At 43.3% G+C, this 60948-nt stretch overlaps 1 long non-coding RNA gene, 1 other non-coding gene and 1 pseudogene across 3 annotated transcripts; 1 reads left to right on the top strand and 2 right to left on the bottom strand.

The window, feature by feature from the left end:
- Window positions 1-9211: 9211 nt before the first annotated feature.
- On the top strand, window positions 9212-9293 carry Trnal-aag2 (transfer RNA leucine (anticodon AAG) 2). Its single transcript has one exon. It is a non-coding gene; the product is annotated as a tRNA-Leu (tRNA).
- Window positions 9294-37886: 28593 nt separating this feature from the next.
- Window positions 37887-38137, bottom strand: LOC147994986 (cytochrome c oxidase subunit 6C-2 pseudogene; annotated as a pseudogene).
- A 6301-nt stretch (window positions 38138-44438) lies between these two features.
- On the bottom strand, window positions 44439-59019 carry LOC147994985 (uncharacterized). Of its 2 annotated transcripts, none has more exons than XR_015686081.1 (4): window positions 58763-59019; window positions 48182-48264; window positions 44975-45164; window positions 44439-44783 (listed from the first exon to the last, which is right to left on the bottom strand). It is a non-coding gene; the product is annotated as an uncharacterized LOC147994985 (long non-coding RNA). The 2 variants fall into 2 exon arrangements; XR_015686080.1 differs by having other exon boundaries at window positions 48182-48269; window positions 58763-59018.
- Window positions 59020-60948: the final 1929 nt, after the last annotated feature.

Here is a 60948-nt window from a genome sequence, read left to right as displayed (position 1 = left end):
TGGACACTTGTCTCTTGCTGGCCTGGAACTCACCAAGTAGTCCAGTCTGCCTGGTCATCAAGCCTCAGGAACCTACCTGTGTGTCTCTCTCCCAAACACTGGGATTGTGCACACTTCTCCACATCTGGGGTTGAACTCCAGTCCTCCTTGCAAGGCAAGCACTTTACCAAGTGAGCTGTCCCTGTCAGAGTACTTCATTGTCACAATTATCTCTGTGCTCTGTGGGATTATTAGTGTATGTCAGTGCTGGCTAGTTTTTTACGTCAACTTGATACAAGCTGGGATCTTCTGGGAAGAAAGAATCTTAATGGAGAAAATGTCCCCATAGGACTGACCTGTAGACACGTCTGTGGGGAATTTTCTTGACTGATATGGAAGGTCTAGTACACTGTAGGTGGTGCCACCTCTGGGCAGGTACAAGCAAGCTGTGTAAGCCATTCAGGCCAATATGCAGCTTCCTTCCATGGCTTCTGAATCAATTCCTGTCACCAGGCCTCTACCCTGCTTGAGTTCCTGCCCTGACTTCCTTCATACCCTCAGGGATGGACTGTGATGCAGAAGTGGAAACAAGACTAAACCCTTTCCTCCCCGAGTAGGTTTTGGTCATGGTGTTTTTCCACAGCAATAGGGACACTAAGGCAACGTCTAAACCTTAGATTCATTGAATAGTTCTGAGAATTTTGAAGGCACGAGAGCATCCACAAGCTACAACCTTGGTGACTCCTTGCCCTCAACATGACTCACAGTTCTGTACTCCCTCAGGAAGTATGTCGCTGAGGCAGAAAATCAGTCCCTTTGGAAGTCCGTGGCCTAAGTATTAATTGAGCTTCTTTAATGGGAGCTCTCAATGCAGGCTCCAGACTCTTCCTGCAATGAAATTACCTGAAGGCTTAACATTTTTCAGAGTTCACCTTCTCCTTTAAGGGAGAGGGAGAACGTTGTTTTGGCAATGCAGCTGTCTATTAGTGTACACATTGAGATAATAAACCCAGAGAGAGACCTTTAAGATAATAGGATGCAGAGAGCAGCTCCTAGAGAAGTAATTTTTCAATTTCCCTGATTAGTGAGAAATGGCTCTCCAGTTTATTATAATTTGAAAATATGCATTCCTTGTTCAGAATTAATATAAAAATGACTGAAATGCATCTTGCTTGTCTCTAAACTTATGACCTGTTTGTATAACACACTTGGAGTCACAACTCATTAGTAAGACCCACGAGTAAGTGAAGCTGGTGATGCACGCCGTATGGTTTTCTCTAAATGATAATTATAGGTCATTCGGAACTACAAATTATATACACTAAAAACATTAACTTAATTTAGGAGTACTGACTGGATAAGCCCCTCCAAAAAAACAAGCAGGTGTAATAAGAACGACATTGTCTGGCCATTGACAGTACGCTAGACATGATAAATCGTCCTAACCACATTATCTCTAAATTTGACTTCATTTTGCAGATTCTCCTTGCAAATGCTCAGCCTGTTGTGCATTTTCTGTGATTTATCCTGAGCAGATAAAACATTAACGGGGGGGAAATCTAAATAAATGTCTCCCCAGATCCCCAGCACGGCTGTTGGAAATGTCCTACCTGGAGTCTCAAGCTGCAAACCAGGCTCCACAAGGCCCCTCTGCATTCTGAGATCAATCAGCATTAAATCAGAAGCATGCATCACGATTGAACTTGAAATTAACTGCACCCTCAGTCTGGAAAGTACTTACTTATAACCTTCCAGTTAGTTTCAGTAATGAAATATGGCAATGAATTAACCTTGATAGCCTGGAGAAAGATGTTTAATAAAGAAGAGAGGGCTGGGAGTCCGGAGCCGAGCTCCTCTCATCCTGATTTCATTGAGTGCTCCTCTCCTGCAGAACCACCACCAAAAGAGTTCCTTCCCTCAAAGCCATAGCTGCTCCCACTTAGAGGCAAATAGCTTGGAAAATCTTTAATTAGTATTAAAATTTGCAAGGTGTCAGGAGTCAAAAATCCCCAGAGGCCGGCTGCTCTCCAAAGTTGGCACTTGAAACAGAAAAGGAGTCAGCATAGATGAGGGTCCGAGGTTTTCCAGTTAGGCTACTCCTGTAGAACCCAGGTTCAAAGCTTCCTGTGCTTGAGACCTTAAGAACATTCCAGTCAGTGTGAGTCTCTTCTCTTCAACTATAATGGTGGCTGTCATAGTAACACAACATGTCGAATTGCAAAAAAATGCTCAGCAGAATAAAGGCAATTGCTACAGAGCCCAAGAGTCCTTGCTGTACTCACAGGACCCATATGTGTAGAAGGAGAAAACGAGTTTCCATAAATTGCCATATAACCACCACGTGTGTGCTGTGACACAAATGTGCACACTTACACACAAAAAGAGTGTGATTTAAAAATAATAGTATGTTACAACTGTGAAACATCTGTAGGCCTTTCTGCTTATCACAGCAAGGCAGGGCTGCTGACATTAATGGGATGGAAGCCAGGGATACATAGGACATTCCCACGGCAAAGATATAAATGTCACACAAGGAGAAGAAACTGTAGAATAAATGGTAGGAAGGAAGATGGGCTTGGACTCATTAAAGGGAGACCTGAGAGGCCCTTCTGGAGGGAGGAACACGTGTGAGGAAAGGAAGCATGAGTGGTCCCAGGCAGGACCAGAGAACCATCTCGAATGCTCAACCCAACAAATGAGGTGAAGTAAGACGGCACAACTCGTTGGGTGTAGTTTGTTGTCTATAGTCAGTACTTGAACTCTTCCTCAAGCCTCCAAGGTGAAATTGCTTGCTCTGGTAGTAGTTTACTTGGGAGGCCAGAGCTGTGTCTGACTCAGTCTGGAGTCTAGCCTATGTGGAATTGTGATGTTAATTATGTGCACCTTTGGCCCAGTTGTTATTTTGTTAATATCCTTTGCTTTTCTAAGAGATTTGGTCTCCTTACAAGCACTCTGCAGCTGCTCACACCCCCCCACACACACGAAGGCAGTTTGTGACCACCAGTCCTTTATCAGGAGACCCCCTGCTTCTAGAAGGCCTCTTCTTCCTTGCACCCTATAAAATTTTTCTTTTCCTTCAGTTCTGATGCACACCTGGGTATCACAGCAGAAATGGTGATGATCCACTGATGTGTTAAGGTGTCAATGGCTGGCAGCATATTTCTTAAGGTTAATAGCATTGTGCTTTGAAACATATGTCCCTCGGGTCTGTACCACTGCTAACTTCATGGGTGTGCTAGTTTCTGTCACTGTATCCAGGTCCTGAAATGATCATCTTACAAAGATAAAGGCTTGCTTTTGCCTTATAGTCTTTGAGGTTTCTGTTGATGGCTATTGACCCATTGCTTTGGGTCTGCAATCGTAGCAGGTCAAACCCAAGCACATGACAGAGCCATGTATCTCATGGCTGGGAAGATGTGAAGGGCCTGGAACTCCACCAGTCCCCTCAAGGGCACAATTGTCATGGCCAAGGGTCCTGTTACTAGGCTACTTCTTAAAGGTTTCTGCCACCTCCCAGTAGTACCAAACTGGGAGTAAGCCTTTAATGCATGGGTCTAGAGGAAGTCGAGATCCAAACTGTGGTACTAAGGTACTAAGGCAAAGAGAAAGAAGGAACAAAGGGATAGAGTGTGTTGCCCAGGGTTACAGAGCTGAGGGAAGTAGAAATGGAGACAGGGAGATGACTCGGTCCATGATGCACTTACTAGACAAGCATGGACAGCCAAGTGTGTCTAGAAGAACCCACATTTTTAAAAGTCAGGCATGGCAATGCATGCCTATAAAAGTTGAAGTGGTCATGGTGTCTCTTCACAGCACTAGAAACACTAACTAAAACACCTTACCTATATAGCATACATTTGGATCTCAATTATCTGAGAAACTAGGAACATCTCAGATTCTAGAGATTTGTCTCAAGTGTTAATCCTACCCCATGAAGGAGGGTGGCAAGCATATTCCTTCCCATTGCAAACACCTCTGGAACATTAAAGTTTTACTCCATGTTTGAATTGAGTCATGTGTTAAGAGAAACACATTGCATTCCTTTGACATAAAACAAATGCCATGCAGTGTGTTTATATTTAAACACTGGGTAAGAACAGGGAGAGCGCGTTCCAGTCTGAGAAAATACTGATGCCGCCATGTCAGAAAGGCAGGTTATGGTTTAGTTCATACCTGTGGATTAAAGAATGAAAAATGAACCCATGTCCATGTCTGACGTCTGTGTAAATGGTGCATATGTATGGAGCCTGTCTGCCTTCCTTAATGTACTTGGGATAAAGTAAATACTGGAGGGCTTGATGTCTTGCCTAAGCCTAACAAAGCCAGTGCAGCTGGAGCCCAGATGGTCTGGGGTGGTGGAAGGTCCTAGGAGCAGGAGAGAAGGGGTGAAAGCCAGAGGATGCCCTGGAGTTAAAGAGTGGGAGACACCCTTTAACTGTTCCTGTTCTGAGATTATCTTTATGCATAACGGAGAGGTAGATGGTCTACAACTTGGAAGGACCCCTCCACTCATCCCTTCCCTGGCAATCCTGCCACCCAACCTCCCTCTCCATCCTGTACAGTGTCTCTTATTTTAGATTTTACTTATTAGCTAGCAGTGTATGAGTATGTGTGTGGTGTGTGTATGTGTATTGTGGGAGGCACAGACATGCTACAGCTTATATGTGAGGGTCAGAGGGCAGCCTTGTGGAGTCAGCTCTCACCTCCCACCTTCATGAAGATTATAGGGATTGAACTCAAGTTGTCAGGATTAAGCAGCAATCGCCTCTGTATTTGCTGTATTCTGGCTGTGTCTCTCAGGAGCGATCTACATCCGGCTCCTGTCGGCCTACACTTCTTTGCTTCATCCATCTTGTCTAATTGGATGGCTGTATATGTATGGGCCACATGTGGGGCAGGCTCTGAATGGGTGTTCCTTCTGTGTCTGTTTTAATCTTTGCCTCTCTATTCCCTGCCAAGGATATTCTTGTTCCCCTTTTAAAGAAGGAGTGAAGCATTCACATTTTGATCATCCGTCTTGAGTTTCATTTGTTCTAGGCATCTAGGGTAATTCAAGCATTTGGGCTAATAGCCACTTATCAATGAGTGCATACCATGTGTGTTTTTCTGTGATTGGGTTACCTCACTCAGGATGATATTTTCCAGTTCCAACCATTTGCCTACAAATTTCATAAAGTCATTGTTTTTGATAGCTGAGTAATATTCCATTGTGTAGACGTACCACATTTTCTATATCCATTCCTCTGTTGAAGGGCATCTGGGTTCTTTCCAGCTTCTGGCTATTATAAATAAGGCTGCTATGAACATAGTGGAGCACAAAAATAATTAATGTAAAGTAAATATTAGCTATTAAAGAGAACAAAAATGGAATAAACTGGGTCCTACTAAGACTAGATGGCATATATTTTAAGATTACTTCCATACAAGCTGTGAGGAAATGTGAGGTGGTGGCTACATAAATGTAACATGAGTACTCAAGTACAGGAAGAGGACAGAAAGGGAAGCTTAATTGTTAAAAAAAAAAAAAGCAGCAAAAGTATGTATTAGCTGAACCATCTTGATGTCTCTGACCCAATCACTTTTATTAGCCTCTATTAATAGTACAACATAATGGCTTCTTTGTCCCAGTGTCTGTTGGTAGAATGACCAACGGAATCATTCATGCATGACCCATATTTTAGCTCTACCCATCTCTTCCCAGCCCACCTGCACCTGGGCCAAAAGATGCATTTGCATCTTTGTCATAGCAACTGACTGGAAACAATCCAACCTCCAGGCAACCGGTGAAATAAGACATTGAATTTTGTATTAACTCTGAGATTTCTCATTAGTAGAATAGGACCAATACTGTCTGCTCCATGAAGATAAAAGAAGACTTGGAAGGCAGCAATCTCTGCCTTACACCTCTCCCTATAGTCGATCTTATTATCACCATTGCTATTTCAGAGATGCTGCACCATGGTTAAAAGGCACACTCTAGGGCTGGAGAGATGGCTCAGCGGTTAAGAGCACTGACTGCTCTTCCAGAGGTCCTGAGTTCAATTCCCAGCAACCACATGGTGGCTCATAACCATCTGTAATGGATCCCATGCCCTCTTCTGGTGTGTCTGAAGACAGAGCAACAGTGTACTTATATAGATAAAATAAATTTTTAAAAAAAAGGTGAGATTTATGGTTGTTAGTAACTGAGGCTATCAGGAAAACACAAGTTCAAAGCAGGAAGTACAGTGTGAATTTATCTTTGGATTTGCATAGCAATGCTAGTTGCTTCTGAAGAACACGCTCACCCTCCTTGTCTGGGCAAGCCCGTCAGATATCTGAGTGGAGTTGTGAAGCCCAGAAATAATGTCTGTGTTTTTCAAAGTATTCAAAAACATTACACAATACCTAGGGATACATTTGTGTGCATAAAAAGTGCATACCATCAGCAGAACCACAGACTAAGCACCAAAGTGAATAGACCTTGCTTTGGGGAGTATGTTTCATTAATATCTTCCAATATAGACAAGGTCTGGGTTGAGGTTGAAGAAAATGCTTCAGGGGCTGGGGGATGGCATGGTCAGTGATGCGCTTGTTGTACACGCATGAGGATATGAGTTCGATTCCTCGGGTGCAGCAGCACGAGTCTGTAGTGTTAGTACTGAGGAAGCAGAGACCGGAGGATCCTTGAGGTTTACTGGCCAGTCAAATGGAGTCAACAAGCTCCGGGATTATTGTGATACCCTGTTTCCAGAAACAGTATGGATGGTTAGAGAAGGCCTTCACACATGCGCTTCGCACACTAACCCTCATGTGTGCATGCATACACACAGAGAGCAGGAATACTTCCTTTGCAATGAAAACTTCAGGAAGGAGAGCCTCCGGTGTAATCTTCCAGAATTGATGCCTCATCTGTGGAAGATGGACTCAAGGCTCTCTGAAGAGGGGTGACTAGCACAAGTTACATGGCAGAGGCTTTGGGGAAGCAGATGTGAGACTCTGATGAGCACTTGGGGAAAACCAACATTTCAGGTCAGGTCAGAGGAAGGGTCTCAGCAAGGAGTGAAAAAGATGTCGTGAGGTTTCAAAGTCAAAATACAAGCTGCGAGTTTCTCGGGCTTTCCCCATCCCATTGTCTCTCTGGGGCTTTCCGAGCTGGCTTGCTCACCATCCAGGACCCTCAGTTGTATTAACGCTGACGAGTATGGGGAGCCCCGAAAGACAGCCTGAAGAATCCGAGTCTCTGTTTTAGAAAAGACTAAGGCCTTCAAGAGAAAACATAACAGGTCTAGAACATAAATATTACCAGTCAGGAAGGAGCCATGCCTCGGGGAGTTTACATGAAGTGCAGGGCCCTGAGAAGCAATGGGGTGAGGTTGTACTGAATAGGCAGGGGCACATCCAGACAGGAGAGCTCACATGGTTGCTGTGAGTTAGAGACAGCAGCTGCCTTCAGGCTTCCAGTGAAATGGGAATAGTTTTTATGATTTCTTGTATGTAAGACTTAGCATTGTGATGATTGGGATGGTAGCCCAGGTTTGTACATCCTTGTTGATGGAAACAGAGATTCGGGTCACTCTGGAATGCTACGTTAGCGTTAGGGACAGAGCCTGGTGGAACCCTCTCCCCACACTGGACCCTTGGCCTGCCTCCTTCCTTGCTCTCTTCCTTTTGTGTCTCAAACAAAAATGAAACAAAGGGGTGGTACCATGAACCCCACTCCTGAAATTACTCCCCTCTTACTAGTGAAGGGTTCTACAACAGCTCCAGCCACCCACCAAGAACATACATGCTGTGTCTTGTCTCTCACCTCAAGGCTCCTCGCGGCCTTGCAGCAGAACTAAAAACTAGAGATGAACAAAAAAACAGCCTGTGTGTCAAATCTCTATTGCTCAGAAAATTAAACATGCATATACATGTGCATATGCACAGGCATGCATACACACACACACACACACACACACACACACACAGGAGGAGGAAGATAATAAAGGCCTGACTGAAAGAAAGTATAAGGGTTTTTCCTTTGCTTGAAGCTTCCACAGTGGCGCTTTGGTTGACTTGCCCTGCATTTGGTTGACAGCCCCTCAACCTGTCGAGTGGGCTTTATGAGCTGAACTTTTCAAACAGATGAGCACAGGGGTTGACAGTCATTTGACAAAATTACCCGGGTGTCACCTTCATGGAAGAAAGAAAATGATTTCCTAGAATCCCACACACACTGACGAGGAATAAACAGACTTGTTGAAACTGGCAGAGCATGTGACCTGCAACAATAAAAGCCTTTGGTTTGCTCTCTGTAGTACAAAACTATGAGAAATATTTAATCTTTAAAAATACACAATGGTATCATAATTTAGCTGCAGGTTCAAAGACTGTACAATGTAACAGTGTATTTAAGATGCAATGGTATTGTATATTTTCCAAATGCAAACAGCAGAATATGAGGAATGACTAGGGAGCACCAGACCATATCTTATCCTTATAAAAGTGTCTCCTGCAAATGTTAACCACATCTCCCAGCATTTCCAATGGCAGAATACGTAGACAACAAGGCCATAGAAATGTGTGGGCCTACCTGGTGTGCGGTCTGTGTCAATTCAATCTGAAGGTTATGTAAACTTTCAATACCTAGTCGTCTGCTTTTGAGCAAGGAAATAAATCTAAATGTTTATAATTTTCCTGATCTGTTATATACCCAGGGTTTAAAAAATTCTATTTTGGACACTATATTTTTCTCTCTTTTTTAAAATAACCAAACTATATTATTTATAATGTGTCTTTTTTGTCTGGTTTAATCCATGTTTGATGTCCAATTGTGTATATATAAAACTGTTAGTTTTATATTGTAAAATTGATATGTGTTCACTTTAAAACAATTTTTGATTTAGCTATAAGCAACACAGCCTTAAACATGCGGAAATTTATTCTTTCTTGTCAAGTTAGGAGCCAAGCTATAGGACAGTGGACTTTCCATGATGGCGGATAGTCATGTTGTCCGGTTCAGGAGCCACCACCCACAGGAAGCTGTTAAACACTTGAGATGTGGCTAAAAGCAAGGTCAAGGAGTTGAATTTTTTACTTGGCATAATTTTAATTAAAATACCTGTGTTTGACCAGTGCTGCAAACATGGTAGTTAGCATGAAAATCAGTAGGTTGCCATGAACAAGGTGTGTGCCTCTTCATCCTTGGGCAACTTTGTGGGGAAGCAGAACAGCTGAAAAACAAACAAACAAAAAGACAGACAGTGGAGGTAGCATGGCCGAGCGGTCTAAGGCGCTGGATTAAGGCTCCAATCTCTTCGGAGGCATGGGTTCAAATCCCACCGCTGCCAGTAGCTTAGTTTTACGGGGTTGGGAATTTAGCTCAGTGGTAGAGCGCTTGCCTAGGAAGCGCAAGGCCCTGGGTTCAGTCCCCAGCTCCGAAAAAAAGAACAACAAAAAAAAAAAAGACAGACAAACCCCCTGACAGACTGTGAATAGAGACCACTTCCGGATTGGGCAGTTTTAACTGTGCCTGGATTCCTGAATCAGCCCTTTCCTAACTACATGACCCAAGTGAGTTACAAGAGGCCTCAGGCTCCAATTCCCTGTCATTTAAAGGGCATCTCTCACCTCCCAGCCCGGCTGTGTGACTTGAGGTCATCAACATATCCCCATATCACTACAGCACTCACACAGACCTGTGGACATGGCATCTACCCTGTGTTTCCAGAATATTAGTGTAGGTCCCGGGGCAGGCTCACACAGCAATAGAGGTGCCCATCAGTCTGGAATAATTTACTGCTATCACAGGAAAGGAAGCACATCTTTCCTTGTCTTTCATCTGCAGTGACATATGGTCCAGGTACATCTGGTACTCCTTGCTGAAAGATTAAGGTATCCATGGTACCTGGTGGCCAGAGACCTGGACAGTAAACAGGACCCTACTAATAGTCCCCTAGACCAGCATTCCAGGTACCACAAAATGTTTCCAGACCCTAGTTTTACTCTTCCATTTCTCAGTGGTTTTTTTCTACTTAGCATACAAAGGGTTTCACTTTGACATTTTTGTACATTTTTTTGTCCTCCTCCCCAACTCTCCTCTAACTCCATCCTGCTGCCCCCACCCTACCCACAGTGGCTCTACTTCTGTCTTCATTAAGACAGAATAGTCCACTCATACCAGGAATGTCAGCATTCCTTTTCAAAATTGCAAATTGGGCCCAACTAGACATGGATTCAGAACCTGTGAGAAGAGACAGCCCACAGACTTTTGGTTTAACAAGCTCACTGTACAAGGAAGTGTTTAAGAGACCATTGGCCAGGAAAGACTCTCTTTGAGTAATTATAACTGAACTAAGTCATTCAGGGCTTTCTAGAGCCTCTTGCTGAAGTGACACCACTGAGCGGCATGAGGTACAAAGAGGAGTTCTCTGTGCATGGCCAGTGACAGACTGCCAGCAGCATAGGAGTTCCAGGAAAGTGGAGGACAGGAGCACATGAGTAACTCTGTGGGCATGGCCAGGGCTGGTACTAAAAAGGGCTCGACAGCTGAACACATTTCACCAAGTTGCCAAGATGACACAAGATACTCAAGGCTCTAATGCAGGTAGAAACCCCCTCCCCCACGCAGATGCTGTTTTAATTCAGTTCCGGTTCCATAGGTGTGCCTGTTTACCTGGCCAGCATGGGGGCAGGGGACTGGCTTTGAGCAGCCAAAGCCTGCAGGTGGAAAAAGCACCCGTCCCATTCATTGCTCTGTGCATCAGGAGCACAGAGGCTGCCATCTCCTGAGTTCTCTTTATGAGTTTTCTTTAATGGAAAACCACTACTTGCTCAGGAAGACAATTACCCATTGTTAAAGAACACTGCACAGCCCTGCTTGTGTCAAAAGTCACTACAGTGAGAACCAACCATCAACTGCGGGAAGCATTCAGTAAACTCATTATAACAGTTCAGTGATGAGCATTTTTTGACTTCCTTTTCTGGGTCTTTCTTCCTCCTCTCACCATCTCCACTACAAGCCTGTGTTTTCTACTGTTTGCTCAAATTTTTTTTTGTTCTTTTTTTCGGAGCTGGGGACCGAACTCAGTGTTTGCTCAAATTTTAAAAGGGGGGGGGACATATTTTCTCTGGAGCTCTGAGAGCTGTTATTATGCCCCTGGGGGCAGCTGTTAGAGAGGAGCTGTCTCATCGCTCCTTTATTGTACACCCTGGAACTGACGGAAGCGGACTACCTCACTGTTGTCTTGTCAACCATAGGAAAGTCTCCCTGAGGTGCTAGGGACAGAGCTCAGTTAGTGGAGTGTTTGCCTGGTGCTCACAAAATCCTGTGTTCAATCCCAGTACCCCAAAAGCCCAATATGCTAGGGTATACCTGTCTCCATGGCACTCGGTGCCAAAGGCAGAAGGATCAGAGGTTTATAATCATCCTTATCTGTGTTGTAAGTCTGAGGCCAGCCTGGGTTACCTTAGACCCTCTCTCAAAATAAACAAAGTAACAGTTGCCCACTGTGATCCTCTGCCTGGCTAACCTTTTCCTTTGTCTTGTGACTCGGAAGCTGGGGAAAACATAATGTTGGTTATAAACACGAAGTTTCCAAGTATGGGGAACTAGATTACAATTCAAACTGTGAGCCAAGTTCACCCTTGCAAGTTTGTCACTTGGACTGCAAGAACCAAGGCAACCAGGGCTACACGTGAAGACCCTTGTCTCAAACAGACATAAATAAAATACAACGAAATCCTAACTATAAGTTTAGATGGATTATTTCACTTCTCTGGGGGGCCATTGCCTTCACATGTAGAGCCTCTCTTGGAGTATTTCTGAGAGGATCATATAAAGCAGTGTGCAAAATGGGCACAGACGTCCACACTCCAGCCACACTCTCCACCACAGCTTATTTCTATACCCGGCTAACCCAATGCCCTGCTCATGAATCTCTGCCCACCGCCTTCCCTAGTGCTTCTCCAGGTACGTGACCCTTGTTGGGGCTCCAAGCCAGTCCCTGTTTCTGTATCTCCTCTAAAGGACTCACTCAGTCTTGTTGTTACAGAGCAGCAGAAACACCCACACCCTTTAATTGCTCTCTCCTTGTGTTTCATTATGAACCTGGAAGACAAGACTGCCCTGGGAGGAAAAGGACAGTCCACTTGCCAGGGGAAACACAGGCATATGACTCACACACAAGCAGGACTGAGATTGTCCTCTTCAGGGCTTGGCTTCCTTAATTGTAGATTACATCTAATTTATCTTATTTATTTTAATTGAAATAACTGCTGTTCTGTGTCCTGCAGCACAGTGTCACACTGTCACAACTATAGACTTCCTGTGTCTGGCAAGCCTTGTTATTCACCCCACAGTGGACGGAGGACTTCTGAGGTATGTCTTGGGAAGCATCAGTAGTTCACCCATTAATCCTAAAATCAGTTTTCCCTCGACAACTACTGTCCCTGTGTGAAGACCCCATGCAGCACTCTGTTGAGGACAAAGCTTTGTTTGCTGTGTAGGTGACAGATCTTGAGGAAGAAGGAAATAACTAAGCTTCAGCTAATCATTTTTCTTCCTGTTTTATGGAAAGCCAGCAGTCAGCTTAAGGTGTAGGTGCCATCTCTCATGCCTTTTGAGACAAAGCCTCTCCCTGGGACCTGAGACTAGTCTGAGGCATTTGTCCATGCCTCCCCTGCACTATGATTACAGGAACACATAGCCACACCAATGTTTTATGTGGGTTCAGGGGATCGAACTCAGGTCTCCATGCTTGTACCTCACTCGGTGAGCCCTCTCCCTCGTCTTCCTCTTCATGCTGATTCAGATCCTGCAAATTGTATTTTGTAAGGTCATATTTTTCAATCTTGCAAATTAATATTTCCCAATTGCCTCCTGTGTATAGGGAGCAAATATACCAAGGGTACAATGACCCCAGGGCACCGGAAGAACTTCTGTGAGGCCATTTCCATGAGGCAAGACCCAGGGACAGCATCTGGCTCTAAGGGTGGCCCTTCATCAAAACCACAGACGCACAGCAATTATGCTCTTTCTCCTTCTGTCACTTCTGCACTGGGGGCAGTTGTGGGTGAAAGTCCCTGTGGTGGTTTGAATATGCTTAGCCTAGGGAGTGGTTTTATTAGGAGGTATGGCCTTGTTGGAGTTAGATGTGGCCTTGTGGGAGGAAATGTGTCATTGAGAGGGTGGGTTTTGAGACACTCCTACCTTGACTGAGGACAGTCTGCTTGCTCCTGGCTTCCTTTGGATAAAGATGTAGACCTCTCAGTTCCTCCAGCACCATGTCTGCCTGGATGCTGCTGTGCTTCCTGCCACAAGGATAACTGACTGAAACTCTGAACCTGTAAACAAGTCCCAATGAAATGTCTTTTATAAGAGTTGCCTTGGTCATGGTGTCTCTTCTCAGTAGTAAAACCCAAACTAAGACAGTTGCCTTCTGATAATGCAGCAGAGGTTAAGAGCATGCCTGAGCCCTGCCACTCTGTCTTAAACAGAGTAAGGATGGTACCTTCCTTCAAGAGGGTGGCAGCCCACTGGTGGGAGGAAGGCCTTCTAGGTTGGAAAGTAAGCAAGCTCTATCTGGATGGCAGAGGAGATGCTGCTGGGAGATGACAAGGAAGGCCAGGCCGACTGACAAAAGAATATTTGAAAACAAGCAGGCAAGCATCCAAAGAACAAAGGGGGCAGGAAAATGCTCAGGTGGACCAGTGTGTGGGCCTCGGGAGTAGGCACGGACATTCGATGGGGGAACCAGTGTAGCAACACAGGTGAGTAGCACAGCACAAGAGGTGGGCAAGAACAAGAGCTTTGTCCCACAACCACCATGGTAAGGGTTTTAAAGAGTAGGGCCTCCACCCACACTCTCCATTGCTTTGAATGAGGTTTATTCCCACTACAACTCATGAGGTGGCTTAATTCTCTAAAATAACAGTACTGAGGTGGGGAAGTCCTGAAGGGAGATAGTTGGATCATGGGGCAGCACTCTTAGAAGGTATTGACAGCAGTCTCGTAGCACTGGACTGGATCTTTTGGGACTGCACTGGTACTTACGAAACTGGGTTGAGGTGAAAGAGTAAACCAGGCCCCAGCTCAGCTCACCTTCATTTTTTTCTCACATAAGCTCCGTCCTTGAATCACCCTCTATGTTGTGATGCAGACAGAAGGGCCCCACTAGAGGGGCAGGCAGATGGAGCCACCTAATCTGGACTTTCTGCTTCCAAAGGGTGGGTGGGGGTGTGGAGGGAACCATAAGCTACACAAACATCTTTTTGTTATAAAAGCATCTAGGCATTTTACTAGAGAAATAAGAAACAAAGTAAGACAAACACGTTGTTTTAAAATGAAATAAGAGCTTCCTTGGAAAACCAACATTTAAGATGACCAATGAAGATCTTTTCACATTGATGTAGGGGAAGGGATTTGGAGCCTGCCAAGGGCGGCTCCTTGTGGGAAAGCACCTCCCTGTAGCCTCTGCTCTTTCTTTTTTTTTTTTTTTTTTTTTTTTTTTTTTGGTTCTTTTTTCCGGAGCTGGGGACCGAACGCCTCTGCTCTTTCAAGCAGTTAACTCACTACTCCAGAGAAAGGAGCAGGGTGCTATGGAGGCTGAGAATGGTTCCAGTTGGGAGTGGGTCAAAAGCTTAACATCTGGAGCCAGAGCCTGGCTACTGTGGAAGTTGTGCATTTGAGATGCTGGGGCAAGGATTATTCCATGGCTTTCTAGGAGCATCATTCAGGCTAGGCCAGGGTTAGACAGGATGAGGGTTGGGGTTAGGCAAGATAGATGGCACCAAGGCTCCAAGATATTGGTTATGGATTCAGGTTAGCCAAGAAAGAAGAAACTAACTCAGGTTAGGATTGTAGAAACGAAATGAGATGAGCCCTCGAAGCCTATAGGAGGTCAAGGGGAAGATGAGGCCACGAGGGTGTGAAGAAGAGTGTGTCTGCATACTGGGCAAAGACATTCTGGACAACAAGATCCAGGAGACAGCCCATGAGTCAGTGGTGCTAGTGAAGTTCTAAGGTACAAGAGAGACCTAGAAGGTGAGCAGCAAGACTGAAGTCATGCAGGGGCCTATGGGAAGGATGAAGGGGTGTGTATAGACCCATGTGTGTGTGAGAGAGCTCACCTCTGTTTGGTGGTAACCACAGTGGGAAGAGGGAGCTAGGGCAGAGCCAGGTGGTGTTAAAGGGGAAAATCCTTCCCTTTAATTTAATCAGTATTTCGGACACCTAAATGATACAAAAACATAATGATGCCATTGTACCAACAAGCTTAAGCTTCCTACCAGCAATACTGCTGCTCTCTCTATGAGTTCCCATAGTTTATTCTCTTCCTACCTCTACCTGCACAGCCACTCTCCCAATTCGAGGCTTGGCACTGCTAAGCACAGTTCTATTTTTATGACTTGTGCTTGAGCGCTTGAGTGTTGTTTGCCATGTTTCAAATCTTCATATGAATAACACGCTATTTACTTTACCAAAATATTCTTTTATTGCTGAACTTGACTGTAAAATGGGCTTTATGCTAGATGAGTTTGCACAACTATAGGCTAACACACATATTTTGAGCCCATTTAAGGTAGGCCAGGCTAAGCTATGACATTTGCCAACTTAAGTACATTTTTACTTAGATTTCTTAAACTTAAGATGAGTTTACTGGGAAATAATTGCATTGTGAGCCAAGAAGCACACATGCATGTGTGTGTCTGTGTGTGCATTCTTGTCTATGTATATGTGGAGGGATTCATATGTTCACATGTCTATGTTTGTATATATATATATACTTGCATTGTGTGTGAGCAGGTATGTGTTTATGTGCTTACATGTGTTTGTGTATATGTATGTGAGTGCATGTGTGTGCTTAGTGTACTTCTGTGTGCACAATGTGGTGCACCTGTATGTACATGTGTATATTACATGGGCATACATGTGTTAGTGTTTACACATATTGTCCCATAATTTTTCAATATATAAATATCACTGTGCCATTTTGCCAGAATTTGATCACTTCTGATTTCTTTCAACTCAAACATTCCTTCGGTGAACATCCCTACATCCCAGTAAGAGTTGTTCTGGACTAACACACCCCTGAAACCCTCGGGTCATACCACATAGGCCTCTTTACCATGGCTAGACGCTGCTGAGCCATGCCTTCATGAAGTCATAAACATTCATGTTCACTCCAAGAGTCTGTCTCCATTATGTCATAGCCTGTCTCATCACCACCAACAGCACCTGGTAACTGTGTGTGAAGTGATGTTTGTTATATTGCCAAATACTTTCATGATTATAACTCTGGTTAATCATTATTTTGTATTTCAGTGGTATTTACATCTACTTGTGACCCTCATACCTATGAACTGTGCATCTGGGATTTCAGCCAACCATGGGTAGAATGTCAGCTTAAGAGTGGTGGAGCTCATGGAAGGAGCTATCTGGGAAAGGATAAAGAGAAGAATTCAATTTAAAACATTGTTTTTGAGAGAAAGGGGAAATATTGGGGGAAATTGTGTCTGGGGCAGGGGACATAGCTGTACTAGTAGAGTGCTTGCCTTATGAGCATCCAGACATGAGTTTGATCCCCAGAATCCTTGTAGATAAGAAGCAGAGCTGTGGTGGCCCACACTTACAAGTCCAGTGATAGGGGAGCAGAGAACGGCAAGTCCCTGAGGTTCCTTGGCAAGCTCTGGGTCAGTGAGTTCAAGGTAGAACAATGTGCTACCCAGAACTGTCCTTTGGCTTCCACACACATGGGCGCGCACGCACACACACACACACACATACACATACACAACTGTATCTGTACTTAATGTGTATAGATTTTTCTTATTATTATTCTCTAAAAAATAAAATTTAATGAATACTTGGATATAGATTATCTGAAGGTAATTTAAAGACAGTGAGACATAAGTCAGTGGTGCATAGGTTATTACAAACACTGTCATTTTATGAAAGATACTTAATCATCCATGGATTTGCCATCTACAGAGGTGATAAAATAGTCCCTGTGATACTGTGATACTGAGGGATGACGTGTGTGTGTGTGTGTGTGTGTGTGTGTGTGTGAGAGAGAGAGAGAGAGAGAGAGAGAGAGAGAGAGAGAGAGAGAGAGAATTTTCAGAAATGTAATTATAAGCCTACTGTATTCCTATACTACCACAGGTTTTGAAACTTAGTATAATGAATCCTCAGGAGAGAACAGTGAAGAGTGAACTAGACATTATAGATTGGCATTGAATTTGTGCCAGAGCATTAAAGAAGTGAAGGATTTATCATTTTTAAACCTGTAACCTAGGAGAGAAACCATTCAGTTTGCTGTATCTCAGTGGCCTCATCCGGGAAATGTAGGAAATGATGTTAATAATTCCAAAGATAGAGCCCACCACTTTCCTTTTATTTGGTTATTTTTAGCTCACTTCAATGGAAATTTCTACGAAGGAGCTACAAGCATCCATGTGTACAGCAAATGTTGGGGTCCTTTGGTCTGACAATCTGAGAAGCCAGAAAAATAAATGAACCATCCTTGGAAGGAACAGTGGAAATATTCAGTTTCACAGCAAGTTCTAGAGAGCTGTCGCCTGTGACACAGTCCAGAGCAGTTCTGATTTATCTCAAGAGTCAGTATGACCAAATCAGAGACTCCTGGACCCTGTTGGGGCATCAATGACAACTGTATGACAACTGTAGGTACTTTTTCTTTTCCTCCGTGAAATTCTTCAATTAGTTAACTCAACGTGTGTGCGTGTGTGTGTGTGTGTGTGTGTGTGTGTGTGTATCTGTGTAAGTATATATGTGTGCCTGAGGGTACCTCTGTGTGCACACGTGTATATACATTTTTTTCATTCTTTTGGCTCTGTGAACCCTTTTTATTTGTGAGAAATGTATTGTTTTAGGTCTGAATTATTCTCTCCTGAATATACCCTCATGATGTTATTTATTGAGTATGCTCCCTAAATTTCTTTCCTAACAATCTTTGGCCATTTTAATCAGATTAGTAGAAAATATCAATCAAAAGATTTGTACTTTGCCCTGAAAGTTGGTTACTAGATATTAATTAATTAATTAATTAATTAATTAACTCTCAGTGCCAGTTCTGGTTCTTAGAGTCAGGGTGTCTGAGTTTCTACTCTGTGGTGGAGACACTAAACATCAGGGGAAAGTTGTTTGTCTCCCAGGATCCATCAAGAAGCCTGTCATGAGGACAGGAACTTGAGTACCCACAAAAATATTCGCCTTTCAGGACTCCAGGATTCAACTGGAGGCAAAAGGCTAAGTTTTAACAATCCTGGCAACACCCTCCCCACACCTACCCCCATTCTGCCTCTCTCTGGCTACCAGCAAGACTTCACCAAATGGTCCTTGCCATGGGGGAGGGAAAATATTCCTTCAACAATAGCCACCAATGTTAAAATGCTGAGCCGCAATTACAGCTCAAGGAGATGCCCAGCTGGAAATATTTGAAAGAATTTTGATACCCAGTGGAAAACTCTGGAAAGGTTCTGAGGTTAAAGGTCACGTGTGTAGCCTTAAAAACTATGCGTGACAGAGTTGTTTTTCTATCAACACATGGCAGGTGAGTCTCGGACATTACATCTGCCTCCTCGGGGAGCTGACAAAATGTCAGAACTCCATGCCCAGCTTAGCCTAGCTATCACTCACTTTCAGACCTTGTACAAACAGTTTCAAGTCTCCCAGCCCTTCCTTTCTATTCAGGCTGTTTTTGAAGTTAAACGAAGTCATTGACCATCACAAAGAAAATATTCAAAGCATTGTATGGGGAAAGGGGTGTGCAAAATGCGACCGTTTACTTTGCTATGTTTGGATTATAAACAAATATTCACACCTGTGGTAGGCCTCTGACTGACGAAGAACCTAGCAAACTATTTGAGACAAACACAGTCTCATACTTTTCATAACTGCGAGGTTTTTCGCCGTCTAGTGCCAAGATGGAAAATTAAAGCTCCAAAAAGAGAAGGTAAAGCAGTCGGTGGGTCCTAAACCTCAGGCAGCAACTTGCTAAACGGGTTGAACTCTGCCACTGATTCGTTAAAGCATTTCATGTCTAGATTCTCCAATCTCGCTGGAAAGAAGGTAGGGTAATCGTTAAAGTAGCATTTAGAGAATCAATAGACTCAACAGAGAGACAAGAGAGGGAGGTGGTGAATACACGTCCCTCAGTATTCAGGTCAAGCGTGACAAGTTGAACAAAAAGTTGAGGTCAGAAAAACCAACATGATCATTTGTAAACAGTGTGGCCTAAAGAAGCCACATGATGGCTTCTTGTTTTTAACTGTGGTCAACCTAGTGGCATAGTAACTCCATAGTACCCAAATATTGATTGGGTTGCCAACACCCACTTCAGAGGTGGCTGGCTGACTACATAGAGACAGCGCCTGTCAACAAACAAAGGAGTCCTTCGCTGCTTCACTCCTTCAGCTAAGTGCATCTTCTCAAGAGAGCTTCAAAGGCAATTACCTGGCTATTTTTAGAGCCATTCGGGATACCGTTTCCTTGACATTTCTCTCGAAGATCTGTGCAGAGTTATTTACTGAACTTTAATTTCCTGGAATTTAGGATCGGCTTAGGGACCAAGTTATTTGCTCACTGTTGCCAACTGGTAGCGAGACACAGTGGCAGGCAGGGACCAACAAGGCTCCACCCTCATGTGATGACTGAGTGTGTTGGGTGGTCCCTGTGTTCTCCTAACTCCTGTGCCCATAGATTCCCCTGGGAGGTCCAGAAGCAAATGTATTATTTGGTGGATGTAGAGAAAAATAGTTTTCTTAGATGAAGCTTGATGGGAGTGGCCAAGTTGCCTCCTGATTAATACTGGAACAATTAAAGCAGAAGATAAGAGGTTCCAAGGAACTCAAGCACTTAAGTACAATTGCACAATGAGGTTCATTTTCCTATTCCAGCTCCTTTGATAGCAGAGTTATGAGTTCCCAGGTCAGCAGAGCGGTTGTTGCCCCGGCACCACGCTCAATGTTCTATAAAGCACAACAATGTTATTTCTCTTTAGAAAGCCATCTGGGGTGTGGGAGTGTCATTTACTTTAATTATTCTCTAGAAATCGAGGAAGGTCGCAGGCATCGTTGTGTCCCTTCTCGCATTTGTTGTTATTCCAATTCCAAGTCCCCATCTTAAAGTTGTCAACATGGGATGTTCTCATGGCCAGGTCACGAACTCATCACATCCTTGCATAACCTCACTTCAAAGCCCAACACATTCCTATTGAGCTTTCAAACTAAAATTAGGCCTGTGGGTGTTCCCTTCTTCCTGTAGACATGAGGAAGACCCACAGACATAGAGCCACTTTGTGGCCTGTCCCAAGAAATGTGTGCTTGAAATTGTATCAGTCAGCATGTGTCAGCTCTGGAGTGCCTGCTAGACAAGGGATGAGGCCAGAATGGAAGCAAACGTTCTAAGAAAGGGTTGTCTTCTGTCAGTACTGCTAAAGCTTACCCTTAAGAAGAGTTGTGGAGTCGAGTTCAATCATTTGCCCACTGGTTGGGGGTTGACTCTGGGTTTTGTACACGCTGGGCAAATTTCCTACTGCCATACGATACGTTACCCCATCCTAGCTTTTAAAGTTCTGAAGGGAGTTATTATCAATTGTTTCCTTTTGGAGGCTAGCAGAGACTGAAGTAGATTCAGTACCACTCCTCAGCCTTGGTATTGTGGGCCAGGAAAATAGTTCTTCCTCAGTAATATTCTCTTTAAGATATAGACTGTCTTTGACTTCTATGTATTTACTAGGAATACACACACACACACACACACACACACACACACACACGCACACACGTTATAACCATCAAAAATGTCTCTAAACAGGGTCAAATGTTCCCCCTACAACATGACCCCAAATTAAGAAGCTCTCATGCTGCTTAATTTTGTATCAACCTGGCACAAATAAGAATCATCCAGACAGTAGGAACCTTAATCAAGAACATGTCTCTACCAGATTACCTGTAGACAAGTTCATAGGGTGTTTTCTTGATTGATAATTAATATGGGAGGGCCCAGCCCACTGTGGGAGATGCCATCCTTGGCCAGGTGGTCCTCCGTGGTATAGAAAAGCAGGTGAGGAGCAAACCATCGGGAACAATCCAGAAGACAGCATTCTGTCGTCTCTGCTTTGGATCTTGCCTTGAGTTCTTGCCCTTATTTCCCTCAATGATCAACTGTGATCAGGACATGTAATCCAAATAAACCCTTTCTGCCCCAAGTTCCTGGTGGCTATGGTATTTTATCACAGCAGTAGAAAGCAAGCTGACACAGCATTGGTCTAAACATTCTTTTTCAGAGGGACCATGGACAGATTGCATCAGAGTCACCTGGATGCATGTTACAGACACTGTTCCATTGCCTCCATCTACCCCTGCCAATGCAAGCAGAAGTTGGAACCAGAAGACTGACTTTCACTGAGCTCCCCAACAATTCCTGTGAGCACAGAGCTGTTAATCCAGCTCTAAGTGTCTGGGATTTGCCTGTTGGGTAAAGTTACAGGGTGCAGCTAACACTGTGAAGGAGGCTCTTGAGGGCTTGGGGTACATGGGCTCCCACAGATTTGATTCAGAACTGAGTTCCCTGTATTGACTTTTGTTTCTTGTCACATTATACCAGGGAAGGTGCTCTATGTCAGCTACATAAGGACCATTTAAGAAACTTAAGAATTGTAGATAGCAAAGTTCTTCCTAGAGAGTATAATTGTTGGACCAAATATGGTCTAGTTATCAAGATGGCAAACCACTAGCTTGAACTAGAATCTAGACCTTGGATGTACTATTCATAGTACTTACTGAAATGTGTGTTCCTGAGCCCCACTGCTATGCAGGAATGCTAAGATGGGATCCACATGCCTTCATTAGTGTGTATAGAAGAGTGCATGTTCAGGAACGTGTGCATGGATATAGAGGACACAGGACAATGTCCACTATCATTCCCCAAGCTCGTCCATCTTGTTATTTAATATAAGCTCTCTCACTGGTCCAAAACTCTCTAAGTAGGGTAGGCCAGCTGGGTAGCAATCTTCTGGATCCTCTTAAGTTTGCCTCCCCAACACTAGGATTTCAGATATGAGTTATCCTACATGACTTTTTTTAAAAGCATGATGTCTGGGGTTCAAACTTAGGCACCAATGCTTGCACAACAAGAACTTTGCTGATTAAGCTATCGTACTAGCCTTGTATCTTCACTTTTACCAAACTCATAACCACATACATATGCATTCACATGTATATACACACCCCTAAAATCCATCATGGAGGGTCTCAGACCCTCAGAATGAAATGATTCCCCAAATCAAGGGAGAGGGGTGAGAATGGGTGCTGTGGTCTAACAAGAACACTCTCCCTACTTACACACCTATTCTTCACACAGAGACATGGATAGAAGCTATTCCTTGTGGCTCAGTGGAAAGCAGCCTTATCAGAACTTTGCTCATCACCTTGGGCATAATGACCTGAGACATGGAGTCCAGGTGTGCCTGGACTTGAAGTGGACACTGCCCACTCCTGCTGAATTTCTTCACCCATATTTCTGCATTTAGGGAGACACAATGTTACTTCCAATTCTGTTCAAACATGGATGATACTTTTTAAAACAAGTTTAAACTTCCTAACTCTAAAGAAATTGTTCATTTTCCCAAAACCCTGGTCACAAGCATCTAGAAAATAGAAAGATACCCTAAAAGGAGGCAGAGCTGGCCAGCAAGATTATGGGACTTCTATTCTAATAAGTTTCTTTCTGTAGTTTGTTTTTTAGAGCAGTAGGCTGATAAGTTAAAGAAAGCAGGTCTCAAAGCAACCCCTAGGGAGCCCATCTTCTCAGAAACCATTTGCTGCACTTCAGATTTTAAATATCACCCAAACACCCAGATACAGGAGACTTATATCCAGCTATTAGGAGGTAGTGAAAACATAAACATGTAATACTTAGAGCAGGGCCTTCTGTCCCGTGGAGTGAAGGAGAAACTCTGGCCTCTTTGTCTCTTTCATATCCCAGTCATGAGGTGGACAGTTTCCTCTCACATATCTGTTATGATATGCCTTCCCGTCCCCACTAGGGACATAAAACAATAGACCTGCCTGATTTTGGATAGAAGTCCCCAGAACCTTGAGCCAGCATAAGCTGCTTCTCATTATAAGTGGGTTTTCTTGAGTATTTGCTACAATAACAGAGAACTGGCCCAGTGTTTCACTGCTAAGATGCATTGACAATATGTCAATACGGGGACAGCCATGGAAGGGATCGAGCCCATCGCAAGCCACCTGTCCTGGCCTTGGATTACTCTGGATATTCCCTTCTCCACCTGGCCCAGCTCCTCACAGGGACAAGCTTACTTTTCCATTGCAAATACACTGTACTTGGGCCAGTCACACCTGCAACAATAAACTCTGAGCTTACATTTTCCAAGCCACCTGTCTCCCTCTTTCCCTCCTACTTTGTGCCACCCACACCCATTGTTACCTCGTGAGAGACAGGTTGGTAAGTGGCCCTGGCCTTCTTACTCTTCAGAAGTGATGTCCTGTGGACGAAGGACAGTACTGGAACCATGGTGCTATGTACACATAGTTCATCACATGATCCTCTAAGATGTACTAAGGAGTGGAAAGATGCATAGGTTCAAAAGCAATTTCAATATTAAAAAATAAACATTCAAATATATTCACTGTAGCATCATTTATGTTAGCGAAAAATGTCTACATGACCAATAAGTCTAGACTCCTTGGAAAAATTATGCTGCATTCATACCTGTAATACCACAAAGGTGTTAAAACCTATGTAAGCTATACATTCCTGTAATCTTCTGTGTCCCATACATACCCAGGCCTCCCAAATTACTGATACCCCCAACCAGAGTGACCTGAGTCTATGGTGACACATCATCACTCAAAGTCCTCAGTGTCACTAAGATCCACCTCTGGCGATGGTCTCCTGGAGTCACAGATGGTTTCCAAAAATCAATGACAATAGATAAAAGTTTTAGATTTTCACAAATAGATTAATGAAACGTTCTGAATTATTAATAGAAACCAGAGTGTTAAGAGTACCCTGCCTACCCTCCCCAGTCCCTTGGGGATCCATAGATGAAGAAGCTGAATCTTCAAAGGAAGAGCATGACTTTGACTCCTTATAGCAAGGTCTGGCCTATGTGTTTCTTGGGAAGCTTCTTTACTTCCCACCTCTCCCTTAACCTTATCCCTATGGGTCAAAAGAGGCTTTATGAAGAAATATGGTTGCAGAAACTGGGGAGACAGAGCAGAAAGAAGGCAGGGGGCAATGTCCCCAGGTAATTCTCCCAAGCAAGTACACATAGTGAGAGGCAAGCCTCTCAATCTGCCAGGCTGCCTGGATTCTCCACACAGCCCTCCTGCCTGCCCCCTCCCCTCCCCAGTTGGAGCAACAAGGCGAATGGACCAGAAGCCCTAAATTCAGGACTCTGAGGAGCAAGATGGATACCTCATTATCCTGTAGCTCCGAGATCTCACAGATCACCTGGTCTTTAGTCAGTAGCCAGAGAGTGTGTGAATGAATGAGAGAGGAAAGAAAAGCAGGAGGCAAGGAGCTATCAGAAGGAGAGGGACTTTGAGTGGACACTGTCTGTCACTGGCCATCAGCTTCACTGTTAACAGACTTCCTGCAAGGCACAGTGGCTACACACCTATGGTCCCCAGGACTCCAGAAGCTGAGGCAGAGGATCATGTGTTCAAGGCCAGCCTGGTCTAATGGGAATTAGGAATAAAAATTTGTATTCCCTGCATACGTTGATAGAATGAGGAGGCACAGGGGAGATGGTGGGTAAGGGCATAAAGTGTCAGCAAGAACAGGTACATCTGTTAAGTTGAGAGACTCTCGCACTCCGCAAAGACCACAGTTAACAGTCACGTTGCCCAAACTTCAAAACTGCAAAGAGTACTTTTCAGATATTCTTACCAGGGGAAAAGATATCAGTATTTGAAAAGATAGACAAGTGAATTAGTTTTGTTATTTTGCATCATATTCATAAGCCATAAGTTACTTGGTAGGTACTCCTTAAATATCTAGAACTCTACATTACTGCTGTATAATAGCGTGGGCTCTTACAGCTACATGAGCACACTTTCTCTTGTGAGTCTCTTTTGGCTTCTTCCATTGTGGTATCTTCCAAGTGAAAACTGCATCATGTTTTTCTTGCTCCCATGTCTTCCCACTATATCCCAGGCATTCTCCATCTCTTCTTTTCCTCTAAGCTTAATATAAAAGAAAGTACACATACCTACTAGTTAAGGTGACCTTATCCAGAGCCAGGCAGATGGCTTGGTGGGTAAGAGTGCTCGCTGTGAACCATGAGGGAGCTCATGTCTGTCCACATGTCTTACTTGTCTGTCCACAGGAAATATAGAGGAACGCACTATTTCTCTGAGCACTAACCACAGAGAACCCTGAAATTCTTCCCATGCTATTGGAAAGAGTGTGAGTCTGAAACCTCTCTCTCTCTCTCTCTCTCTCTCTCTCTCTCTCTCTCTCTCTCTCTCTCCATGTCCCTCTCCCTGCTCCCCACAGAAGTTCTTGGACCTGAGAGTCAGCTCCAGTATTTACAAAACACGAACATGTGTTAAATTGTAGGAAATATAATAGCTGTGTATCTACAACCTACGTTCCCGAAAACAGTGAAGGAGGCGTCCATTATTCAGTTTCTGTATATAGCGAAAGAAAGGAGAATGGTCAAAGGCCTTGGCCCCTCGTGGAAAATATTCTACTGGCCATTTTTAAAAACCTGCGATTGTGTTTTAAGGCCTAGATTGTGCTTGGATCTGTTGGACTCGGGGAGAGACACCTGGCCCTATATTTTTACACAGGGAGGTAACTTTGAAAACAAAAAGTCACACCACCTGCTGGTTTCTTTATTGAGAAACCACAGAATTATGTAAGTCGGAATCACAAACAATGTGCATGTGAACTGAGAAGGCAGAGGAGGGACGAGTTTAATCAGGTTTACGGGCATTCTGAGACCTGTAACCACACAGCAAGAACAGGTGAGAGAATCTGCAGTTATGTAGTCCCGGCATGCCAAGTCCAGCCGCAGGGTAAACAGGAGTTGCCGTGATTGTTTTATACAGCTCAGCATGACGGAGCTGAGGGGCCGTGCACCAGGAAGGCTGCCCTGAAAATACTTTGATCGCTCAGCAATTTCACTTATAGGAAATGATCTCGGATCATTAATTCTGTGACCGTATTACAGAGAGAATTATAGAGAACAATAACATATTGGGGTTGACGATGTAATGATAGGAACTGTTTCATTGATAAGGAAAACAGGTGTACAAACATCAGTGTGCCAAGCTGAATATGAGGACTATATTCTTTGTAAGGATCTTGGTTGGCATCAGAATTTCTTCCCTGGAGAACTGAGGTCTTGAGAAACCTTTTCAGTAAGGAGATTGTTTTTGCAGGCCACACTGTCTCTGCTGTAAGTGTTCAATCTCTTTTATTGTAGCACCATAGACTAAGATAGAAATGAATGAGCATATATTTGTGCCAATAAAACTTTATTTATAACTATACGTTGTGTGTCAGACTTGGTCCATGGGCTATAATTTGCTCACTCCTGCTTTAGACCACACACTCTCTGTCTGTCTGGGTCGTCCACGGATTTCTCACTTTCTTATGGGTGAGAATTGCTCGCCTTTTCCATGGAATGGATTTGTGTTGAATGTTTTGAAAGTGTGACTTGGTCTAGGAAATATTTTTGCCATAAAAATGTCATAGTAAGACTGTTTCTTCCTTCCTAATCTTTTATTTCCCCCCTTGAGTGGTTCTCATGCTCAGTTCAACTTGTGTCTTTTCTTTGAATCTCATCTCTCAGCAAATTCTCCAAGCACTGCTAACCTTCATCATTCATTTAGGAGAGTCCCCACTCCCCTCCTATCTTCTCCCCCAAACACTCTGGATAATCAAAGGTGTGCGTATCTTTGTGATGTACGTTACAGCAGCAAATAGCTACTAGTAGGTGCCAGTAAATACCAACCCAGTGAAGCCTAAATGAAGGCAGGACAGAGGGAGGGGGACAGAAAGGGAGGAAGGAAGAAGGATCAAGTGTCCTTGTGTCAAGGTATGTACCAATCAATATTGCTGGTTCTTTGGGGAGCAGATTTATACTTAAGAGCTTTCTGAGGCCATGTTTTGTCAAAAAGGTTCATCAAAGGAAAGAGAGGAAGGGAGAGATGGCTTAGTGGTTAAGAGTATGAACTTCTCTTGCAGAGGACGTGAGTTCAGCTCCTAGCACCCATGTCAGGCTCCTCCCAACAGCCTGTTATTTCATCTGCAGGAGATCTGATGCCCCCTCTGGCCTCCAAGGGTACTGCACTCACATGGACATATTAACCACCCCCCACAATACACACACACACACACACACACACACACACCTGTATCCATAGTTAAAGATAAAATAAGTCTTAAATTTTTTTAAATACTGAAGAATACTCATTTGTTCAACACATTAAGAAGTATCTTTGTGCCCTGATTTGGCATAAAATAGGCAAAGCCCCTGTATTCATGGGGGAGGGGTCATACTATGTTGGCAGGGGTGGACAGTATATAAATAAATTAAAATCTAATAAAATGTCAGGTGGTTAGCTTCTAGCCTCAACATCATATTTGCCATTGGATTGTTTTGGTTGAGACAGGGTCCTACCTAGCATTGGCTGGCCTCAAACTTACTTTGTAGGCAAAGGTGACTTTGAACTTCTGATCCTCCTGCCTTTATATTCTGGTGAGAGAATCATAGGCATATCCTAGCACACCTGGTTTTATGCTGAACACTGAACCCAGGGCGTCGTGCCTGCAGGGAAAGCAGTCTAACAACTGCAACCCCAGCCCATTCCAGTAGTCTTTTATTAAAGAAATGATCTGTCCCTGCCTAATTCAATATCTACCCATGAGACAGATGTGCATAGTGATCTCGGGGTAAAGTCAGGGCCCAGGAGCAGTTGGATCTGAGCTGTATTTCAGGTACTATGAGTTGGTCAGGGACCCAGAGACACTATGTTCTATTGGTTTGAATATCTCCAGGATGCTCCCTGGCAAAGAGCTGGGAAATGCCTGTGGCAGCTTCAGCAACCAAGCCAGGAGGGTGCTCTGAATGTTTATATCTTCTTGAGCCACATCAGTAACAACATAAAACATGGCTGGTGCCCATGGCAGTGACAGTCCTGTGGCATCTGCCTTTTCTCTCTCCAGGCAGGTCCCAGGCTCACCCATCAGCCCAGACTCCTGGGCTGTAAACAGCTGCCAGCACAGAGAAACAACCAGGGATGTTTGCTGGCGGCAGTAGCTGAACCAGCTAGAGCTTGTCCAGACAGTTCATTGCTTTTGGAGATCCCCAGGGGAAGTTAACCGGTTCACACCAGGCCAGCCAAGGAGACCTCAAGAACAGCCCTCAAAACCTTCCATAAGGTAGCAGCAGCATGTCTTGGGAGTCACTTCTAAGAACTGAGGATTCTTTGGGGAATAAATGTGAAGCCTCAGATACTAGCTCCCTGACATATGCCCGCAGAAGCTGACTCTGACAGGGAAGAAGTCAATGCAGGTACATCATCTGCAGAGTAGAAGGTGCAACCGAAGAGGACACTGTGGCCACGTCCTTTTGGGCTAATCATCATATCTTAGCCCACCAATGCGGACCACAGTCAGATTTAAAAGAATTGCTGAGGGCTTACTGTGTGGCAAATACAGGCAACACGACTGGCATTTATCATCTTTTATAGTTAGCCTTGGAAGTGATCTCCCAACCCCCTTTCACATGCTGGTGATCACACTGGCGCAGCACGAGAGGAAGCTGCATGAAAGAATGACTGTGAGGTGGCAGGCATCCTGGGGACTGTCTCCACAGCTGCTTTCAAAGCCTGTGACCCCGCTGACGAGACTCCAAGTGTCTCAGATCCTCCCTTCTCACCTCACCTCCACATCTGTAGTGTGGTTTGCCCTTCTCTTGTAGTTGTGGTTTCTAATTGGTCCTGTGTTAATCTGCTTTGTCGCCCACTGTCTCATCCTTCTTAGCACCGCAGGGATGATCTCTCCAAATGAGATTCAACTGTCTACACACACACACACACACACACACACACACACACACACACACACGCACGCATGCACACACACACACGCACGCACGCACGCATGCACACACACACACGCACACACACACACACACACGCACACACACACACACGCACACACACACACACACACACACACACACACACACACACACATCCTGTACCTCTGGCTTAAAGCCTGTTGCTCATGTCATTGGAGAGGCTCTCAGTGGGAGCGTAGGTCCTTCTGTAAGCTCCTTCCTCCCAGGGTTCTAGCCTGGTCCCCTCACTCTTTCTGCTCCACTCTTACAGTTAAACCTCCCTAGGTCTAGCCACACTGTGCATCTGTAATTCTCACTTCGATGGCTTAGCTGGTCATTGGAACTCTACGTATCTGGCATTGATCAAGTTATTTACATGCATTTTCAGTTATACTTGTTCCTAAGAACTAAGTTCAGAGACCAGTTCCTCAAGCATCATACTTCTAATCTTCTAAGACAGATGCCTCTCCCAAGCTTTCTTAGCACTCTGGTTGAAAGGACTCTAATTTGGTAGCAACTGTATTGTTTCTTTAAGTAAACCACATTTGTGCCCATCTTTAAAAAAATACTTTTATTATTTGAGAATTTTATTCAATGTATTTTGATCTTAGTCACCCTACCAACTTCCCCCCTCCCATCCATCTTTTAAACCATAGGCAGGCTCTTTGAAAGCAGGGTTCACTTCCCAGTGTCCTATGTTATATGGATACTCAATATAGTGTCTACCAATAAGAGCAACCCTCTATTTCTATGTGGTCTACATCCATAAAGTCAACTAACTATGGATCAAATATTTGTTTTAGAGAAACACACAGGAAAGAATATGATCAAATTATATTCCATGCATCTATGAATGTGTCAGTGTAAAACCCATTATTTTGTACAATAGATATGAACTGATAAATTTTGTATCCATGCCAAACATATAAAGGCTTTTTTCTTTTAATACTCTGAATTTACATAGCAATTACATTGTATCTGGTATCATAAGCGACACAGATAATTTAAACTACAGAAGGGATATATGTAGGTTCTGTGCAAATGCTACAGGTTTTTCCAAGGGTCCTAGACATACCTAGGTGTTAGTGTTTATGAGGATCTGGGCGCCAGTCCTCCTCAGACTTGCAGGTTTCTAAGAGATGTTGAGGAATGTACCTCAGTTTGTAGTGCCGTTAGACACCCAGGCAAAACCATAGGCAATAATAGCCAAGCAAACAAAGCTCATCAAAACAAGAAGCCAAACACAAAGAGGAAACATAACAGAAATGGCTCCTTTTAATAAACCAATGGCTGTGAACCACTCACCAGAAAAGCTCTCCCATAAATATCAACAATTCTGCAGGCCTCGCGCAGTCACATGGAGAAACCAGTGTGACTTCCTGTGCTCTGACCCGGGGAAGAAGGACTGTACACATCCACAGGTTTAGACTCAGCCCCCAGGACAATGCAAGTCTCCAGGGCTCCCTCCTGGCAGACTCACCCTCCACTGTCACAGCAGCCACGAGTCTGCCCCCTTGTTGCAGGCAGGCAGATCTGTGGGACCAAGACCATGCAAAGAAAAGTAAGGATGGATTTTATAACAAGATTTTCTGGGAACTTCTTTTTCAAAGTTGTCTTCATGAGGAAAATGAGCCTTCTGAGCATTGGGGGGGCGTGTATCATCATGTGTGCCCCCAAAGGCCCATTCAAGGAACTTTATCCCCCCTGATCTAACCTCAGAGCAAGGCAGGCTTGTGTCTCAGACACACCTTGTATTTCATTGTGTTAAATCTGTGTGAAAAAAATTCTGCTCCTAAATTAGTTCTGCCAGGTGTTTCTAGAAAATACTTTCCATATGACAGCAGCTCTTGTCACTCTCCTGCTGGAGGATGAAACATTAAAAAAAAAAATGTTATATGGCCCTGCCTTTGTCTAGGGACTCGTTTGGTTTCCTGTCTCCAGTGACATCATTTTAAACATTGGCTTTCTCCAAATGGCCAGCGTGTGCTATAGAACCTACTTGCTATGGGCCTTGGCATGTGGCTGTGGAAATCTTAAATCGTTCCACATGCGTGTGTGTTTGCTTCTCCAGGTAGGTTTTGGGCTTTACTTGTGAGTTTGAGTCTGTCTTCTCCTAATTCTGTTTTCCTTAGGAATGCTTTGGTGCAGTGTTCACTGAAAACCAGTCGCTCCTAACTGGTTGGTTCTCTAATCTAAAAGATACACCGTGACACCATGAGTGTGGCGTGCATAGAAGGAAGTGCTTCTGCCTATATAATAGGTTGCTCTGCCTATATAATCCTCACAGCTGGCCCACCTGTGAGCACCATTCCCCCTTATGATTAGGGAAAACAGGTCGGGGAGCATGGAGCAGAGCTGGGTGGCAGAGCCTAGCTGTCTGGCTCAAGTTCGCTCACTCCTCCTGCAGGACTGACATCCAATCCTTTCAACTAGCAATTTCTGTGATGTCGTTGCCCAGCAAGCATGGAAATTGTGCCCTTAGCCTGGTGAAGCAGGTATTTCTCACAGAAGCCACTGAGTTAGAAACTCACTGGAAGGCCTAGCAGGTGTGTCCAACTCACAGACTCACAGGCTTTGAATCCCCCACCCCTTCCTGTTCTTCAAATCCAGAAAGTCTTGTCTTTATTAATAATCTTTAACTACCACCACGTGGGTGTCTCACTGCTGCACCCAGGCTGATCATGTTTTGTAGCAATTTTTTAACTGTTCCAACATCCCTGACCTACTCAGCCCTCAGAGCTGAATCCACACTCTAGCGATAACCCCGGCTCACACCGCAGAATCACCCCGCTGCATCCTTCCACCCCACCCCCTACTTCACCCCACCCACCCCATGCTTGTCAGTTGACACACACAGCGGATTATCTCTCTCCTGCATTTATTGACAGAATATTAAGATGACCTGAAAACCTAGGGATGGCTGGAATCTTCTCCCATGAACACAGAACAGTCACCTGAAGAGCTCCAGTCTCCTGCCTCCACATCAAGGCTTCAAGTTACTTGAACATCATCTATGTGGTGTTAGAAGGAATTTGGATGCAATTGCAAAACCTTGAGTATGGACAATTTTAAATTCACTCTGCTTTCTAGAATATTCCCTAACGTCCCTTGACATGATACCCAGAGTTAAGCTGCTAGCCTCGCTTGACACCATGATCCAGCCTAATGTCAAAACACAGTAACTCTGTTTAAAGGAGAAGAGAGTTTGGATTACAGCCCTTTTACAATTTGGTTTAAGAACTGTTTATAGCTCTACTCTCAAGCATGTGCCAAATTGGGGCGGCTGTGGGCAGCATGGGCAGGATGGTAGTATCATTTCTCAGGGTCACCTCTTCGGAGCTGGAAAGATTCTGTGAGCTTTGTTCCTGCATGGGCCTGAATGCAGTGCCATGTTACAAATTAGTGACTGTTCTGCAAGGATCACCATCCTTGTGTCACCTCTAGACCCTTTTCCTTCCTACAGATGCTGCTTACATTTATTGTTTTTCCATTCTGGTATTCTCACCTTTACTGAGTCTGGTGTGGTAGACACAAAGCAAGCCAGACATGAATGGTCTCTCTGGCAGAGTATATTCCTGGCTGAGGGACAAGATAATACATGGCGAAAGGTAGAAGTGAGAATATGGCCCAGGAAGACTTCAGAACAGAGAAAGTGAAAGAGAAGAGAAAGAGGGGTCACAGAAGTATTTCAGAAGGAACATAGTCTCAGCAAAGAGATAATCCTTAAGGGACTGAAGACTTTGTTCACTCCGTTCCTGCCTAGAGCGAACATCCACTGACAGATGTGCACCCAGGCTACTGTGTGCTCAGCTCGACCTTCCTAGACAAAAAGAGGCATTTAGAGAGCGTGGGTCTCTAGAGAATAAACAGTAATTCATAATTGTGTAATTTCATAGTCGTACCTAGATATATAGAGTACATCCATGAATATTAACTATATTAATATTGTATTTCCATGGTATTATACATAAATATATTAATAGATAGATGGTCTTTATGATAGCTTGACTTACCAAAGCCTTTATATCAAATGTTTTTCATTCTCTCTCCAGGGTTTGATCAGGTACACAAGATATTCATCATTGCACATGTCAGATGGGTTTGCCAGACTATAGTCTCACGGCAGCAATCTGAGCATGTTTCAGAGGACCAGGTTGAGTGACCTAGGATACATAGCACAGTACGTATTTTAAGTACATCCGTCATTTAACAGTATCTTCAGTTCATAATTGGTTTATTAGAGTCCAAAGTCATTGTAAGTCACAAAGCATTGCAGTTATATTAACAATGGGTTAATTAATATCAATATATAACATAATCATATCAATACATACTGTATAAGTACATATGCAAATAAGTTTGTATATATGCATATTAAATGTAACTGCATAATAAATCATATAATTTATAATCATCACTGTAGCACCTCCTTGTATAAGGACTTAATTCTGTACATTCAATGCAAAAATTTCTTTTTAGATATTGAAATTATTTTCATTTTTTATTAAATTTTTGAGTTAAAATAACAAGTAATAGGTTTCAATATGATGTTTCATATTTATCATTATGCTTTGTGATTAGCCATCCCTCTGCCATCTGTCTCCTCTTCCCCTGAGACCTTGTGCTGGTCCCCTTCTCCTAAAATAGTCCCTGCCTCTGTTTTCATGACAGATATTCTATTATCCTCTTTTGTTGTCCGTACTCTCACCTAAGACACCTCTCTCTCTCTCTCTCTCTCTCTCTCTCTCTCTCTCTCTCTCTCTCTCTGTCTCTCTCTCGCTCTCCCCTTCCCCCTCTCCCTCTTCTTCTCTCTCAAACACACACACACACACACACACACACACACACACACACACACACACTCACACACTCACACCAAGGGAGAAAATGTAGTTTGTATAAGCATTGAGTCTGTAGGTCTATTTTCCTAGGTCAAAGTTCCAATATAATGACTCATGTGGCTCCTACATACACGCCCAAATGTCAATCCCCAAGATGATCAAAAATACAATTTGGAAAGTAATGTCGGTTGACTGTTGTGGGTAATTCCTCCCAGGGGGTAACACTTTATTGTTCTTTTAGAAGCTCATGGACATCAGCTTAGTAAAAGTGTCTTCAAATTGAATAGAATCACACTTCCACACCTGCTTTGAGAACTGGCCCCACTGAAACCGTTGTGAGATCCGTTGCCCATGTGAACACCTGGCAAGAGTGCCAAGAGGACAGGCCGGGGTAGCTGCCAGACCTCACTTTGAACCTGTGAGAAATGTAGATCCTTGGGCCCCATGGCAGGTGGGCTGAGTGGGGATCCCAGCACCCACAGACCAGTGCTGTAACCTGCCAGGTTTGGGGAACACAGAGCTGGCTTCACTTTCCTGTCCATTCATAAGGAGGTAAGATAGGACCATTCCCATCATGGGGGAAGTGAGATCATGAAGTAGAGTGCTTAGCATCTGTCAAAAGCCAGAATGGCTCAACAGCAGTGTCTCATACGCCTTTTCTCTTTCATTTCTGGTTAAGAATGGCTTCAGATGACTCTTAATCTCCTTCATTTTCCTCCTCCTCCTCCTCATCTTCCTCCTCCTCTTCCTCATCCTCCTCCTCCTCCTTCTTCTCTCTCTCTCTCTCTCTCTCTCTCTCTCTCTCTCTCTCTCTCTCTCTCTCTCTCTGTATGTACAGACCTATAAAATGAGCTGCTTATACCTAGAAGATGTCATGATCTTACACTTCCAGTTAGAGAGGTTGAGGAGGGTGTCCCCAACCTTCCAGATAGAGAGGTTGAGTAGGGTGTCCCCCATCTTCCAGATAGAGAGGTTGAGTAGGGTGTCCCCCGTCTTCCAGTTAGAAAGGTTGAGTAGGGGTATCCCCCCATCTTCCAAGTTTCATTGGATTTGTGTTATTTGTAATTTTATATTTCAGTATAAAATTTTGTTTGAGAGCCAGTTTCACAGCTGTTAAAAACTTACAGATCCTTTTTCTTTTTCCTTTTGCGTCACTAGAGGCTGAGAAATGCAGTGCCTCAGAAAATTACAAGAAACAAAGTTTGTCAACTGGGTTTGTTTATTCAGCTTGTGTATGTGCACTTGCATGGGCTCCAACCTACCCTCCAGCATTAGGGCAGAGTGAACTGGGGAATATTGTATGGTGCCTATGGTGAAAACACTTGTGAACCCTTGGCGTGTTCGAACATTTTGTATGATTTCCACAAGCAATTTTCTACCCTGCAATTTTCAGCTGAGAAGAAATTTGAGTATCTCATTTTCCTCTTTCTTTCATTGTAGTCTCTATTAAACATAGGACTCATCAAAGGAAGGATGAAATTAAAAGAGATCATTTTGGAAAAAAAGCAGGGGGTGACTCAGTAAATGGCTTCCCAGAAATTTCCTTCAGCATGGGAAGTCAGTTCTCTTTCAGATACAATGTGCGTATATCAACAGCTCATCAGCTGATCTTTCTGATAGAATCAAATGCATAATTTAGAAGTAGAATTTGGTGATAGGGAGTTAAATTAAAATATTGATCATCTTGCCTCCCACAGTATGTTTATATGCCTCCTATAGGCTCCATATAAGTGAGTAGAAATAAAATCTGGCAATATTTTTTCCTCCAACTTGCTACATTGTTACTTTTACAAATTATTACTTTGCTGTTAAAATATTTTAATAAAAATACTTATTTTTTTTAAAAAAATGCACACTAGAGCTGGGGAAGTCATTCAGTGTGCAAAGTGCTAGTTACAGACGCATAATGATCTAAATTCAAATCCCCAAATCTGGGTAATAGCAATCATGGTAGTGGACATCTCTAATCCTAATATTTCCACAGAGAGATGGAAGGCAGAGGCAGAAATTCCCAAAGCTGGCTGTCAGCTGACTTGGAATACGCCATGGCGATCCCTTAGAAGGCAGTTAGAAGGCAATGATTGACCCCAAGGTCATGCTTGAACACCTATCATACACACATGTACAAATACTATACACACATATACAATGATAAAAATTAAAAGACATGAAACCAGAGCTCTGGACATCTTGTTCTGACATTCTTAGGTTTCCACAGAAATCCATCCTCACAGCGAGTGATTACAATTCATCTAACATCCGCCGTGTGTTACTAAAGGAAACCAAAATTATATAAACAGGTTTCTCTTGTGGGCTTTCTTGGGCTCCTGTTTGAAACCCAAGGAGGTCTGTGGCTGAGTGTTTTACGGTCAGGCCAGAGGCTCCATGCAGCGGCCCTAATGGATGGATGTGTCAGATTGCAAAACCATCGCTGGCGGGAACATTTAAGTCCTGTTTGGAGGACTGGCTCCGCATCTCACATTTGAGAATGCAAACACATTTCTTCTTCCCAGTGAGACATGGCACTGGCTCAGGCCCCCATGAGGCACCTACAAGTTTCAGGGGCCGAGCAGAAGCCATGCATAATCCAGTTTGATCTCCTATGGCCATTTTCAAGCCAATCAATCCTACCCTATCTCTCCAGCTATCCCTTAGAATTTCTGTAGAAGTTTGGACGTATGCCTTGATCATACATTTTGGGTTTCTTTTCTGTTCTTCCTTCTCAGAGAGAGCTCAGCAGACTTCTATATGTGGACATGGGCAGATAGTAATTTTAGGCTTTGGGGGCCATAAGACCTCGATGGATCTACTCAAATCTGATGTTGGAGCTCAAAAGCAACCAGAGGATATATGTCAGCAAGACAGAGTTGCTGTGCCTCAATAAAACTTTATTTATATGAACATCTAGCTACCTGGGTTTGGCCCCATGTTCTGCATCCTCCTGATTCCTGACTTAGAAGTTCTAAATAGTTAATGACAGCTGAGGAGATGTATCAGTTGCCTTCCAAGCAGAGGTTCAGAGTCCTAAGGCCAGAACCCATGTGAAAGTGCCAGACGTGGTTGTGTATGCTTGCAATCCCAATGCTGTCAACAGACCTCTGGAGCTCCCTGGCCAGCCAGTCTAGCCTAATCGGTGAGCTTCAAAGCCAATGAAAGAGTCTTTCTCAAAGGGGATAAATGAACCTTTCTAAGGGTGAGATCCAAAGTTGTCTGTTGACCTCCACATACACACCTATGCGTAGTATACACACATGCATTAAAAATCTAGTGAAAGAGGTTCAGATGACAAGTCCACAGAATAATTCGGTGTCCAAGGTCAATTTCCAGCACATAAGTAGTCCTTGGCTTAAACTGAGACATACGCTGAGTCATGGAAAATGAATGTTCATTGTCCTCTAGACCAGGTCACATCCTGCAACTGGTTTGCTCCCACTTCAGTTTAAGAATAAGCAAACATTCAAATGTGAATGAAGACCTATCCTAGACGATAAGATTGGAAGGAAGACCACTTGATGTTGAGGAAGTAGGAGGCCAGGGCTCAAAACCTAGCACTGAGTGAGAGGGTCCTGAGGCTGGACTTCCCTGCAGCAAACCAGGGTACAATGGGTCTAGCATTTGGAGAAGTGTTCAAATGTCTCTGATTACTCTGTACCCATATGTGAGGAGTTCTGAGGTACTGAAGGGACCTGGGAGGCTGTGCTGCAGACAGGCATCCTTACCTAGGGCCTTGCAATACTGCCTGGGGCTTCACAGTGGAAATTTGCTTTTTACAAAGCTGCCGTTCATTTTTTTTTTTAGTCTGTACTTAACTTTATTACTCAAGGGAAGACATACATTTTACCTTTGCATGTATCCATTTTTTGTTCATATAATTATAGTTTATTGAGAGAAACTACTCCTTAGCACACATTTTCATGTTTCATAGTTCGAGAGCACAGATCAGCAATGAACTTCTGTGAAGCGCAATCCAAAGAATTCTTTACCTTCTGAAATCACTTCGCACTCTGAAAGACACCAGCTTTCCCCATCTCTTCAAAATCTTTCATGGAGTCATAATACCCGTAGAAATCTGCATAAGCCTTTTTCCTTGGTTCAGCCACGCCAAACTTACAGGCAGCAGCAACTCTCAGGGCCACAATAAATGCGCCAAACAGTACGAACCCACGGGTGCTTGGCCGGAAGGCCACGAATCTGTGGTTTCTACAACGGCGCACTGGAACTCATGATAGCCAATGTCCTCTACACCAATGTCCTTCCAATGTCAGTTCTCGAAGAAATGAGAGCCTTCTCACATATACCCACTTATAAATGACATAGTCATGCTTATTGAACTTTTTTTTAAAGTGGGGCTTCTTTTATTTCCCTAATATTGTGTAAGAGCTCTTAATGTACTAAATATGTTAAATTTGTTGTAAATGTTTCTAATATTTTCATTTTAAACCTATATAATATACATTTTCTTTGTTTTGTATTTATCTTAATCACCATACAAAGCAAGATTTCCTTGGTTTTCCTGATTTTTATACAAATCTAGTAATGACTGGGAAGTCACTTTTTCTTCTCCTCCATTGCTCTGCCTTCTCTCCCTTTCTGTACCTTTCTGTTCCCAATAACCCCCTGTCCACATTCTTGTCTCCTGTGTTCTACTCAGGCACCCATTCATAAGGACTGTCATTTAGTTTTCTCTCCCACAGTCCTTTCTACCAGTTATTCCTTCAAAATTAGTCCAGTCAAATTTGTTGACTGTCCATAATTTTTATTTACTAACTCTTTTTATTATTGCTGTACATAATCTGCTTATGAATGAGTATGTAACACCCATGTCTCATGCACACGCATGTACGTGCACACTGAAAACACAGAACAAAGCCTGCTTAGGGTCATCAGGTAAGCTAGATGGAGCACAGAATAAACCAGCAGTACAGACTATAATCCCAGTACTCAAGGGTTAACACAGTGTTAAAGGGGCTTAACACTGAAACCAGCCTGGGCAAGACTATCTTTAAAAAGTAAAATAGAAAGAGTGGGAAGGAAAGAGCATGTGTCCTTCACTGGACACTGTCGATGTGGTACTTAGAACTATGGTAGTCACCTGTTAATGTCAAGGCTGACACATAAGGAATAGCAAGACAGAGTTAACCTCAAGTTAACCCCTGACCTTGACACTTCTTGCTATTAAAGAGGAAATGTTCCGGGGTTGGGGATTTGGCTCAGTGGCAGAGCCCTTGCCTAGGAAGCGTAAGGCCCTGGGTTCTGTCCCCAGTTCTGAAAAAAAGAACCAAAAAAAAAAAAAAAAAAGAGGAAATGTTCCTTATTGAATAAAGCAAAGGCCTCTGTGGTGGTTTGAATGAGAATGAACTTCATAGGTTTACAATAGTTGAATGATTGGTTCCCATTTAATGGAACTGTTTAGGAAGGATTGGGAGGTGTGGCCTTTGTCAGAGAAGGTGAGTTACTAGGGGTGGACTTTGAGGTTTCAAAGGTCATTCTGTTCATAGTTAGCTTTCTCTGCTACGTGGTTATTGATCAGACGTAATCTCTCAGCTGAGCTACGCACATGCCTGTCTACCCTCTGCCACACTCCTGCCACGATGGTCATAAACTACAGCTCTCTGGAACCATGAGCCCCCCAATTAAATGGGTTTCATTTTCTTTCCTTTCCTTTTTTTTATTTTCTTTGTTTTTTTTAAAGTGATCCTGAAATCTTTGTGTGTGTGTGTGTGTGTGTGTGTGTGTGAGAGAGAGACAGAGAGAGACAGAGAGAGACAGAGAGAGACAGAGAGAGAGAGAGAGAGAGAGAGAGAGAGAGAGAGAGAGAGAGAGAGAGAGTTTCTAAATACAACCTGCTCAGTCTATATACTATTATTGTAGGTATGTTTTCAGAGCCGACCATTTGGTATTGGGTAACTCATTGGTGTGCTCTTCCTTAGGAAGACTATTTCTCTCACTCTCAGCATCCCTTAGTTACCTGTAGTACTCTGTGTATGGATGAGGTTTCATGGGCATTTCCCCCACCACTTTGGCATGCCTGTTGTGGTCATCCTTTTTCAGACAATCTATGTAGCCAGGGTGATGAGATTTTATGGTTGTTGCTTCTGACATTACTAGGAGACACAATCTCACAGAAAACTCTGTTTCTCTGGTTCTTATAATTCCTCATGCACAATGTTTCCTGAGACTTGAGTTCAGGAATCATTTTGTAGATGTATCTTTCCATTTCCATTAGGACTGACTGTCAATAGAAGATAAGCCTCTTTGGACACATTCTTCTCCATGGAGACCTGAAAGTTACAAATGAGCAGTTAAAACACAGCCCCTGACTTCACACAAGTTTTATTCTTCAGAAAAATAGAGTTTGGTTATAAATCAGAGCTATCTACAACCAATAGTGTGTCCCCCACCTCCAGCTATTTCTAATGCCTTCTTCTCAGCTCCACGAAGCAAAAACTGATCCGAACCTCCTGTGTAGCCCCTAGTGACTTCTCCTGGGCTCATGAGGATATTTTTTCTTCCTGCTTTGTCCTCCCTGGAGTGACATCAACTTTTTGCTCCTGTTACTGAGCCTGCAGGTGCTCCCCCATCCCCAGAGCAGTCAGAACTCTGCTGTGAGATCAGGCAGCTGCATGAACCCCAGGGTACAACATCCTTCCTTTATCCTGGCATCCAGCCCTCCTCTGATCTGAACCATCCCAGATCACCCTGTGGCTGGATCAAATTCTGGAGCCCAACCCTGTGCCTTTTCTGCAAACTTAACCTTGTCATTATACTGACACTGTCCAAGGCCTGTGCTTGGATGCAGTGCCAAAACAGCTGGCCCACAAGGGACAGTCAGTCAATCTGCTGCCTCAGAAAGCCAGAAGTGAAGGCATTAGCTTGATGGAGTTCCTGTAAGAGCCAATCTGTTTTACTTTTAGCTGAATTTGCTCCGGTCTGTATCTAAGCACAGTACTCATCTCCTCAGGTTACAAGAGCCCACACAGTAAACAGCCACCATAACGAACATGTCTGCTTTACCCATGACCCCTGTCTTATCTCTAAAGGTACCTTGGAAAGTTCCTAGGACAAGTGCAATAAACAGCAGGGCCAGAAAACAATCATAGCCAAGAAATTAACAGCAGAGGACAATTTGCTACCTGTAGCAGGTAAGGAGAGGAAAGGAATTCTTTCTAAAGCAATGCTTTTCTAAAAGAAACCATGAGGATCTGAGGAATATATATATGAAAGCATCTCAGGCACTGGCTAGTTAGTTTCTGGCTAGTTTCTGAGCATGCTTGATGGAGGACTGCATTTCTGAGCATGCTCACCCTAAGGTTATACTTCAAGAAGGAAAGATGGCAGACACTTGTTACGTATGCTTAAGGGCATGGTATAAATGTTTGGACATTTTAAATAGCAGACAGGAATGCTTTCGGATATGCTCAGTTTGTATCACAAAGGTAGTGGATAAAAAGGCCTCTGGGCATGTCTGGTTTACTTTTAAAAAATTAGCTTGGTGTTTCCCCGAAAGAGATTGCCCAATGAGGCTGAATAAGATAGAGTGTCTGATAACCACCCTCATCCCCAGGTCAAAGAGATGCCAGGAAGAAGCACAAGAGGTTGAGGAGTGGGCAGCTCCCTTTGACCAAGGAATATGTTCACAGTGTGCCTAATCTATAGCATGCACTAGAATAAACCCATATCCATCTACTTCCTGTTCCCCTTCCCTTCCTGTCCCATCACCTCACTGGGTTCACCCAGAAGCTGGAGGGTGCAGAAGCCTGCTGAGGTGATCCATCCATGCCGGACTCCCAGGACACAGAAAGATAGAACGCAATAGAAAGTAGAGAATGAAGACCAGGCAGAGGAAGTCAGCCCGGTGTGCTTTAAGTTCCAGAAAGGCGAGCCGGAGCCTCCGTTTCAGTGTCTTGCTGTCTTGAGTTAGAAGCTGTGGTGACTCATAGGCTCTTACCCTTGAGAGAACTCTGAAACCCTAGGGACGTGTAGAACTTTTCTCAGGTTCGAATATCTCCACTGAGTACAGACAGCAGTTCATCTGAGACACTTTCTTTTCTGTTTTTTTTTTTTTAATTGGGTTTGTTTTGTCTTCTTTCTTAACCTTTTGGAGGGAAGGTCTCTTAGTTAATCAAGACTGACTACAACTTACCTTCTTCTACCTCAGCCTTCCAAGTGCTGAGATCACAGGTGTGAGCCATTATGTCCCAAGTGGTTAGGACACTTTTATTCAAACCCTCCCTGCAAACTACATCCTCAGAAGTTCTCCAAAGCAATTTAGAAAACTCCCTGAGCAGCAATCCTTCAGACCAGGTGATTCTATTTCAAAGCTCCATGCCCTGGATTCATGAGCCAACCCCATCTCCGTTTATCAAGACAGAGGAACCAAGAGCCATCCGTGGCGGCCCACGACTGGGGTCATTCATGAAAACCTAGCAACTAAAAATATTCTTTGCCCACTCAGAGGACCACACTGTTGCCAGTCTGCCATATTTCATCTCTTTAAACCCCTGACCTGCAGAAAGTGCTCTGAGTAGAAAGAGGTGGGTCATTGGCATGAATCAGTGTAAAGTTTAGACAGTAGTTTATTTGTTAGGCTCAGAACACATGAGAAATGGAGGAGAGATTTGTTTTCCATAGCAGGAGGCGGATCAAGCCAGCTGGCACCGTGCCTCAAATGAATAACCAAGGAACAACTAGATCAGTGTGAAGCAACTTGGTGTGAAAGTTAAGAGTAAAGATGGCAGGGGCTGGGAGGGGGGGCTTTCTGTGGGAGATTAAATGGTTCATGAGTCCCCTTGTCACCACACAGACTGCCGAGGCTAGTCAGTGCCCACCTACCACCTCTTATCACCTGTCACCACATGAGCCTTGCAGCTAGGGCCTGGATGTTGGCCTTTTCCCTCTTCACCACCTTGAAGAGTTATATGGAGTTTGCTTGGCTCAATCTCTTGCATTTCTATTCAGAAAATACAGACCTAGAATATCAGGGTAAGACTATAAAAAAGACCTGAGTTCTATCCCTGGAGACCAAGTTAAATGCAAGACCATGCCTGTAGCCCGTGTCTTTGTTCCCAGCACTCAAGAAGCATACAAAGACCAATATATCTTTATGAGTTTAAAGCCACTCTGGTCTACCCAGCGAGCTTCAGGATTCAGGGCTATACTGTAGGATCATGTCTCAAAGATAGAAAAATCATTTGCTGGTGTGTGCTTATACTCCCAGCACTGGTGAGGTGAAGACATGTGGGTCCCTGGGGCTCACTGGGCAGTCAGCCTGGCTGAATCTCAGGGCCCCAAGCCAATGAGAAACCCTGGCTCCAAAACAAGAAGGTGTGGGGAATGACTTCTGAGGAACAACATCCATGCTTGTCCTCTGGCCTCCACACATGCATACACAGATGAACCCACCCACACATAACCTGAGCACACAAAGAAGTTTTTAATTGTCACTCTGCCCTGTGCTGAGTAGACACTGGTGGTCTAGCAGCCTTGCACAAGAGGCATTTCTTAATATTTACATTAAATATAAATATATTTTAATTTACATTTATTAAAAATCATTGTTTTGCTGTATGGTTATCTATGGATTTTCATAACCACCACCACCATGTAGATACCTATCAGTTCATCCACTCCAAAACTCTCCCTCATGCTGAATCTTTGTGGTTAGAACCTCCCTATGGCTTCCTAACTCATAGAAATCACTGGTTGAATTTTGTCTCCTTTCAAACATCACATAAATGGAATTATGCTACGGACATAGCCTTCTGAGTCTCTAATAGCCACCTTCTATAAAGAAGTCAGAGTCCAGAGAAGTTTAGAAACATACCTAAAATCACATGGGTAGAAAAGTTGACCCAAATCTAAGTGCAAGCTCACCAACTCCGGCTCTATCCTCTGCCCAGGCCTTGGCTGGGATCCCACCCCACCTCAGTCTCCTCATCTCCTTCATGAAGATGTAGAAGGTTCTGATGCAGCCATGGATGCACAAGGACTTGGAGAAGTATGAAGCTCTTTGTGTAGGGCACACATGGACTATTGTCCTCACCAGTCTTTGTCCCTCACTGGGCATTTTGCAGGAAGATACTGGAGCCCTGAAATTACCCTCCTAAACTAAATCATAGCCTTCAAACTCAGGAATCATCCACCTTGTTTTTTGAGACAGTGTCTCTCCTTAGCCTAGAGTTGACTAACTCGGCTCTTCTGGCTGACCTGTGAGCTCCAGGGGTCCACCTTCTCCTCTACCAGAGCACTGCATTACAACACACAGTAGCACTCTGCCATTTTCATGTGAGTTCTGAGGCTCAAAGTTAGGTCTCCAAGCATGGGCAGACATTATCATCTGTGTAGAGAAGTGCACACACACGCGCACGCGCGCACACACACACACACACACGCACGCACGCACGCACACACATCTATACACACCTACACACACACTTACACATGCCAACTCTAATGTTAGAAGCATATCATGATGCCCGAGGACCTGTCAGGACACAGAAAAAAACAAGAAACAAAGCACCATTTTGCACAAAAGAAACAAAGCCACATATTTGTTTAATGGGATTTGGATTTGGTCATCTGAGAGGATTTTTTTTCTTCTTTTCTCCAGACATGAAAGTAACTGCTGTGAAGTAAAATCTGATTCAACTCTCATGTCACAAGAAGTCAGCATCATCTGCTGGCCTGATGGCTTGGCAGTAGCTCTCCAAGCCGCTTCTGCCAGAGGCTTTACAGTCTTTGCTCTGTGTTCAGCCATCAAGATATTTAGAGACACAGTGTACATCACCCTCCTGAAGAGAAAGGTGCAAAGCTATGGCGTCCTGGAACCCACGCAAGTGCGGCTTTAGCACCATCCTCCATCATTGTGCCCCTAAAAGTTATCAAAAGCAAACATCAGTTCCATTCTGTTGCGGTTGCGTTGGGGGATGTGCATACACATGTTCATCAACGTGGAGATCAAAGGTCAACCCCAGGGTTGCTACTCAGGAATCATCCACCTTGTTTTTTGAGACAGTGTTTTTCCTTAGCCTAGAGTGGACTAACTCGGCTCTTCTGACTGACCTGTGAGCTCCAGGGATCCACCTTCTCCTCTCCCAGAGAACCGCATTACAACACACAGTAGCACTCTGCCATTTTCATATGAGTTCTGAGACTCAAACTCAGGTCTTCAAGCTGGGGCAGCAAGCACTTCATCTACTGAGCTAGCTCCCCAGCTCCATGGGTTGTGATGTATAATTTCTCAGTAGGCATACTTTTAAAAAGAAAAAAAAGTTGAAGTAAATGTTATTGATGAATTTGTGGTCAAACAATATACTCCAAGTATATCATATGGATACAATTACTGAGGTGAATTTTTCCTCATTTTTTTTCATATTAAGTCTTCTGAGTCCAGTAACCGCTTTCCACTGATAGCACATCTCAGCTTGAAAGAGTCCCATTTCAAGCATCATGTGACGTATGACTAGAGATTAGTGCTGGACAATGAAGTCAAGAGCAGAGCAAGTTCAGCCAGACTTTTATAAATAACATGGCTTTGACATCTTATTTACAGTCCTTGACCTTTGGTTTCTGAATCCAAATAATGGCAGTGGTGCTTACAGGGTTGGATAATAAAGTCATCGAAGAGCATGAGTATTGGGAATTGGTTCTATTTAGGCTCCCAAAAAGCCAAGCTTCTAGACCTTAGGGTCCCTGACCCTAGCTGGCCTCAGTTGATAATAAAGAATTGCCATACAGCCGATGACTGGACAAGAGAGATGGAGGTAGGACTTTTAGATTATGTGGCAGAGGGACCGGGAGACAGAGGAAAGATGGAGAATCACCATGACTCAGAGAGAGAAGGATCAGACATAAGAGCTACAGGAAAGAAAGCAACCAGCCATGTAAGAATTTTGGAAAATGGTCCTAGCAGCCCCTTCCCTGATTGGGTTCAAGGGAGCAGAGATGAAATGTTGACTCAGGAAAGCTGGAGGGGAGAATGTATGCTAGCCACAGGGAGTGTTAGAAATGCCCAGCCATTGAGCTCGTCAAGGCATATCAAAATTAGCTTGTCTTTCATTCTCTAATCCAGAGGACTCTGGCAGGTGGCTGGAAGCACGACCTGCCAGGAGCCAAAGCGATTTAATTAATTCACAGCTACATGCCGGTTATTAGAAGCATATTAATAAATTTTCTCTGGTGTCATCTCAGCCACTACCACCATGATCAATAACATCTAACCACCCATCTACTCCTGATGTTTCATGAAAATGAGAATTAGATTCACCACCTCCAAACTATAAAGGGATTAGAAGAACACTATCAAAAGAATAAGTCAGATTTTATACATTTTAACTGTTAAACTAATTGTTTAAAAGGGTAATTCCTCTGGTAGTATGCATGAGCCTGAAACATTGAAGGTATTTTCTCTGGTCTGTGGAAATGGACATACATAAAAGCAATGGAAGCTCCTTATCAGAAAGTCACTGGAAGCTGTGAAAGGATGCAGACTGTCCTCCTCTTTTGATGCTCGTTGATTGACTTCAGGGGGCACATCTGGCTTCTCATGTTTTTCTTTCCCTGAGATGCTTTCCTTATCCTGCAAGATCACGTAATAATAAGGCCGCATCTTGAAGCCATCCCAGCCATTCAGTTACCAGACATTCTGCTTAGCTCCTCAGTGAAAGACACAGTGGGACTAGGGATGAGGGGTGGAGTGTCTGCCAAACATTGAAACAAATGTGGTTCAGTCTCCTGAGACAGTAGGGGACAGTTTAATAAAGGGTGCAGTTGTTTATAAAAGCGTGTGCTAGGCTAAAGGAAGACACAGGTAAATGAGAAGGAACCTTGACGGCAGCTACAAAGGAGCCGGGTGGCTCTGCTCCTAGCTTAGGAGAGAGAAGCCTGAGCTACACAGATGTTCTTCTCCTTACAACAGAGCTGCATCCTGGATTCCAACACCCATCAGGATTGGAAAATGCATCAACATCCCCAGGCTACCGACATCCTAGCTTAGGCATAGTCCAGAGTAGAGTTTTCAATGAAATGCCTATAACTCTTGTGGAGACATAAGGTTAAAAACACTGAGTAAAGCCATCACAAAGGAGGATACTGTATACCTGAGGCAGGAGGCAAATGGAACCTTCAGTAGAAGAAAGTATCAAACTGGAGGAAGGAACAAGGGAAGCCAGCACCCCATCCTTACCTTGACACGTCTGACAGTACCCCTGATGGCCACCAGTGGGATGCAGAGGGAGGGAAGCCACTGATGAACAATGAGGATTCCACACAGGGCTTTATACAGAAGCGTGGGGAGTAGTTAATGGACAAACAAATGAAAATTGTCCTGCACAAAAAGTCCCTGGCTCTGGGACGGTACCTGATTGAGTGCACAGCTTCTACATGTGGACAGTGTCTTAGAGGATGGCTAACACATCCCAGGACTTTACACGCTACCTCATAAGCCATCAGACCCTCTTCCTTTCTAAAACCTTGTGGCGGTATGTCTGGTGTTTATGGTGTCCAAAGCGAAGAATGTTTTACACAAACTGAGGTTCTGTCCAACATATCTGTTCCAGGGACTGATGAGTTTTCTGGTAGCATTGATGGTAGTAGGGTTTTTTGGTTTGGGTTGGTTTGGGTTGATTTGGGGGGGGGTTGTTTTTGTTTTTTGTTTGTTTGTTCATTTGTTTTGCTTTGTTTGACTCTGCTAGATTTATTTTAAGCCTTCAAGATAAGGAAAAGGTTAAATAAAGAATGAAGTTGTCCCAGGCCTATTCCTCCACTTGGGAGGCAGAGGCAAGTGGATCTCAGTAAGTCTGAGGCCAGCTTCATCCACATAGTAAGATCCAAGCTAGCTTAGGTTGCATAATAAGACGCTGCCTCAAATCAGGCCATTCCTATTTCTTTCTGGTAGGCTATTAAAATATATATTGCTGTTTCTACTTCGTAAATCATCAAGGCAATCGGCTAATTACTTGCTGGAGTTCTTGACTTCGGTTAGTTTGTTTATATTCTTCCCACTCTGTCACTTTGTCACTGGGTGTGGTGTTTTTATTTGTTAAACTATGAAGTGTGAAGTGTTTATACAACAAGATATTTGACTTTGCCATCTTTTGTTTTTGCCAGGAAAAGTTTGTCTTCAAGTAAAATCAATGAATAATCATTCACCTCTCTAGGTATTTATCCCACCGAACACTTGGTCACACACAGACTCACGTATGATGACTTGCAGCCATCAAAAGTAAACTATTTTCAACAACTTAGCCAACCTTGCTGCCACATGTGTACCTGTTGAGGCTCTTGGGTCCCACAGGTTTATGTCTCCAGCACATGCACCAGGATGCCAGAAGTTACATCTACTTCAGGACTGCCTGTTCTTTTAAAATGAAAAAGTATTAACAATTAAATACAAAATGTATGCAATATTATGACGTTTTTCAAACATGATCTTTTTTTTGTTTTTTGCTTTTCTTCCCCATTTCCCTACCTCCTTCCTATCTTCCCAACACTTTCAGATTTCCTTATTTATAAACATTAAAAGTTATGATTTGCATATGTAAGGGAATATTTAGGGTTTTTTCCCCCATCTTTCTTGGTTCGGGTCACTTCACATAATGTATAACACTTTCTCATTCATCCGTTTTCCTGTAAAGTCCATCATTTTATTTATCATAGCATCTGAGTAACGTTCCACTGCGTGTAGACACCAAATTCTCACTAGCAATTCTTCCACTGGTGAATATCTACTTCCATCCCCTGGAGATTGCGAATAATGCAGCAGTAAACGTGGACACTCAAGTAACTTTGTGGTAGGATACAGACTTGCTTGTGTGCATGGCCAAGGGTGACAGATGCTTGACAGTTTTGACAGTGACAATTGCTGAGGAGGCAGAAACGGGGGCTCCATGCAGTTGCTGGGCATCCACTCTTGCTATCAGTGAGCCCCTGGTTCAGTGAGAAACCCTACCTCAAAACATGGGATGGAAAGCAGCTGAGGAGGACACCCAACGTGCATCCCCCAACACATATACAAGTCCACAAACAAGAACACATGCACGCGCACACAGACACACACACACACACAGACACACACACACACACACACACACACACCTTTTATTACGTGCCAGTGTAATAAAAATCACAAAAGAAATGGCAAAGAAAAGGTGAGCAGAGACTAACAATCCTCCCATCACTTTGTGTTCATTTATGACCTGGTCTCTACCACCAAGGCAGTCCCAGGAGACCTAGCTAAGGAAAGCAAGCCAGTGTGAGTAAGCAAAGACATGTGGGGCTCTGAGCTTCCTGAATGGCAGGATGAAAAGAAGACCTGAAACCTAGGAGAAGCATGAGCGTTCGAGTAGGGATGTCCTTCTCTCTGCATGAAATTCCGAGAGAGTTTTATTTAAACACGTTGAGCTGGATGGGCAGTATCTCCCACAGCAGAACTGCAAAGATAACAAAGCAAGCTCTAGACTTCACTGTTTCTTGTCTCAGTGTTGGGTGACAACCAAGGTCTGTGATTAATCACTGGCTTGAATATATTTCAACCTGGGGTTAAAGTAATATCACCCAAGTATATCATTTTTTAAAAGCCACTTTGAGACTCTAACTTACGTTACAAGATTTTTGTGAACACTGCCCATGCCATGATGAAGTCACGAATAAATGTGCAAGTATTGTGTTGTTACACCAAAACGGAGCTTGAACCATCCACTTTGGACCAATGGTTCTCAAAGTATAGTCTAAGACTTTATAATTGGTGGTTAAATGAATTTTAAATGCTCGCTTTGAGCTGGATGTGGTAGTGCGTGCGGGAGGATCAGGAATTCAAGACCAGCCTCAGCTGCATAGTGAGTTCAAGTCCAGCCTGGGCTACATGAGATTCAGTGTCAAAATAAAAATAAATACAGCTTTGAGGTTCCTAGTCCCAGAACAATAGAGACTGTACACTCAATTCTGGATCACCCACTGAGCCCAACTATAAAACCCAGACAGGTGCATAAAGCAGTTAAGGGAGGCAGCTGAGAAGAAAGTGTTCACACAGCGAGGGAAAGGCTGGAACTCGAAGAGTCACCCAACAGGTGGTGATTTTACCACTTCCCCAGTGTCCTCCAGTCTGAACACACCACTGCCCAAAGGCAAACATAAGCCCTGTCCTACCAAAAGGGGCCCAGAGAAGCCTTCCACTGCTGGCCTGAGAAGAGGGGGTGGGGAATTCCTTACATGCAGAGGCAGATTGCAAATGCTATTTTCTTCTACTCCCACCCATTCTCTTGGGTCCCTCCTCTCTCAAGCATTCCAGTGGGTGCCATGACAGGGACTTGCCCTGGGGCTAGCAAGAATCAAAATTCTAAAACAGGTACAGATATGATTCCCAGAGGGCAAGCCCTCCCTCCTTTTTTGGTACCTATACATGATGGAAAAAGTAACCACAGCCAGAGGACCAGAAAAAGGAACTCAAGAAAAAAAGAATATACACACTGGGAGTGGAGTGGGGGGGAATTTACTGCAAAAAAAATCAGCCTGCCTAAGATTACTCCAAGATGTGCTTACATGAGTTTCACCCTAATCAGCAAACCAAAGACTTAAAGTATTGAGTGAACAGCTGGACTGTGGTCCAAGCTCCTAGTAACCACTACATAGCACGCTTGTGGGTCAGGTCTGAATAACACTGAAAAGGTTTAGAAAACTAAAATTACATCACAGTGGATGCCCACAGGAAACAGATGGGAGGAAACAGACTGGATTTAACCAGTCCAGAAGTTTAACCGATTTGATCGTATGCTATAACAAGAATAAAAACACTTCCCATCAGATTTGAACACGATGCTGAGTTTATAATATTCAAAATACACTCTAAGTTTACTGGTCACATAGTGACTGAGGAAAAATACAAATTTCACAGAAAAACAACCAACATTACTCACAACCATCTGTAACGCTAACCCCAGGATAGAGCCTCTGGGCACCTGCATCCATGTGTACATACTCAATGTACAGAAAGAGCAGTCAACATACACTAGCACTGTTAGCGCACAGACACTAGTATTACCCGAGAAAGCTTTTAAAGGGGCCAGAAGCAAATTCTCTGACAAGCACACTTAAAATATATGAAAAATCCTTGACAAGGAAATGAATCATTAAAAAACTGGAAATTGCTGGACTGAAAAATTTAATATCTAAAATAAAAAAGTCATTGAAATCATAAGAAGAGTGAAGATAACAAATACTGAGTAAACCCAAAGATAAATGAATAGGAATTAATATCAATGATGGAGAATGAAAAATTTAACTATTGCTATTATATTTTAGATTATTATTATTATTATTATTATTATTATTGTTATTATTATTATTATTTTTGAAAACTTTAGGCCACACTAAACACTAAAAAACTTCTCACAGTCATATTTTCAAAGTTCCAGAAGAAGAAAAAAAAACTATCTGAGGAAAAATTAGCTGTAAATCCCCAAGTTAATTATATTTATCTATGAATTCGAGAAGATTGAGAAGACACAAAACTGGACAAGCAAGAAGCGATGGAAGCTCAAGTATAATCAGACTTCTGAGGTAAAGAATGAAAAACGTCTTAAAAGCATCCAGAGAAAAATGAGATATTGCCTAGAAGGAAGTAGCTGGCACATGACTGCAGATTTCTGGTCAGCATTGTCATATTCTCCAGAAGGACGCCATGGGGCAATAGAAAGAACTAGCAGGTGAAGTCTCTTCATTAATGAAGGTAAAACCAAGATGTTTTCAGTGAAGGAGTCCAAAGAATCCATTGCCAGGAGAGTTGCTCTAGATGAACGAACACATGGTCGTGGATAAAAAGGATATGACCCGATAAGAAAGAAAACAATCATCGAGATGGTATAATGATCTTAAACATTTAGAACCACACAACATAGCATGAACTAACATTGACCAAATTGAGAAGAAAAGTGGAAAAATTCAGGACTATGGTTAAAGTCTTCAGCAGACCTCCCTCAGTAATAAGTAGGTCAGTTAAACCAAAAGCTTGGTACAGGCATAGAACTCAACACCACCATCCACCAGCTGGATGTAATTGATTGTTCTAAGATGTCCCATCAGGTACATGAAAGTTCGCATCCCTTTCAAGTGCACATGGACTACGTCCCGGGTCATAAGTCAAACCATAACAAGTGTGAGAGAGTCAAAGGGGGAAGTATGTTCTTAGCCAGGGACCATATTAAACCAAAAAGGAGTCAAGGAGACAAGGGCTCCCAGCACTTCACAATTAAACAGTCCACTTTAGCAATCCACAGGTGGACAGAAAGTCTAATAGGAAGCCTGAAAATAACTTTAACTAGAAGAAAAATAGAAAGAAGGCATAAAAAAGTTCATGAGACCCAACTAAAGCAGGAAGAATGGTCTCCAATTAATAAAGTAAACTGCAATTTTAACGAACTAAAAAAGCAAGATAAATCCAAAGCAAGAAAAAGAGATGACAAAGGGTAGAAGTTAATGAAATTAAAAACAGAAACTAAGAGAAAAGCAGCAAGAACAAAAGCTGATTCTTTCATATGAGTGAAGAAATGAAGTCTCTAGAAAAACTAAGAAACTGAAAAGGAAGATAAAAGATTAGCAGTGCCAAGAATAAGATGGACAGACACCAGTGCTGAGCCCTTTACAGAAACTAAATGTATGGTCGGGAACTGTGACAGCAGCTAACCTGTACAGATGTTAGTTCAACCACTAAAGTCTGTGTGCAGAAGAAATAGACCAACCTCTTGAAGACTACAAACTACCAAAGCTCACCCTCATCAGAATAGTTAATACCAAAAGTCCTAAACCACGACGAGGACTACGGTGGTGGTAGTGGTGGTGGTGGTGGTGGTGGTGGTGGTGGTGATGGTGATGTGGTGGTGACGACGACTATGATGAAGATGATGATGGTGATGGTGATGATGATGATAACAACCCTATACAATCTCCTTCAGAAAGTAGAATAAAGAGCATTTCCTCACATAATTGGCAGTGGCCTGATACTAATATCAAACAAAATTCTAAAACCAGAAACCTACAAGCCAATATCAAAAACATGCATGCATAAATTGTCAACTAGCAAAAACATCCTCACTAGCAAAAACTCCAATATCAGATAAAACAGTAGTATGCCATGACCAAGTAGGATTTGTCTTAGGAATGTGACACTGGTTCAATATTTGAAACTCAGTCTGTGTAATCTACCGTATTCGCAGTCCAATTAAGAAAAATAGCAGTCATTTTAAGTTCACCAAAATAATTCAACAATATAAGGACAACCGAAGACAGGTGCATGTGTCTGTAATCTCAACACACAGACTGAGGCAAAAGGATCTGGTCTACATAGTGAGAGCCTGCCTCAACATAAAAGGAGACAGGGGAGGCACCCGGGAAAAAGAACCATAGGCAACTTTATACTTAGTGGTAAGAGACTCTCCCTGGTGACCTAGAACAGAGTTAATGGTATCCATTAGTCACTGGTATTCAGCATTGTGCTAAATGATTTTGTAAAAGAAAAAATAACTGTCATTTTTATAGTTGGAGTTCTTATCCTATAGAAAATTCCAAGGAATCTGTGTGAAACTGTGTGGTATTAATAAGTGAATTCAAAATGCTTACAGGATGTAAAAACTTTAAAAATTAACATACTGCTACACATTACTGTAAAACGGTAAGCTAAAAATAATTGAATGCCATTTAAAATATTTTCAAACATAAATAATGTATATTGTTATGCTTTCCATGTGAAATGTCCCACAGGCTCATGGGCTGAACACTTGGTTCCCATCTGCTGGAGGTGTTTTGGGAGTTTCTGGAGACTTTAGGAGACAGGGTCTAACTGGTGGAAGTAGGTTCCTGATGGCATATCCTATATCCTACCCTGTCCCCTTCTATTTCTTTGCTTCCTGAACATGACGAGGTGAACAGCATCCTTCCCCACATGCTCTGTGACTGAATATTCCTCCCAAGTTTATCCATGGACTGACCCCTGTGAAATGATAAGTCAAAATATTTCCTGTTTGTCAACTGGGGCCATTTGGGAGGAAAGAAGCTTCATTGAGAAAATTCCTCCATAGGGTTATCCTGAAAACAACCCTTATGGCATTTTCTTGATTGATCATTGATGTGAAAGACCAACCCATTGTGAGTGGTGGCACTTCCTGCCATGTGGTCCTGAGTTCTATAGGAATGCAGGCTGAACAAGCCACAAGGTCCATGTCAGTAAGCCTTCTTCCTCCACCATCGTCTTCCTCCTGCATCAGCTCCTGACTCCAGGTTCCTGCCTCATGGCTGCTTTCTTTTTGCTTCATTGATGTCTATCTTCTCTGTGCTACCTCCCATGGCAGAGAGCAGAGAGAAAAGGACACTGTTATTAGGACAAAATGGCAACCAACAGATTGGGAAAAGATCTTTACCAATCCTACATCCAATAGAGGGCTAATATCCAAAATATACAAAGCACTCAAGATGTTAGACGTTAGAGAACCAAATAACCCTATTAAAAATGGAGTATAGAGCTAAACCAAGAATTCTCAACTGAGGAATATTGAATGGTCAAGAAGCATCTAAAGAAATGTTCAACATCCTTAGTCATCAAGAACTGCAAATCAAAACAACCCTGGGATTCCACCTTACAGCAGCCAGAATGGCTAAGATCAAAAACACAGGTGACCACAGATGCTGGCAAGGATGTGGAGAAAGAAGAACACTCCTCCATTGTTGGTGATATTGCAAGCTAGTACAACCACCCTGAAAATCAGTCTGGAGGTTCCTCAGAAAATTGGACATAGTGCTACCTGAAATCCCAGCTATACCATTCCTGGGAATATACCCAAAAGATGTTCCAACATTTAACAAGGACACATGCTCCCCTATGTTTACAGCAGCCTTACTTATCATATCCAGAAGCTGGAAAGAACCCAGATGCCCTTCAACAGAGGAATGGATAAAGAAAATGTGCTACATCTACACAATGGAATATTACTCAGTATTAAAAAACATGAAATTCTTAGGCAAATAGATGGAACTAGAAAATGTCATGCTGAGTGAGGTAACCCAGTCACAAAAGAACACCCATGGTATGCAGTCACTGATAGGTGGATATTAGCCCAAAAGCTCAGAATACCCAAGAAACAATTCAAAGACCATACGATGCTCAAGAAGAAGGAAGACCAAAATGTGGATGCTTCAGTTCTTAGAGGGGAAAGCAAAATACTCATGGGAGGTGATACAAGGACAAAGAGTAGAGCAGAGACTGGAGGAAAGGCCATCCAGAAACTGCCCCACCTGGTGATTCATACCATATGCAACCACAAAACCCAGTCACTATTGCTGATCCCAAGAAGTGCTCACTGACAGGAGCCTGATATTGATGTCTCCTGAGATGCTCTGCTAGATCATTACTGATACAGATGAGGATGCTTGCAGATAACCATTGAACCAAGAACGGGGACCCCAATGGAGGAGTTAGAGAAAGGACTGAAGGGCTGGAGAGATGGCTCAGCCGTTAAAGGTTAGGCTCACAACCAAAAATATAAGAGAAAGGACTGAAGGAACTCTAGGGGTTTGCAATCCCATAGGAAGAACAACAATATCAACCAGCCAGATCCCCCAGAGCTCCCAGGAACTAAACCACTACCCAAAGACTACTCATGGACAGACCCCATGGCTCCAGCTGCATATGTAGCAGAGAATGGCCTTGTTGGACGCCAATGGGAGGAGAAGCTCTTGGTCCTGCCAAGGCTGGACCCCACCCCCAGGGGAATGTCAGGTGAGAAGGGGAGGGTGGTTGGGGAGGGAGAATACCCTTATAGAAGAAGGGAAAGGGGTGGGATAGGGGGTTCATGGACAGGAAACTGGGAAATGTAAATAGAAACATCCAATAAAATATAAATAAATAAATAAAAATAAACCACTAATACAGTCTTACAGCTCCACCCTCCTGATTTACATATCTCCACCTCCACATTCCATAACACAGGGATTCAGCTTCAGTACATGCCTGTATAAGAGTAGAGATGATTATAAATGAATACATGCAGTGGGTTCGTACATGAAAGATTCAACATCTTAAAATACCAGTGCTTAACAAAATTCACACAATATAACTAGTAAGGACATTCTAAATTTTGCATATAAAGGCAAAGAAATCACAATAGCTAGATTACTCTTGAGAGAGGAAAATGGGTAGGAAGAATCTGTTAGCCCAATTCCAAAACTTACACACCCGTAGTAATTGAGACGGTGTAGTACTGGCAGATGGCTAGACACACGGACAGAGGAACCTAGGAACAGATCCACACAAATAAGTGCGAGTGATTCTGACAGAGTAGAAAAACAGTTGCAAGAAGGAAAGGTAGCTATTTTTGATTGAGTGTGCTGAAAGATGATCCATATAAAGTGGGGTGGTGCGGGGGGGGGGACTTTAATCCCATACGTTATCTAGAAATGAGAGATTATTCATGGAGCCAAAATGAAAGTATATAATGGGAAAATCATAATTTATAAAGAGAGGGAAAGATCTTAAGGAAATTTTCTTACTCTTGGCACCAAAAGTTATGGTCCATAAATGTAAAAAATTAAGAGTAAATTAGGCCTTATCAAAATTAAAAATGTTTGCTCTGCAAAATACCTGACAAAGGATGAAAACATAAAGACTGAGATGACTTTATTTGAGTATTTGAAAAATATATATCCAACAAAGGACTAGTCTCTAAATTAGAAGAGAAGAAAACAACAACAAAAAAAGCAATTTTTCAAACGCAGCAGTTTAAAACAAGCAATAAGCCAATTCAAAAATTGAGAAAACACAGAAACATTTTTTTCTTCTTCTCTAAAGAAGCTATGCTGGTGGTAAAGAAAAACATGAAAACACATTCGCCATCACCAGCTGTTCTGGGGGTGCTCCTTAAAGCCAAAATGAGAAATCACTACAGACCTATCGGAACAGCTAACGTCGAAAACGGTGACTATACCATGTATCAGAGATGTGCAAACCTGAATCACTTGTCCATCGCCAATGAGACTTTAAGGTAGCATAGACTCTGGAAGACAAACTGGAACTTCCCCAAAAGTGTGTCTGCTGTTGTCATCCCATTGTTTAATATCGTTGAGATGAGAACATGATAGAAACAGTAAGCAGGTGACCATATGCCTACAGTTAAGGCTAGGTAGGGGGCTTGTTGGGGAAAAGTAGCCATGGCTAAGAAAATGCCCTACATCTCATTGGGCTAATGTCAGTATCATTGTTGTGATATTTTAGCAAATCTTGCAAAGTTTTACCAGTAAGGACTGGGAGAAAAGAGTACACTGGGGTTCTGAGGAGGTGGTTTAGTCAATTTGGTGCTTGCTACACAAGCACGAGAGCCTGAGTTCAGATCTGCAGCACCCCCAGGGACATGCTCCTATGATCCCAGCTCTACACACACACACACACACACACACACACACACACACACACACACACACACACACACACACACCATAGAATCCCTTAGACCTTTCTGTTCTGTTTCTTACAGTGTCATGTGACTTAGTAATTATTTCAAAATGAGAAATTAATGTTTTTAGAATACATGTTCTTTTTCTTTCTTTTGGGTGTCCCACCAAGAATGCCTTGGAATTCCATGAGCTTCTATGTGATTAAACACCACTACTTAATAATAGCGCATTGAATGCTTGATTTTGATTTATGAAAAGTGAAAGATTACTTTAGTGTCCAGTTTCCTACTAGGGGAGGCACCTGCCAGGCAACCTCCAATGTCTGGAGTGAGCTCTGCAGGTGAGCATGTTGTCCCCTGCTATCTTACTTAACTGTGGTTTCCCATGTCTCCTAATAGTTTTGCACCATGGTCATTAATTGAGTTTGTTGGGCTTGTTTATTTAGCTCTGTGTTATATAGAAATTCCAATTTGTATGTGCAGTATGCCTAACCTACAGCTTTCTAACTGGATTTACCCAGGTCATCTGTGTTGTGGTTTAAGTGAGTTATCCTTACCTGTTTTGCCTGTTTTTGGGGGATAAACACATGATCCCCAAAAAAAAGTCTGCCTGGACACTGACTCTTCACTGTCAATACTGAATTATGATTTCCCCAGACAAAGGGGGAGATGTTGGGTAGAGGGTCTGGAAGGTCTTTTGCTCCGCTCACCAACCACGGCAGACAGAAATCTGAAGATTTTGGCCTTAAGTTCTCTATTTTGAATAATACTTTTCCTAGCTTAGCTCAATACCAGAATGTCCAGATCGAGGTTGCCAGTAAGTGCAAGTTTTTATTTTGGAACAGAAGGAGAACAGATACATGGAACACCAGCTTCACTAACAGCAGTGTGTATGTTAATAACATGTGATTGTGTCCCGCATTTGTGTCCAGGCAGAGGGTCTTTTTATTTCAGCTAGAGGACACATGGTTAAGAGGAATGCATTTTCATTGCCCGCAGAACAAAGTGGCCTCTGTCCACCTGCCAACGCCATTCGCATGAGAGAAGGGCTCTCTCGGATTGCTTAGGAATGATGGAGAGTGGGTCTCTCATCCAAGAAATGAAATGACACCTGTAGGTGAGTCCGGAGTCCGAATCCTCAAAGCGGGGATTCAGGAAAGCATTTGAGAGGATCAGGTTTAAGCAAAACAATCCTCTAAGAAGAAATTCCATTCAAGATCTCGTTCTAAAACAGGAAATTAAACAGTCTGTACAAGGCCAGCTCGGAGCAGTAGCACCCTTTCTCCCAACTGTTTGCCACATGAAACTCATTGTGGGGCCTCTTTATATTGAAAAATGTTTCAATTTGATGGTGGCAACCATGGCTCCTTTAAAGAGTATCACTCAGAACATGGGCAAACGCACCATCTGGGAGTCTTACCTGAACTGTGGTCACTTTAATACGCCTTGAGCTTCCCTCCTCCTGGGATATTAAGTCCTTTGTTAAATTCATAGGCTTATTCTCTCCGCTCCTGTAGAGCCGGGCTAGACCAGATATAGAATCTGAGTTCTTTAAGGCCCTGGTTGAGTTAACATCGTTTATTAAAATTATTTGAGCCCATTCAGAAAGCCAAGCTCATGCAGTCAGCATCAGTTGGCACTTTCCAGATGTTTTTATTTTTAAGCTTTCATTAAGTGACTATCGGCAGAACAGCTGACACTATATAAATGCAACAAGATCTGAGACCCCACCCAGTAAATACCTCTTTCAATTGCTTTCAACAAAGCCTTTTCCACAACTGAATTACACATTGTTCTCTCTGAACCCAAGAAGAAAGACTCAATACACATCCTCCAAAATTCTTGCCAGGGCAGAATGTTGGTGCAAACTCCTTTTGAAAGCATTTAATAGTGAATTCTTAAAATTAATCTGATTTTACTGGAATGTTCTTTCTATGTGCAAAAAGAAATGAGGGATTTGGGGGAAAATGTCCAGAAAGATGCCTGGAGAAAGTGTTGGAACCTATCCAGCGTACTCAAGAGACAGCACGGCTGGTGGCAAAGGGGAAGAGATGGTGAAAGGAGCAAGTGGAGCTGGAAGAGATAAGGTTGAGGTAATGTAGACCAGACAGTGCTGAGTTTTGCAACCCCTTAAGCTTTAGCATTCAACCGTGGATATAAAGGGGGAAGTCAGAGCCTACGAACAGCAAGACACACAACAGAACATGGAGTCGGTGTTCCCAGAACCACAGAGATGCAAGTGGGAATCAGGGAAGGGAACAGATGCTGGGGACTCAGCCAACAATGTGCACAACACTCGACTTTCCCACAGTCAATGACAGAAAGGGAAGGGAAGGGAAGGGAAGGGAAGGGAAGGGAAGGGAAGGGAAGGGAAGGGAAGGGAAGGGAAGGGAAGGGAAGGGAAGGGAAGGGAGAGGAGAGATTAGGGGAGGGGAAGGGAGAAGAGAGGAGAGAGTATGATTTTGAAAGCAGGAACATTCATACATCAGTAACACACACACACACACGAGGGTGTAGAGTGGGGAGAATATTTGTGATTCTAATACCTCTATACCCATGACAAAGTGAACAAGCACAGAAATAAGACTGAAGGATCAAGTACTTTGATCAGGCTGAGCACTGTTTCTAAGTGAGGGTCACCCTGAGGAGTTCAGACCGCTCAAGAATATGTGTCTAGGCTCCATCTGTCCAGTATTTCAAGTAACAGTCAGATTTGGCAGTTAACTGCGTCTACAATTCTTACATAAAATATGTTAAACATCTGTCCCCGATCAACTTAATCATCACTGCCTTCACTGCATCTGATGCTGGCCCGTCAGCGTAGAATTTAACAAGTGGGAGGAGTTTTCCCATCCAGCCTTAAGATTATTATTTTGTTTCTGAGGGTGTCACGATGCTGCAAAAGATGTGTCTAACACTCTGCTGGGTCTCTGTAGCATAATCACTCTTTCAGGACTAAGAAGAAAAATTTATAATCATTAGCCCGTGTCCTCTTAGTCAGGTATCTTGAATTTGGGAAACACATGGGATGGATTTGGCCCAATTCCTATTAGGTGTACGTCCACATTGTTTGCAGCTCATGGGTTAGAGATAATTCTTTTTGTCAGCCAGGGCACTATGAAAGTCATCTTCCATGAAAGAATGAACTCCTGTCAGTACAAGCATGCTACATGACATGGAGCTTTTAGCCAGGTGTCACACCCCCAGGATAGCCCTGTAGGAATGGTCTCTCTCCACAGAGTAGAAAATACTGCCTGTTACTTAGACTCTGTGCATCAGATACTGGGTCGGGCTCCTTGCATGCCATTGGATTGTCAAGTCCTACAACCCCATGACCCTAGATAGTTTACTCAGTATCTTTGAGCCTCAGTTTCCAATCTGCAATATAGGACATCACAGGTTTGTCATAAGAATTCGGTGGAGATACTCCCTGACAGTCACAGAGGATTGATGCTTCACCGGTTCTTGACATCTCTCACCCCAACCGGCCACTCAGAGCCCTCTGCCACCTTATAGCCCTGCTGTTGCTGTAATGGACATGTCCCCTTACAGACATATCGGAACTACCACCAGAGGTTCCTATCAACAGCCAGGTTACTCTGAAGC

This window comes from Rattus norvegicus, chromosome 4 (genome assembly GCF_021556685.1).
Source record: "Rattus norvegicus strain SHRSP/BbbUtx chromosome 4, alternate assembly SHRSP_T2T, whole genome shotgun sequence".
Classification (NCBI taxonomy): Eukaryota; Metazoa; Chordata; class Mammalia; order Rodentia; family Muridae; genus Rattus; species Rattus norvegicus.
Note: the sequence above shows the minus strand (reverse complement) of the source record. Positions and strands in the feature narration are given on the sequence as shown.